Below are 72,089 nucleotides of genomic sequence, written 5' to 3'. Positions count from 1 at the left end.
GCAAGTCAAAGAACAGTTACTGGAAACAACTGCAACTGGAAATTCCCCAGCTGACTCCAACAGAACACCTGGCACTATTGTACTAACCACCTGGAACCAGCCATGTAAGAGAGACTAGTGATTTGGGGCTTAATGACTGGTCCTCAGACTCCTTCCCTGCCCTGCGGTTTTTGCCTCTATAAACGCTAACTCTCCAACCCCACCTCCTTGTGCACTGAATGACACATCTCCCCAGTCTTCAGTCTGAGTCTAATAGAAAATAAAACTCTCCCTTTTTTCTCCAAAGATATCATGGTCTTTTGTGAATGGCTATGTGTTACAGAAATCTGAGTGAGCTTTAAATTATCTGGCCTTTGTTTCTTCAGTTGTCCTCTAACATTTTCCTTCTCCTCCATTACAGTAATGTATAGCTATCACAATTATGATAATCTTTTTTTCTGAAAAATCCTAACACATTGATCAATTAAAGAGTTTATCAGTGAAACAAAATATTAAAAATGAGAACTGTCCCAGAAACTTGAAGTTTCTGCAAATCATTCCCCTCCAATCAATTATACGTGTAAATGTCCAGATGCTAAGAACGTATTTCCTGTATAGTGCTATTATTTGCATGTATATTTCCATCTCCCTCTTCTATCCCAAAATGTTCTAAGCTATGTCTTAGAAATGAGCTGAAAAACTGACTAGAACACAATTGTAATGGTTCTGTTTTTAAATCATTATACTCAGTATATTCCTCTCAATGTTCTTTGAATTACCCTCTATCCTTTATCACTTTTCTCCAATCCTTGTTTTTACCGCAATTTTAACAGCATTTTGATTATTTTTCATTTTTTTAAGTCATCTTCTTGATAACCAGAGACCTCTTCTCTGAGAGAGCTGTAGTGTTTTCTCAGCTATGCTTTTGCTTACTTCATTTCTTATATTCAACTGTAGCCTCCCTACCCTATCTCTTCCACCTTGAGAGCCAGGGAATGAGATTCTACTCAGCTGCAGAGTCTCACTTGTTATGACATTAACATGTGTTGCTTTTCTGTTCTTTGTCGGGCTGAAATATATAACACAGGGAAAATAATTTGTCAATTAAATTATCTCAGAGGAGAGAAATGTGAAGTTTGTAGCAACTGACTTCATTAAAGTGAATCTGTAAAAGTATTGTTTACCAGAAATGAATGAATAAATAGCCAAGAAAACTACAAACCCAAACAAATGCCTCTTCAAAAGCAATCTTACAAAATCATTTTTGTTTAATTATTTTTTAATATTGCAGAGTATTTTGAATCTTTTGTTCAATGTCACAGAACATAGATATGTTCATTTAGAACATTTCATTCAATCGCAGATACTTGCTCATGGCAGATTCCACTGATCTATCACCGGATTCTTTCTTTCTTGGGTCATCAAAATGTGAATGTACAGTGATCTGATGAATCTTTATATCTGTTTCACAAATATTTAATAATGATTACTTACATTTATATATACAAAGCTCTATATATTCAAGGAAAGAAGTGATTCTATGCTCTTTTGAAAAGAGCAACAAAGGATGGAAAGCTGTTCCTGCTCTGCAGGCTGGCTTCTGGGGAAGTGAGCAATAGGTAGAAAGGGTATGACCTGACTCTATTCCTAGTCTATCTCAGAGACAGGAAATCTCAAGAATATTTTTGCACCTAAAAAGCAGTCCTGGGTTTAGCAATACAAAAGCCATGGTAAGATTTTTTTGAAAAGATTTATCCAGTTTAGATTTTCTCCCATGAGGTTAAATAGACTCCTTTTTCTTACAAATATGTTATGGAGAAGGATAGCCTGCCTGAGGTTCCAGATATTTCAGATGCTGCCTCCAGCATGGTTACTTTGTATATCACTGGTTTCCTGAGTGTCATTATAGTCTGTTTCTGGAAATTTTCACTTCTTGACCACTTCATCCACCAACTAATCCATATTATGGGATGAACACATTTAAGACTACTTTCATCTATGCAATAAGAATTTTCCACTCTTTCAGTTTCCGTTGGGAAGATAACCATCCAAACCAGTACAACAGAGACAAATTCTGCAGGAAGGTCACAACAGTATCACTGCAGATTCTCATCCAGTTCTGGCCCCAAAGCTAATTTGCAATCAAATTATTGTGTTAACCATATCCATGACTCTTGCTCCTGAAATATGAAGACCCTTTTCAGAGTATAGTTTTGAGGTAGGAGGCAGGAATCTTCAGAGGCAGGGCTCAGACGTCAGACAAAAATTGAGGACTAGCTAAAACAGGTCAGTGCAGAAGTGGCTTTCCATAAGACACACCCACCAGTGTGCCATGTCAGCTGACCATTGCCACAGCAACACTTGGAAATTACCGCCCCTTTCCATGGCAATGACCCAATGACCTGGAAGTTACCTCCATCATCCTATAAATTTCTGCATAAACCTCTCCTTAGTTTTCATATAATTAAAAGTGGGTACAAATATAAGTACAGCACTGCCTCTGAGGTGCTATTCTGGGCACACTGCCTATGGGGTAGCACTGCTCTGCAAAAAGCAGTGCTTCTGTTGCTGCTGTACACTGCCATTTCAAAAAAAACTTGCTGTTTAACAACACCAGTTCATCCTTGAATTTTTTCTGAGTGAAGCAAAGAACCCTCACAGGCTAAGCCCCAATCTGGGGGCTTGCCTGTCCTGCATCAGTTTCTTTTGATCACCTCTCCCCACTATTCTCATCTTTCTATTATTCTACACTTGCTTCTCTGTAAATCTTCTTAAACAAGACTATTTTTGTTTTCTTTCCTCAACCATGCAATGGAATAAAGCCCTCTTAACCTCTATTAAAAATTCCAAAGGAGTCACACTCATTTTAAACTCTCTTTCTCCAAACCTCTTGACACCCAGTGAGGGCATGGTCCACTTCTAAAAGTGATAGCAATTTGAGTCTCTTGGACACTCCCAGTCATTGAGAATTTAGACATTTGGTTCAGAGTCTGTCTCTTAAACACAACTTTGGAATCATACTGGATGATTTCAGCATGCATATGAAAAATGCATCCAACATTGTAATTTCACAATTATTTGCCTTTAAAATTAATAAACTGTACCTGCATGTTATATCAGGAACACAAATAGATGACCACACCTGAAATGTTGGTCAGCATTCAGGACTATTCTACCTATAAAGTGTTAGTCTTCAATATCCTGTCCTCAACCAAACACTCCTACCATTCTCCTGTCTTACCTCCTCCTTTTCACTAAACCTACCCTTTCATTTTATTATTGAACTGAAATAGTCTATTAAATCTCCACTATCCTAGAGTTTCTTGACCAATTTCTCACCAAACTTTCTTTTTTTATTGAATGCAAATCCATGGAAAATTATTTGAAGTATTCTCTCAATGTACCATCAACTTCCTTGCCTCCTTATTCTGCTGCAATCCTGCAAGCTGGCTTCTTACTAGAATTATCAATGTAGCTTAACAAAATCTGACAACCATGAATATCTGTGCCACTGCAAATTTACTGTAGCAAGTCATAGGTGGACCCACAGGGTTGCTTGACAATTATCCCATTGTGCTTGGTTATCTTTCTTTTCCATTCCTTTCCACTGGCATCACAAACCTTTATTTTGCCTGTAATAGAGGCTGGGTGATAAGATGGGGAATAAACATGTAGTCTTCTAGAGCATACGCTGGATGGTGGATTCCTGATGTTCACCTTCTTATTCTACATCATAACTCACATACATATTATACATATAACTTTGTTTATAAAATAGCATATTAATTTTAAAAAGAAACTCTCCTCAAATCCTCTGCATATTCCCTACTTCATGCAATTTTAACACATGACCTTATCTCTAACATCTCAGAGAAAACAGAGGTGTCAGAAGAAAAATGCCTCAACTTCTCATTACAAAAGGATTCCTATTTGCCACCATTCAGGTACAGGGTGTTCATTCTCCTTTCCTAAGACAATTTTCCAGCTCTGCTCTTTCATACCTCATTCAGGGCTTTGTTTCAAGCTCTATCAATGATGCAATCTCTCTCCTTCCTCCATCCCCTTTCTCTTTGAAATCCTTCCATCCAGCCTGCAAATATGCTCAGATATCTATAGTCTTTCAAAACCAAACTGTTCCTTCAACTGTTCCTTCTCTCATTCACTATCTTCACTTCCCTACTACCTCAACTCATTAGTCAGACTCTCAGTATCACAATTTTATGCAAAGTGCTTCTTCCACAGCTGTCAATTCAATGGATATGCTGTGTATCTTCCAATGCTTCTTCCAATGCTCTATTCATTGGGCATGCTTTGTATCTTCATTTTACTGACCTCTCTGCATAGCCCTTGGCATTGTTTATAATTACTTCCTTCTTAAAACTTTCTTCCATTGACTCTTTGTTATTGCATGTTTCTACTTCTTAACTCCTGCATGCCACATTCTCTAATGCCTGTCTTATTCACATCTGTCATGCTCTCCTTAAGTGATCTCACTCACTTCTCAGTCTTTAATATCACTTTCCAAGTCTGCAGCTCCACCCAAAACCTTTCTCATAAATATTAATCCTGTTTAATTGCTTGCCTGTAGGTATATGACAAAAGAAACAAGCTCTGTATATTCAAAGATTAATGATTTTTAATGGAATTCTGTTCTTCCTACTCTATGCTAGTCATCACTAAGATTCATCTACTCACTAAAGTCTGTATATCTAAAAGTTGTCCAAGAGTGTCTCTATTTCATCACTCCCCACCCGTGGTCAACGCCTCATTAATTCTCGCAAACCCATTTTCTCATTTTCATCTCTGACACCATAACCCTAATTTGATTCATTATAATTATTTTCTGCAACTTCATAAAATGTTCCAAAGCTCAGCCCCAATCCCTTTCCAATAGAATTGACTTTTATAAGTCTTAATTTGTATTATTTTCTTGCATAACTAAAGTCAGTCTGGTACTAATTTTTTTAAAAAGCATATGAGCAGCTTTCAAAAAGCATATTTGTTTTTTAAAAAGCATATTTTCTGAGAGTTTGCTTATCTGACCATGCTTTTCTTTTGTTTGTTGTTGATATGGTTTGGCTGTGTACTCACCTAAATTTCATCTTGAATTATAGCTCCCATAATTCCCATGTGTTATGGGAGGGAGCCAGTGGGAGGTAATCGAATCACGGGGGCAAGTCTTTCACATGCTTTTCTCATGATAGTGAATAAGTCTCATAAGATCTGATGGTTCTATAAAGAGGAATTCCCCTGCACATGCTCTCTTTTGCTTGCCACCATGTAAGACGTGACTTTGCCCATTCTTGCCTTCCACCATAATTATGAGGCCCCCCAAGCCATGTGGAACTCTGAGTAAATGAAACCTCTTTTCTTTACAAATTACCCAGTCTCAGGTATATCTTTATCAGCAGCATGAGAACAGACTAATACCATTGTTGAAAACAACTTCTCAGGGTACTAAAATCTAGATCAAAGACATTTCTTCCCAAGTATCATAGGGGCTGCATACCCCAATTTAAAAAGCACATGTTTTGGAATCAAGTAAACTTAAGTTAGATTTTATTTCTATAACTTTATGGCTATGAGATTTTGGTCATGCTCTGTGTCTGAATCTCAGTTTCTACAAATGAGGATATATTACCTACCTCATAGGGTTGTTGTTTGAAATAAAGAGATAAAATATGTAAGCATGTTAAATGCAGCAGGCATTCAAATAAATGATAAATATTTTTATTATTAGATGTTGCTTGTTATTCTGGTACTTAGGGCTGTACAAGCAGTCTGAGTATACTCTAAGTTTAATTCCTGTTCTGAGGGTAAGATTTTGGTTGCTTGTTCGTTTATTCATTGTTTCTATGCTGGATAAAAAGAGGACTTTTAACTTATAACTGTACCTCAAAAAATAATATATCTAAATGTATATATTTTAATGGATTTTTTCTAGAATGTAGTGAGCTCTTTGAACAGATACCCAGATCCTTTTCAGCACAGAAAATTGTTTTTTATTTATGCTTCTTTTAATTGCTTATTCTGATTTTACTGGTGATATGGTTTGGCTCTGTGTCCCCATCCAAACTCATCTCAAAATGTAATCCCCACTTGTCAAGGGAGGGACCTGGTGGGAGGTGATTGGATCATGGGGCTGGTTTCTAATGGTTTAGCACCATTCTCCTAGTGTTGTCTTGTGATGGAATTCTCATGAGATCTGGTGATTTAAAAGTGTAGTGCTTCCCCGTTTTGCTCTCTCTCTCCTGCTGAAATGTAAGTTGTGACTTGCTTCCCCTTAACCTATGATTGTAACTTTCCTGAGGCCTCGCCAGCCATGTGGAACTGTGAATCAATTAAACTTTTTTCCTTTATAAATTAACCAGTCTCAGGTAGTTCCTTATAGCAGTGCAAAAACAGACTGGTACAACTGGTTTTTATTTTTGAGTTTTTTTGCAGCCAAATGTACTCTCTGTATATTGACTCCATATTCTTTGTACACCATGCCTTTTATCTTCACTATCACAATTTTCTTATCTTTGTTCTCTCTACATATGTCCTGTGAGAGCTTTTGAAGTTTATACACAGATTTAATTTTCTACAATATCTTTTACTGCTTCTTTGACTCTGCAGTGGATTTTATCTATGCCATTTTTTCTTATTTTTTAGAAATCCTTACTTAGTCTTCTCTCTTTTTATCTCTTTTTTACCTCTTGGTAACGCCCTTTTAATGTGTCATGTTTTCCCTTTATGATTTTCTGCTATTTCAAAAAGGCCAAGACTTCTTGCATTCTATTAAGAATGTACACTCATTTTCTAACCCATATGATAGACTTTATGTTAGGTTGTGTTTGAGATACTCTTTCCCCATGGTTTTGGATACCGTTTTTTCAAACCAAATCTTTTCAGATTTGTATTTGTCAACAGACAGGTTATGTGGATTGCCTCTGGTTCAATTCATACATTCTTGGATAATGATTAAATCTATTTCTCAAATCTACAGCTGCAGAGAAAGTTAATATAAAAAGCTCTTGGATAAATTCTCAGTTTTTTGCGAGGATATTCCTTGTTCAGCTATGTACCATTGGGACTGCTACTTATCCTTGATATGGTTTGGATCTGTGCCCCTGCCCATATTCCATGTTAAGTTGTAGTCCCCAGTGTTGGAGGAGAGGCCTGGTGGGAGGGGATTGGATCATGAGGGCGGATTTTCCCTTGCTATTCTTGTTATAGTGAGTGAGTTCTCACAAGATCTGGTTGTTTAAAAGTGTGTAGCAACTTCTTCTCTCTCTTCCTCCTTCTCCAGCCACGTAAGTCGTGCCTACTTCTCATCCACCCTCCTCCATGATTGTAAGTTTCCTGAGGCCTCCCCAGACATGCTTGCTGTACAGTCTGTGGAACTGAGTCAATTAAACCCCTTTTCTTTATAAACTACCCATTCTCTGGTAGTTCTTTATAGCAATGAGAGAATGGACTAATACAGAAAACTGGTACCAGAAAGTGGGGCATTGCTGTAAAGATACCTGAAAATGTGGAAGCAGCTTTGGAACTGGATAATGGGTAGAGCCCACCCCTTGCATCAGTGTTGCCTGGATGTGACACATGGAGTCAAAGGAGATTATTTTGGGACTTTAAGATTTAATGACTGCCTTGCTGGGTTTCAAACTTGCACACGGCCTATAGCCCCTTTGTTTTGGCCAATTTATCCCTTTTGGAACGGGGGTAGTTAGCCAATGCCTGTACCCCCATTGTATTTACTGAAGTAAATTTTTTTTTCTAATCACTTCAACTTTCATATATTTGACAAAGATTCCTCCCCAAATCTGACTCTAGGTAGTCTATGGACCTTAGTGTTTAATATTGCTTTGTAACATTTTCTCCCATTACCTTCATAAATGTTTTAGTGGAAAGTAAGGGAAAAGACATTGGAGACTATCAGACAAATGCCGTGTAACTAAAAATTCCAGATGAGATCATTTTTTGATTGATTCTTTTTTTAATTTCTTGTTAAATGTATTAAGGATTAGTTCAATCTCTGGTTAGACACCTTATTCAAATGCATTCAATTTATTCAAATTATGTTATTTAAAAGCATCTTTGATATTTGGTGGTCTTGAAGTTCCTAAATTTCTTTGATGTCATTCTGGTGTTCTTATCACATGTTACTGTCAAGAATCATATTGCAGAAATAACAAAGAAGAAAAATACATCAGAAATTTGACAGCATCTGATAGGCTCACTTTTGTATAGTTTTCCAGTTGGATTAATATTTTTTTTATTTTTGAAAAAAGGTTGGAAAAGTAATGAATGCATTTTAGACAATTCGTCTGATCAGCATTGTGCTAAGTGCCTTCATGTATCATTCCCTATTTAAGTCTTTAAAAGAGAGGATATCTAACTATCATTATTACCGATGAGATAAAATGAGCCTCAGGGAAGTCAAGTGAGCTGTTCAATGTTATACTGTTGGTCAGTGTCCAGCTAAATTTGCAGCCTAGCTCAAATCTCAGTGGCTGCTGAGTCCCTGGCTCCAGCACACGATGATGAACATTTAGTATCAGAGTGAAAACAACTGACACATTTATATTTTGTATGTTGTCTTTAAACAAGTTCTTAACCAGACACAAACAACAAATGGGTTACACTGATGCCAGCATTTTAAGATTTTTGTTATTCTGCCTTTTGCCGAAAGTTCGGTAAAGCAAATAGTTACAATAAAATACTTTTGAAAATCTCTCTGCTCTCTCCTAATACATCATAAGCTGTTTATAAAATTAAAACATTTGAGTCACAACTTCCTGCTTGTTGTGTAATAATCTACTGTTTGAAAATAGTTGTTTTGATAGCTGGAATCTATTATTAATCATTTTGAGAAGACAGAGGTTTCTGAGTGGAAGGAATTTGAAGGAATGTAAGTTTATGGGCCTATCCCTACCCTCTAGAAATGCTAAGGATTCTACCTCCTTATTACATTAGCCATAAAATCATAAACTATAGCTTCCAGCAGGGTGATACACCACTGTGCTCTGCTGGCCATGAAGCCTGCAAGGAATTGGGCTCAAGTTCTATTTTTCAGGGAAGCTGGAGTAGAATTAACAGGAGTACATGGGCAAAACATGGATTAAAGCTGTAGCCCTAATGGTGGATAGGAAGCAACAATGAGAAACAGTCACCAAAGAAACTCAAGCAAATACAGCCTAGTTATGGGCCAAATAGAGATAACTTATGGGAATTAAGTGAGCTGCAGAGCTGAATCATTCCAGGAATTCTGCCTGAAAATGAGACAGGAGAGAACAAGGATATGGTTCAGCTCCAGGGAAATAAACATAGGACAAGTATCAATAGACACAGACTCAACCCAGCTGGCTGAGTCAGTCAGATTCATGTCTTCCCACCACAAGTGCTCAGGATTGGAAAAGCAAAGAAACTTTGGGTAGTAAGGCACAAAGCAAGGGAACTTATATCACTCTCTCCATCCCCAATCTCATTATTATCGTCACACACACACACACACACACACACACACACACATATTACAGGCAAACAGATTTTGCAGAAACATGCTTGTTCTTTTACAATGTTAGGAGATGGACAAAACAGGACAGGTCTTTCTACTATTCATCTTGTTCAGGCATTTTTTTAATAAGAAAATCAAGCTTCTTGCAGCAGCTTGAATGCTGATAGTCAGTACTCACTGGATCTTCTTATTTGAGTATTTCCCCTACACAACAGGAAAAAGGGGACCCTTCTCTATAGGCTTAAAAAAGATGCAGAAAGTTTTCTGACTTAAAAGTACAACCAATAATTAACATAATTAATTTTAGAAAAATAAGAGAGACACTGATATGTATTGGTGGTCTATTATATGTAGGGTGGTCATGCAATTATGTATAAATAAGATATGTCATCTAATAGACAGCTAAAACATAGGCATAAATAAATTTCAAAATACTGGTAACTTAGAATCACGTAATAATGTGATTCTGATGTTAACTGTCAATCCTTCCTGATAAAGATAATTGGTGAAACTTACTAGCCATCCATTACTCCTCTTTTACTTCTCACATTAGTTGCCTCTGTGACAGTTCATTCTGGACTATTACTAGAGGTGATATACAAATCACAGCTGTTTCTATGTCTCTAAGTTAAACATAAGGGTCCAAAAAATTAAAAGCGTAAGAACTAATGTCACCAGTGGTGGTTCTCTTGATTTAGCCATGCCTTTCTATTGGCTACAACACAGATTCCTGCAAATACAAGGTTCACTTTCTTTTGAGTCGCTTCCTAGAAAATACCTGTAATAAAACAACTTCTTAATGCTTCCTTAGAATGTTGTCCGCAGATATTTCTGACTGTTGATGAAAAGAAACCATTAAGGCCAAGATCTTTAGAACAGACTCTCTCTTCTTCATCCCTAAAACACTTTGCTCCATGGTTATTTAATTTAATTAAAAATTGAGTATATCTTTGAGAGTAAAAGTTATCCAAATCAATCTTGTGATTTTGCTGTTTAATAGTTCTATGCATACTGAATTAGCTGTAGGAATTAGATGACATGGAAATGTATTAATATTTCCCCTTCAGAGTTATTCGATAATAGCTTTCAAATTTTTAAGTGTACATGCCCTGACATTTCTGTTTTCATAAAATTTTTCCTCAAATATATACACACAAATTCTTTGTTTTTATTTTTTTAAAATTTCCCACACTACATGGCTGTATATACAAATTCTTAAAGATTACATATAAGCACATGTATTACAGTATAATTGGTAAGTTGAAATCCATCTAAATGCCTATAACAGAGATTTGGCATATTAATTGCAAGAACCTTGCAATAAAATATTAGCAATTTTTAAAAGAATAAGGTAGATTCTGTAAGAGTCAATATAAAAAGATAACCAAAATATATTAAACAAAGAAAATAAAGCCTAAATTCCCATGTAAACTACAATCACAGTTATGTTTAAACATACATGTCTATGAAAATGCTTGTATATACATAAAACATTTCTAGAATGATATAAAAGATATAGTTTATAGTGCTTATCTCTGGAGAATATCTTAAAGGTGAAAGGAGAAAAGGATGATTTTGATGCGTAAACATCTTTATTGTTTGACATTGTTAATTATACATTATTTTTATTAAAAGTTTAGTATATATTTTCCATCCTACTGACCAAAGAGGTTGACAAAAGTAAGCACTCCTAATACCAAAACCCCTAAAGAGAGGGAAAAAAGTCTTTTTATGGTTGAAGTGATCCAAGACAGAAATAGTGGCACCAATTTTCCATCCTACCTTCTCCCAATTTTGAATTCATGAATGATCTTCTCAAGTTTTAGACATCCTTCAAGAGATGGCTATGATTGAAAATGCAGATTGTGTCAATTACACTTTTGGACCTTGACTTGTGCCTTAGTTTCCTAGGGCTGCCATAACAAATTACCACACACCAAATGGCTTACAACAGAAATTTATTCCCCCCCCAGTTCTGGGCATTGAGAGTCCATAATTCGGGTACTGGCAAGACCATGCTCTCTCTGAAGGCTCTAGGTGAGAGTCTTTTCTTGCCTCTTCCAAGCCTCTGGTGATTACTGGTAATCCTTAGCATTCCTTGGCTTGCAGTTGCATTATTACAATCTCTGCCTCTGTCTTCACATGGCCTTCTCCCCCATGTCTGTCACTGTGTCTCTTTTCTTCTTATTGGAACAACAGTCAGATTAAATTAAGGCCCATACTAACCTAATATGACCACATTTTAGCTTGATGTAATCCCATGATACAAAACCCTGTGACTAAATAAGGTCACATTCACAGGAATTGGGGTTTAGGCCATTATATATATATATATATATATATATATATATATATATATATATATATATATTTGGGAGACACCATTCAACTGCTACAACTTAATTGTTTTAGATTCTCCATTTTAAGTTGTTTATTCCATGGAATGAATTATAAGGGATTGTATAGGGGTAAGTGTAGCAGCTGAATTAGCAGTGTTGTTTCCACAACTGTCTCGATTTCTGATGGGGCTTGATATGGTTTGCATCTGTGTCCTCCCCCAAATCTCATGTCAGATTGTAATCTCCAATGTTGGAGGAGGACCTGCTGGGAGGTGATTGGATCATGGGAGCAGATTTCCCCCTTGCTGTTCTTGTGATAGTGAGCGAGTTCTCACGCAATCTGATTGTTTAAAAGTGTGTAGCACTTTCCCACGCTCTCTCTTCCTCATGCTCTGTCCATGTAAGACATGCGTGCTTGCCCTTTGCTGTTGACCATGATTGTAAGTTTCCTGACGCCTCCTCACCATGCTTCCTGTACAGCCTGTCGAACCATGAGCCAATTAAACCTCTTTTCTTTATAAATTACCCAGTCCCAGGTATTTCTTTATAGCAATGTGAGAACAGACTAATACAGGGCTCAAAGCCTTTTACAACTGTACTCTCCATCCTCCTCATGGATGTTAATCTCACAATGTATTTATTAATATCTAAAAAAAGGTTTATTTTTTATAAGGCCTAATGTTTCTGCCCATTCAGAAGAATGAAAGAGTTGATTAGTCTGGCTCAATCACTTTATATAATTTAAGACAGAAGTATTTAGTAATACTCAGAGACTAAAACATTTTTAAATCTAAAATATGCTAAAGAGAACAGGTGATCTCTGATGTAGTGTTAAATATACTCATATATGAAACTAAACACACAGATCAGAACACTTACTTCTCTGTTAACAAGAGCAAACAGTCATAACATCATAGCTTAGAAATTTCATGATATATACAAGCCAATATTGACTTTTTAAAAATTTTTTTTATTATACTTTAAGTTCTAGGGTACATGTGCACAATGTGCAGCTTTGTTACATATGTATACATGTGCCATGTTGGTTTGCTGCACCCATTAAGCAGCTATGCCAGCGACATCGCCTGTGGGTTAGCCCTGCTCTTCAAGGAAGAGTACCTCTGCTGCTGTACACTGCTGCTTCAATAAAACTTACTAACACCACCAAAAAAAAAAAAAGAAACTGCCTTCCTTTTACAGTTAAATAACTGTATGAATTTGACTACTTTAGGTACCTCATATGAGTAAAATTATATAGTATTTGTGTTTTGGTGACTGGCTTATTTCAATCCAATCAAGTTGATACTCGGTATTAACCATTACAGTGAGTTTGCTGAGTTAAAATCCTTCCACTCTTTAACTTTGAGAAATCATTTTGGCTGCTTAATTCTATGAATATACTGGAGCTCCAGCAATTTCAAAAACAAAACCAACCGGAACACCTCTCCTACTGAAAATTCATAATAATATTAGATAATTTTTTAAAGTTTTAAATACATAGCTGAATTCACAAGAAAAAAAGGGAGGAAACTGAGGTGTCAGAAATTAAGAGAAAATTTAGAGCTAAAGTAATAAGTTTCTGAGTGGCCCAGAGAAATGTCTGACCCTACAGAGATTTTGACAGCTAGGGGCTGGGAGTTTGTTGCTATGGGTTTTATGTTTTATTTTTATTTTATTTTTTATTTTTTGAGACAGGGTCTTGCTGTGTTGCTCAGGCTGGAGTGCAGTGGTGTGATTATGACTTGCTGCAGCCTCAACCTCCTGGGCTTAAAGCATCTTCCTACCTGTCTCCCAAATAGCTAGGACTACAATCACATACCACCATGCCCAGCTAATTTTTTGTTTGTTTTTAGTAGAGACAAGGTTTCTCTATGTTTCCCAGGCTGAACTCAAACTCCTGGCCTCTAACTCTCAATGTGTTGGGAGTTATGAGCATGAGCCATCAAACTGGCTTATTTTACTTTTGAATGGATAATGCATTCACATGGTTCAAAAATAAAAACTGTATAATAAGCTTTACTTTTGCCCCCATCCAACAGTTCTCCTTTTCCCTGTAAATAATGTATTTTATTAGTTTATTATTTATCCATCCACTGTTTCCTAGGCAACAATAAACACATGTCAATGAAAATTTGTTCCTCTTTTCATACACAAAACGTGACCTACCTTTTGTATGCAATCTTATGAGACTTGCTGTTTTTTCAGTTAATACTATATTTTGATTATTTCCACATAAGTACATGGAGACCTCTTTGTTCTTTTTAAAAACTGCATAATATTGCTTTATGTAAAAACCAATTGTTTATTGATGGACACAAGATTCTGAAGTATAAAAACTTATAATTACAAACATCATGTACATGTGTAGATCTACCTGTAGGATGAATTCCTAAAAATGGGATTCATGTTTTATTTTGAAAGTTATTGTCAGATTGCCTTCCACAGAGGTTGTATTTAATATCATTTGACAGACTGACAAGCATTGTAAGGAAATGTCTTTTCCTCTGAAGACTGGCACACAAAGGGCAGGTCAAACTTTTGGACTTTCAAGATGAGTATCTTTTCATGCAACTAAGGACCCTTCATATATATTTTTTTTACTCTGACCAGTTTGCTTATGCCCTTTGCCCATTTTCTACTGAATTTTGATGTTTTTTGTTATAGTATTCTTGGAACACTTGGTACATAAAAGAAATGATCTAGAGCAGCAGTCCTTAACCTTTTTGGCACCAGGGACCAGTCTCATGGAAGACAATTTTTTCACAGACTGGTGGGGGGGTTGGGGGGAGAATTGTTTGGGATGATTCAAGTGCATTACATTAATTTTGCACTTTATCTATTTCTATTAGTATTACATTGTTATGTATAATAAAATAATTACACAACTCACCATAATATAGAATCAGTGGGTGCCCTGAGCTTGTTTTCCTCCAACTAAATGGTCCCATCAGGAGGTAATGAAAGACAGTGACAGATCATCATGTATTAGACTCGCATAAAGAGCATGCAACCTAGACCCCTCGCATGCACAGTTCACAATAGGTTTTGTGCTCCTATGGGAATCTAATACTGCCACTGATCTGACAGAAGGCGGAGCTTGGGCAATAATGTGAGCAATTGGGAGGGGCTGTAAATACAGCTTAAGCTTTGCTATCTTACCTGTCACTCACCTCCTGCTATGTGGCCCAGTTCCTACCAGGCCATGGACTGGTACCAGTCTGTGGCTTGGGAGTTGGCGATCTGGGATCTAGACACTGGTGTTTTCCTACTTCACAAAGAACATAAGGTACTACATAAAGCCTGCGCTTTACAAAAGATGATTCTTAGCAAATGGGTCAAAAAAAGAAATAACCTCTAAAAGTCTACCTACTAGTTCAGAAAAAACACAAGAATTTCTGATTGTTTCTGATAAGCTTATTTCCAATTGGACTTTGGGAAAGCTTTCTGTGAGGAATTTCTGTCAGTCCATATTTCTAGCGTTTCTAGCACCTACTTACCATGAAAATTCTCAAAGCTTGGAGAATAACATAAAAACCCGTCTAGAGTGAATGAGGCTGTGAAATGCACAGATAATACTGCTGAAGGTACGCAGTGTGCTGACTTCTAAGCTTTCTGATGGCCTTGAAAATCAACCATCGGATGAATATAATATGAAATGTAGTTCAGAGCAGTGATCCCTGATCCTTTCCCACATGTTTTATTACAGGGATTATAGCAGGTTAACAGTGTCTCTCTCAGTATTTGATCCAGGGCCAGGATCCTGAGACCAGAAACCAGGAAAGGCCACTAATTAGTAAACTTCCGTGTTAAGGGACACAAAGAATTTGAATTCAAGTAAAGAAAATAAAGGTCTGTTTAATGGGCTATAATCATAGGAATTTTGAATTAAATACTTAGGGATTCACTTTGCCATTTGGCTCAGAAACAAGTTGTTTGACCCAAGCCTAAAATTTCCTATGCTTTAAAATAGAACAAATATATGTAGCTATGAAAACATTTTTAAATATTATTTTTAATTTAATTTAATTTTAAAGATTGAAATTGTCCAAACATATGGAAAAGTATATTAAATAATATAATAAAATCCATATCCCACCATAAGTCATAATAAATGTTAATAAGTTATTCCAGAGTCAGGATAGGCTAGTTATGCTATGACACAAATACCACCAAGATATCAGTGCCTAAAAGTAACAAAAGCTTTATTTCTAACTTGTATTTCATAGCACCAGTAGTTATCAGGGAGTTTCTACTCATTGAAGTCACTGAGGGTCTCAGGCTGCCAGAGGCCCTACTATCTCTTTCAATCTCAACAAGGAGTTCAGCATTTGCCATAGCAAGGAAAGAGAACATGGAGATTTGCACATCTGGGGGTGATACAGTCACATATTCTTATGTTTCATTGGCCAATGTGAATCACATGGCCATACTTAACTTCTAGGGTATAGGTATAAGCCTTTCTTGCACCTAAAACAAAACAAAATAAAAACCAGAAATATGGCCGAGCATTTATTTTGACAAAAGATTACATAAAGAGACTGAGAAGACTAATAAAATAAATAAGTTCTGGTAATATTAATTCAGAAAAAGTAAAAACAGTACAAATAAACAATAATATATATGAAAGGGAACTTTAGTTTCGAAAACATTTGAAAGAATGAAGCATGAAAACTGCAAATATCAACCAAAAGAAGCCTATGCTAATTTCAGTCAAAATAAACTTCAAAGCCATTGCACAAAAGGTTAGAAAAATCAACTGTAAATATAAAAGAAAATGAATTTATTATTTAAAATTTTCCTTCACAGAAAATACAGAATGATTGATCTGAATTTTAAAGAAATTTTTCCAGAGAATAGATAGAGAAAACATCACAACTCATTTTAGATGGCTACCGGAACTTTGACAGAATAACCAGACACTGCAAAAAAAGACCAATGTAATTAGTGAAATGTCCTAAGAAAAATGTAAAAAATCAAATCCAGAAATGGTTATAAAAGATAATATATAATGACCAAGTTTTCTTAACATTAGAGAATTAATATAATTCACCATAAAATAATCTCCTTTAACAGATTAAATGAGAAAATTATATAATTGTCAACTAAAAAATTAGCATTAAATATCAATCAACATACACAGATGATAATATATATATATATTTTTTTGACAGAGTCTCACTGTTGTCAGCTCAGGCTGGAGTGCTATGGCTCGATCTCGGCTCACTGCAACCTCCGCCTCCCGGGTTCCAGCAATTCTCCTGACCCTGCCTCCCGAGTAGATGAGATTACAGGTGCCTGCCACCATGCCCGGCTAATTTTTATATTTTTAGTAGAGACGGGGTTTCACCGTGTTGACCATGTTGGTCTCGAGCTCCTGACCTCAGGTGATCCACCTGCCTCGGCCTCCCAAAGTGCTGCAATTACAGGCATGAGCCACCATGCCTGGCCGAGAATAATTCTTAGCAAACAATGAATAGAGAAAACTGTTTTAATCTAGTAGAAGATATATGTAAAAATAGCTACAGCAAACATCATATATAATAATAAAATGTTAAAACATTTCCTTAAAAATTAGGAACAAGAGGAAGTCCTGGCCAGAGCAATCAGACAAGAGAAAGAAATAAAAGACATCTAAATTTGAAGAGAAGAAGTCAAACTATCACTGTTTGCAGAAGACATAATTCTATAACTATAAAACCCCATAGTTTCTGCCCAAAAGCTCCTTGAGCTGATAAACAACTTCAGCAAAATCTCAGGATACAAAATCAATGTGCAAAAATGAGTAGCATTCACGTACACCAACAGCACCCAAGCTGAGAGCCAAATCAGGAACACAATCACACTGACTATTGCCATGAAAAGAATAAAATATCTGGGAATACAGCTAACTAGGGAAGTGAAATATCTCTGCAATGAGAATTACAGAACACTGCTCAAAGAAATCAGAAATGACACAAACAAATAGATAAATATTTCATGTTCATGAATAGGAAAAATCACTATCATTAAAATGATCATACTGTCCAAAGTAATTTACAGACGCAATGCTATTCCTATCAAACTACCGATGGCATTCTTCACAGAACTAGAAAAAAACTGTAAATTCATATGGAACCAAAAGAGCCTGAATACCCAAGGCAATCCTAAGCAAAAAGATCAAAGCTGGAGGAATCGTACTGCCCAACTTCAAACTGTACTACAAGGCTACAGAAACCAAAACAGCATGTTGCTGATACAAAAACAGACCAATAGACCAACGGAATAGAATATAGAGCTCAGAAACAAAGCCACACACCTGAATCCATCTGAGCTTTGACAAAGCTGACAAAAAGCCATGGGGAAAGGAATGCTTATTCAATTAATGATGCTGGGATGAATGGCTAGCTATATACAGAAGATTGAAGCTAGACCCCTTTTTACACCTTATATAAAAATCAACTCAAGATGGATTAAAGACCTAAATATAAAACTGAAAACTATAAAAACCATGGAAGACAACCTAGGAAATACCATTTTAGACACAGGAACTAGCAAAGATTTCATGATGAAAATGTCAAAACCAATTGCAATAAAAGCAAAAATTGACAAATGGGACCTAATTAAACTAAAGAGCTTCTGCACAGCAAAAGAAACTATCAACAGAGTAAACGGGCAGTCTACAGAATGAGAGAAAATATTTGCAAATTAACATCTGCTAAATGCCTAATATCCAGAATCTACAAAGAACTTAAACAACTGTACAAACAAAAAATAAAGAACCCAGTTAAAAAACGGGCAAAGGACATGAACACACACTTTTCAAAAGAAGACATACGTGTGGCCAACAAGCGTATGAAAGAGGGCTCAATCTCACTAATCATTAGGAAATACAAATTAAAATCACAATGAGATAACATTTCACACCAGTCAGAATGGCTTTTGTTAAAAAGTCATAAAAATAGCAGATGTTGGTGAGGTTGCAGAGAAAAGGGAATGCTTATACACTGCTGGTGGGAGTGTAAATTAGTTCAGCCATTGTGGAAAACAGTGTAGTGATTCCTCAAAGAACTTAAAACAGAATTACCATTTGACCCAGCAATCCTGTTATTGGGTATATACCCAAAGGAATATAAATTGTTCAGTTATAAAGACACATGCACATGTATGTGCATCGCAGCATTATTCACAATAGCAAAGACAAGGAATCAACCTAAATGCCCATCAACAATAGACTGGATAAAGAAAATGGAGTACATATGTACCACAGAATACTATGCAGCCATTAAAAAGAATGAGATTACATCCTTTGCAGGAACATGGATGTAACTGAAGGCCATTATCCTTAACAAACTAACACAGGAACAGAAACAAAATACTGCATGTTCTTATTTGTGAGTGGCAGCTAAATGATGGAAACACATGGACAGAAAGAGGGGAACAACAGCCCCTGGGGCCTACTTGAGGGAGAAGAGTGGGAGGAGGGAGAGGTTCGGGAAAAAAAGAAAAAAAAGAAAAAAACTGTGAGGTACTATGCTTAGTACCCAGGTGATGAAATAATCTGTATACCAAACCCCTGAGTCATGAGCTTACACGTATAAGAAACTTATACATGTACCCCTAAATCTAAAATATTTTCTTTAAAGAAAAGAAGAAAATAGAAACAAGACCAAGATGCCATCATCTATTCAATATTAAATTGAAGCCCCTGCACTATTAGAGACGAAAAAATATGAAAATAGTATAAGCTTTATGAAGGGAGAAAAAGTTATCATTATTACCAAATGATCTCATTCTCTAAATATAAGACCTCAAATAATCTATGAAAAAATTACCAAATTAGTTAAAGAGTTTAGTCATGCTGTCTTATACTAAATCAATATACAAATCCAACTAAGTTTATATATACCAGAAACACACGTTAGAAAATGTAACTCTTGAGATTTAAAAAATCAAAGGAATTAAGAAGTTGGCTGAGATATAGAGATAGAAATTTGATCAATGGAAGACAAATGAATGTTCCAAAAATACACTCATAGAAATGGGATACATGACAGAACTGGAAATGCGAATCAGTGGGAAAGGAGGGGCTGTTCAATAAATGCTGCAGAGACATTTAGTTATTTATATATGAAAAATAAAGAAATAAATATCCTGCTTCACAAAAAATGAATTTTAGATCAAAGACTTAAATAGAATTTTTAAAAAAACTTTAATATATTTAATAATAAGGAAAATGTTTTATGACTTCAAGGCAGGCAAATATTTATTGAGGAAGGATTTTCAAGTGGCAATCATAAAAGAAAAGTTTGATAAATTTGGCTATATTGAAATTAATAATTTATTTCAACAAAAATCTTATAAAGAGAGTAAAAAGAAAACAACAAGATCTCAAAACAAGCAAAATAGTCCCCAGAATAAATACTTACATTTGCAGAAATATAATTATGGTATTGCATATACATATATATGTATGACTTTTTAAAATTATGGTAAAATATATATCACATAAAGTTTCTCATCTTAACCATTTTTAATCATCCCAGTTCAGTAATATTAAATACATTCATAGTGTTGTGTAACCAATCTCTAGAATTATTCTCATCTTGCAAAACTGAAACTCTATAACCCATTAAACTATTCTCCATTTCCCCTTCCTCCCAGTGCCTGGCAATCACCTTTCTACTTTCTATCTGTATGAATTTGACTACTTTAGGTACCTCATATGAGTAAAATCATATAGTATTTGTGTTTTGGTGACTGGCTTATTTCACTCAGCATAATATACTCAAGGTTCATACGTGAAGCATGTTTCATAATTTCCTTTCTTTAAAAAAGGCTGAATAATACTCCATTGTATGTATATGCCACATTTTTCAAATCTGTTTATCTGTTGATGGACACTTGGGCTGCTTCCATATTTTGGCTATTGTGAATAACGCTGCTGTGAACATGGGTGTCCAAATATCTCTTCAAGAACTTGGTTAGAATTATTTTGGGCATATATCCAGAAGTGGAATTGCTGGATCATATGATAATTATATTTTTAATTTTTTGAGGAACTGCCATACTGTTCCCTATCGCAGCTGCCTAATTTTTTACATTCCCACCAACAGTGCACAAATCATCTAACTTCTTTAATTTGCTCGACAATACTTGTTATTTTCTGGGATTTTTTGTTTGTTTTTTGATAGTAGCCATCCTGATAGGCATGAGGTGATATCTCATTTTGTCTTTGATTTGCATTTCCCTAATGATTAGAGATGTTGAACATCTTTTCATATGCTTGTTGGTCATTTGCATAACTTCTCTAAAGAAATAGCTAATTAAGTTCTTTGCCCATTTTTTACCTGGGTTGCTTTTTTGTTGCTGTAACATGAATGACTTTAAAATCTATAGAATTGAGCAAGATAAAAGATAAAATAGAAATGTATGCATTACAATTTTAATATAAAGTTTAAAGTAGCCCAATTTCAATAATGTGTTGTTTTGAGATTACATTAACATGCAATAAATCTGTTTTAAAAAACAACAAAAACAAACAAAGAAGTAACAGAATTCTTCTCTTGGTTACCTCTGGCAAGTGAGAGAGGAAAGTATGATTGAGAGGAGCACATCAGAGTTTCCATACTATTAACAGTGTCCTTTTTCTTAATATTCACATTATTATTATTCTTTAATAATTAATATGTCTAATGTACAATTTATCACAAAAATAAAAACAAATTTTTAAAGGAAGAAAAGAAATGACGGGGAAGGGCACTGGTGAATAGATTTGTGAATTCTTTGTTTAAAGCAAAAAATGTTTACAAAAAAATTTTATAACCAATGAAGTTGAGGTTATATAATAGATGTGTCTATGTATACATACTGGTATGCGCAAGGTTCAGGCACACAAAATATACAATATAAATATAATTTGTGTCCAGACACAACAGGTGAGCCCACTTCAGCCTCAGTCTCTTCTGGGAGAGGTAAAGATAACATATCTTGTTTCTTTCCTGAGCCTTTATTTTTTCCCTTTTTGCTTTTCATTTTTCTCTTCTAATTATAGCTGAGTAAAATGTCACAGATTTTAGTAAATGTTTTATTGTTATATCTATTGTTTTAATTAACTTACTCTAAAAATTATTGTTTTATTATTCTAAATGTTATTGTTTAAATTAATAAATAGATGAAGGTGAAAAGAGCATCATAATAAAATGTTTTCATATCTACTTCACACAATCCTTGCAAAAACTATAATGTATGTTTAGCCAGTACTTTCCCATTTTTATGCAGAAACTCGTGAATGGAGTGCTCGAGAACACACATTTACAAAGTAGAGGCATAAGTATTAAACTTTTTATTTCTATACTAAATTACTCTTTCCATTTTAGTTATAATACTTTCCATATTTCAAAGCTAATTCTCAAAGTTTAGTGGTAAACACAGGCTAACAGAGAAACCTGAAGATAGGTTTATCTGGCCCTGACCAGAACTCCTTTATTCATAGTATCTCTGTCAGGGAAAAGAACAAAATACTTACAGCATACAGCAAGTATGTATTATTGCCTCCTAATATTTAGAAAATTTCAGTGATGGTGATCTCTTTATAGTCTTGGACAAGTCCATGTAACCACCATGCTGAAAACTACATATGGTTCTGAAGCTCTAGACTTATCTGCCTCATAGTTTTGTTCTAGGAATCATACATAGTGTTGGAGTTCTGATTTTTAAGATTTTTTTCCAATTTAGTAGGATGTATTTTATTTAATCTCAGTTATTATGCCATTATTATAAATGTAGGTCTTTTCTGAAAGTAAAGATTTTATTCAATTTTGTTTACATTCCTAAAGAAACTAATTGTGTTTCTAATAAAAGTATTCGTTACAGCGAAAGGATCTGCTTAATGCATTCAGAAAGCTTATAAATAGTCAAAATGCAAATATTTCAACTCATCCCTAGCAAATTCTATCAAAGCTTTAAGGAACAGAGGTTTGATACTATTTTAAATATTTCAGATGATAGAGAAAGAAAGAAAAATTCTAAAATCTGCATAACAAAGAGTACGAAAAAAGAAAACTACAGTTCAAACACAATATCACTCCAAAACTTTTAAATAACATATTAGCAAATAGAACTCACCTGCCTATTAAAGGGATAATATTGTATAATAAAGGGGAATTAATTTCAGGGATAATAGAAAGATTTAATTTTAAGAAATCTATTAATATCATTTCCTTAATATTGGGTCAAAAGGAAAAACTTGAGTCATCTTCACCCAGGTCAAAAAGGCATTTGATAATCTGCCAACCATTACTGTTTTTTAAATCTTATTATAATAGGTCTTGCAGGAAATATTCTTGACCTTATATTTAGCTATGTATGAAAATGAAAAAGCCATCATAACACTAAAATTCTAAAAACATTGTTATGAAATTCAGAAAAAGACAAAGTTCTCATTGCTGTGACATAGGTGGCATGCAGGTCTTGGCCGCTTGTTTGGCCAGGCCTGACCTCAAAAGAACTATTTCCATAGTCTAATGGATCACTACTGCACCTGCGCAACCTCATGACTCTGTGGGTCAGATCATAACAAGTTGCATCATGACCTGATATCCCATGGGCCAGCGCATTCTCTACTAGAGCCTAGCAGTGAGCCAAGAGTTGCTTTTTAAGTGTCCAACAGGCTCTGCTTTCAATGCCACAGAAGGCATAGCCTTGCTCAAGAACCTTACTGAGCTGCTCTGCAAATCTCTTGTCTGGAAATGCCAGAGATTTCTCTATCCATCCTACTCACTACCTACAACCTGGTATGTGCATGTTGAAATCTAGAAAATTTTTTGAAAAAATGTGATCAAAACTTATCCAAGTAAAAAACAATTAATATCATGAAAGAAAAGGAAGCAGTAGTCAAAAGTCATCTTCCAAAAAATGGCAAGTCCTGCTTCACTTAAAATTATTAAGTAGTCTATTTGTTTCCATGGTTTTCTAACTCTTCTTTTGGTATTCCTCTCTTTGCTTTTGGTCTCTTTATCAAGGCATCCACCCTTATACTCTCTATCTGCTCTCTTCTCCCATGTTTGCCTCATTTAGGCACTATCCCATTCTCCAAAATTACTCTCATACTTTCTTTTCAAAGTTTCAGGATGTTCACTTATGACTTGCAACATTTTCAACTGTGACACATGTAACAGCTGAAATTTGAGTCTGCCTCACACTCCCATGGGCATTCCAAGCATGAGAGCTACAACTCTTTCCTCTTCTCTCAAGAAACTATTTCAGGATGCAGAAGATGAAAAGGGATATTGGCCTAAAAAATGAATTATCTCTAATTTTTAAAGTATAATTATTACTAGCATTAGTAGTAGTATCGCCAGTAACAAAGCTCTCACATACCTCTCAACTGGTGTAGTATATCAGTTTGTGAAGGCAGTGCTGTTAATAGTGGTAAATTAGAGGAAGTAATTTTGATTAGGTCAATTCACCCTAAGGCCAAAATTACTGACACTCTTTCTGAGAAGACCTAAACTTTTCTTAAACCATTTTTATTTCTAAAGATTGAGTTGCAAATTTGAGTAGTTCCATGCAAAATGAATATACACTTTTGTTTATTTATATTTATGTGTCATACTCTTATCTCCCAATTTTAGACCATAATTTAATGTTAGATGGAAAAATAGTCAATTTTTTGTTGGGACTGGTCATTTTGATTTGTCTCTAGGACCGTGGGAAGGAAATCAGTTTTTCCAGATGATGATTCATTTCCTTCTGCAGAACTCAAAAATAGCTGAGTGTTAGATAAAGATTGAAGGAGTTAAAGTAAATATTATACTCCAATGTCCTAAATATAAATATATACTAAAACACAAATAGAATCCTCTAATTAGGAAAAAGGAAGAGGAGAAAGAGAAGGAGGAGGGAAAGAAGGAAGGAAGGAAGGGAGAAAGTAAGGGAGGAAGGACGGAAGGAAGGAAAGAAGGAAGGAAGAAAGGAAAGAAGGAAGGAAGGAAGGAAGAAAGGAAAGAAGGAAGGAAGGAAGGAAGAGTGATTTTATGGCAAGATATTGTGTCTCTAACAAAACTGTCAGCTCCTGGAGGAGGTCAGAAACTTGGATTTATATGACATTGCTTTTGAGACTTCTGCAGTAATGGGTACATGGTAAATATTCAATAAATATATGTTGGTTGTTAGAAATAATTAGCCTGACAATATACAAGATATAAAGGAAAACTTTTTATTTTATTTTGGAAGAATCAACCTATATAAGAAGAAAAAAAAGTTTTGAAGCTATGACAAAGAAACAAAATGTACTTCTTACAAAATTCCGTAAGCTATACAACAAAATATCATGTTCTTCCCATGAGATGATTTCACTTGATGTTGTATGTGCATCAGCACATTGTTATTCTGCCAAACTTACACAACTCATAGGTCAAACTATGAAGAGGAAACCTCCAGGAGCCAGAATAATTGATAAAAAGGAATGGTATTAGTGAGTCAGAGCATTGTCCTCTCTTTTCACTGATTATTTAACCTCTTGCCATGCATACTTCTAAAATTAAGTGCCTGTAGGATTTATTGTACTTAAAATAGGTTTAAAAATGTAATGGGGAGTAAAGTAATGATCTCACAATTACTGATTTAGTCATCTCAATGGCTCTAAAATTCAAAGATTGTCCTTAAGAAGACTCAGAAAAATTGAGATGTGTAAAGAATGTAGAGTTGACCAAGTCACATCAATGAAAATTTTTTTCACGTCTTTAGCTCTTAAATTAAGTATTATTCTTTCTCAAAAACCAGTTCAAAGAAATAAATTTGCAATGCAGCCACAGATAATTCATTCAATAAACATGTATGAATGCATCTTATGTGACAGGCATAAATACTAAGAAAAAGCAAAAATAGGGAGAAAAGACCCCTTCTCTCTGTGGAAAAGAATGGAGAGAAATGAATGGATTCTTTTATTCCACAAATACATATGAACATTTGCTATGTACTAAATTTATGATAGCTTCTGTGGATAAAGAAATAAAGAAGACAGATACAGACCCTGCCTAAAGCTGCTCACACTCTAGTGGAGATTTAGACTATAAAGAAGTCATTACAGTATTAACAAACTTTAAGGCACAGGTATAAACAGGATGCTATAAAAAACAGCTGATTATTGAAACAGATACATTGCAATTCAAAATTAAGTAAAATAGAGATATGAATATGTGGTGTGAGAGCATAAAGGGTTTCAAAATGCTGCCTGAAGCTGTTAGAAAAGGCTTCCCTAAGAATGCAGCATTTGAGTTGGTGATGTGGTTAGGCTTTGTGTTCCCACCCAAATCTCATCCTGAATTGTAATGCCTGGGTGTTGAGGGAGAGACCTGGTGGGAAGTGATTGGATTATGGGTGTGGTTTCCCCCATGCTGTTTGCATGATAGTGAGTGAATTCTCACGAGATCTGATGATTTTATAAATGGCAGTTTTTCCTGCACCCTCACACACGCTCTCTCTCTCCTACCACCATGTGAGAAAGGTCTTTGCTTCCCCTTTTCTTTCCACCATGATTATAAGTTTCCTGAGGTCTCCCCAACCATGTGGAACTGAGTCAATTAAACTTCTTTTCTTTATAAATTACCCAGTGTCGTAATTATGTCTTTACAGCAGTGTGAGAATGGACTAATACAGCTAGAAATGGAAAAGCTAAGCAGAATATGTCTGGTGAAAAAGTGCAGGTCGTAGTGGCAGAGGGAACATAGCAGAGGCCATAAATTTGTCAACACACCTGGCTTGGCCAAAAAACACCAAGACTTTTCTTGAGAAGAGCAGTAGGGTACATATCAAGGAACAGGATCAAGACAGCATAATGAGAAATTCACTAGAGAATGTGAAAGACAATCTGGAGTAAGCCAAAAAAATTACATGTTTTCCTGAAGACAAGATACCAGAAAAACTTTTTAAGCAGAAGAATGTGATTAATTTTCTCTCTCTCTTTCTCTTTCTCTCTCTCTCTCTCTTTCTCTCTCACTCTGTCGTGCATGTGTGCTCTCTCTCCCCTTTCCCTCTCTCCTCTTCTTCCTTTCTTCAAAATGAACTTACACTGCCATGAAGAAAGTGACCTGGACTAAAAAGAGACACTAATGAAGAATATCCAGTTAGGAAATAGTTGCTGAAGCTCAGTTGAGCAACTATAAGCAATCTAGAAGAAAGCAGTGACAGTGGAAATGAAGAAATGGACAAAATTGAAAAGCATTTCTTAGATAGAACTCATAGTGTTTAGTTACTAGATGGGTGAGTTTATATCATCCCTCTAGGATGGGAGGAGGATGGAATAATGGGGGCAAGTCATGCAACATAGAAGTCAGGAAGGCCCAGAAGATTTTCAGCTAGAATCCTAGGCAACATCATTGACTTGGACAATTCAGGAGACAGAGTAGTTTTAGGAGCAAGAAAACTTAAATTCCAGGTATTGTCAGAGATTTCTTCATTTAAATAAATGAAAGAGGACATTTTAAATGGTTGATTGTCCAGTGCACGATCCAGTGAACAGAAAGAAGTTCTTTCTTGCTCTAAGAGTGAAAGTGGTGTACATGTAAGCCTACAGTAAGAGAGTGAGGACAATGAAGGAGTTACTGCTTTCTCTGATAAGAAGAGGCATTGTTATCTGCTGAGTTTAGGGTGAGGTCAGGCTGAGGTTAAGGAAAGTAAATAGGTTTGGATTGGATTGGAGAGACTAATTGAACATGGAGAATCAGAAGGAAAATTTACAAAATACAAGTGAAAGGTTTTCCATGGAGCTAAAGTCAAGATAAGATTAGAAATCTTAAATTTATAATTCCATGATGTTCTACTCTCTAAAAGCAAGATAGGAGAAAGCAAACAAGTTACTCTCAAAGGTGGAATTCAGTTCCTCGATAAAAAGCCACAGTTGGAAAGGGAGTTTGTAAAATTTTGGCGTGAGCTACTAATACACAATAATATATGTACTAATATGTTTGAGAGTCAGAAATGTGTTTGATTTGATTGAACACATATGTATGAAAGATAACTGAGGTGCATTCTTGGTTGGAAGGAGCCAGACAGATTAAATGAGCTATAGAGGTCATTAAAATATCATTACTAACAGGTAGCAAACTGCTGTACTAGATCATCTTGTGCTGTTTTAGCCAGTCCAAAGTTACCTTAGTATATTTCTTTAAAGACACAAAGCAGCTTATGGTCTAATATTTCATTATGTTTAAACCATTCTTTACTTTTCAACTGCAATGATATTCTTAAAGAGGGATCTGTTTTTAGTCATTCTTTAAATAAAAACACATAGCAGATTTTTATGGTGAACATGTTTAGAAATCTAATGTACAACATAAGAACTGAAGATACTAAACTTGTATTAAGGATTTTTGTTAAATAATTAGGTTTTAGCTGCTTTATTTCTTTATTAAAAAAACTTCACTATGTGAGATTATAGATTTGTTAATCTGCTTCACTATAGTAGTAGCCATTTTACTACCTATGTGTATCCCATAATAATTGTAAACCTCAAATATACACAATAAAATGTATTTTTTAAAATACATTCTGATTATGACTTCTGATTGAATGTAGCCAAAATTTTGTTACTCTTGTTTCTTAATCAGCATCCTGAGTCTTAGCTAATATGATGTGTTCTTCCTGACCTTTGACCTCTTTGCTGACCTGGCTCCAATGAATATTAAATACAGATGGAAAATCTGTAATGAATAGCAGAACACACAGGCAGCTATTTTATTCCTTTGCCCTTTGACTCTTAAGGCCGAGAGAAGTGCCAACATAAATGTAGCAGAGCACAAATATTCACTGTTTGATATGCACAGGCTTATCTTGTTAGCGATGTGTGACCTTTTCCTGAATGGCACAAAAGGAATTGCTTGAATTACTAGGGCAAAATATTCATGCTTAAGCTTGTCTAAGCACATGGTTCTTCTTACATCATAAAAAATTATGTTTAGTTTTCTTTGGAAAGAGGATTCTCTCCTTTAAAAGGTGAAAAAAAAATGTTCTGCTAACAGGAAGATTTCAGGTAATAATGCTCAAACCTGGAGGCCTAAAGTGGAGTTGCATAATACAGATATCGTATGAGATTTAACTTAATGAATCTATCTTTGCAGTCACCCGGATTCCAGATCACCTCTGTCTTGACTGTATGCTCTGCCTTACCTCAAATTTATACATAGAGTTTAAGGTTTAAAGTTAAAGGTTTTAAGATTTAAAGATTCATAGATTTTTAGAGGAGCTTGGTTTCAAACTTTAATGCCATACGCATAATTTTACTATTCTTTTTTTGACTATTCTAGATGTTACTACAACTATCTTGGAATCATCTAGTACAAAAATACCATCTTTTATACTTACCTGGTAATTTTAGGGTTTTAGAACACATTAATTCCATTTATTTTCATAATACATTGAATTACTTTTCCCAATTCTTTATTTCTTCCCTGTGGTAGAACCATCCATAACCTTTGCCACATGGTATGGGAGTACCTCCATTAGAGCAAGTAGAATATATTTTCTTGCTTTATTGATATACACTGAGTCAAGCAAGCAACTTGCTTTGGCCAATGCACATAATGTGAGCAGAAATTTTAAATGAGCTTGTGTGGTTTGGCTTTGCATTGATCAGGGTTCTCTAGAGAAGTAGAACCAATAGGATTTATATAGATATATAAAAGTATATTTCTCATGGGAATTGCCTCACATAATTCTAAAGGCCAAGAAGTCTTGCCATCTGCTGTCTGCAAGCTGGAGAACCAGGAAAGCTGGTGGTGTAACCCCCAGTCTGAGGCCAAGACCTGAGAAATCAGAGGGAGAAGAGAGAGGTGCCTGTGTATGTTCTACAGTTTGATTGCCTGAGAACCAGGAGCTCTCAGATGTCCAAATACTAGAAAAGGCAAATACCCCAGCTCAAAAATACAGTGAGCACACTTGCCCTTCCTCCTCCTTTTTTTTTTTTTTTTTTTCTATTAGGGTTCTCAACCGATTGGATGCTGCTCACCCATATTGGCTAGGGTGGATCTTCTTTACCCATTCTATTGGTCCAAATACTAATCTCTTCCAGAAACACTCTCACAGGTATACCAAAAAGTAATATTTTACCAATTATATGGGCATCCCTTAGTCTAGTTTAGTTGACAGATAAAATTAACTACCACCAGCTTCTATACTTGCAATCCTGCTATTGTCATAACAACAGAATGCCCCCAAGAAGACCATAGTCCAAATATAAGACATGTAGTGTATATTTGAAATCAAACTATAGCATCCAGACAAGTCCAAATAAACTGAGACAAGGTTCGGCTCACCCACAAACCCATGAGTGTGACATATATATATATTTGAATATTTCTCCCTTGATATCCATGAGGGATTTGTTCCAGGACCCTCTATGGATACCAAAAGCCACAGTTGCTCAAGTCCCACAGTTGGCCCTGTAGAACCAACACACAAAAGTCAGCCCTCTGTCAACCTTCAAAATTCATAGGTTCTGCATCCTGTGAACACTATATTTTTGATTTGTGGTTTAATCTTTGGATGCAGAACCCACAGATACAGAGGGCCAACTGTATATGTGATTATGAGCCACTGAGATTTGAGTTTGTTATGTAGTGTTATTATAATGATAGATGATTAGTAAATGCAAATATCAAAGTAAAACAGAAAAGGCTAATGGTGGGATTTGAGAGAGGAAATGAAGTTAACTCTTAGGGACTAAAACTAAGAGAAATGAAGTTTTTCGTGGCTGAAGGTGAAATTCTCTCCAAGTGAAGAGTGTCATGAACACTCAAGGGCAGAGAATTGGCCCCAACATAGAACCCCAGCTCCAAAGAAAAAGAAAACTTTGCCTCAGGAAGTGTGGAAGTCAGATTCTAGATTCATTGTGCCCACCTGGTGCCTGGAGCATGGAATCTGTGGCAAGATAACGGTGGAGGTAATGACAACATTTACATCAGTGAGATAAAAATAGCAGCCGTGGAGGATCTACCACAGTGTGAAATGGAATTGGCAGCAGCAGGACCACCAGCTAAGAGTTTTATTATAAAAGAGAAAGATCAAGGTCTAGAAAGATTCTCTTGGCCCCTGCCATGCATGGCAGCATTGACAATTTAATTTGAGGTTATGGACTTGGAATAGTGTCTATGTGGGCTAATGACAATAGATTTCCCTTATGTCGTCTGAGTCTAACAATCCTAATACAAGGTAAGTGGATAAATTCTGTCACAAATTTAGACACAAGGGCTGCCAAGCATTCATTTCATTTAATTGACTTGATAAAATTAGACAAAGGCATAACAAATTGGTTGGGAGGGCAAGCTCTAAATCAGATTTTCAAGATTTAAATACTGTTCTGCCATTCACTAGCCATATGACCTTAGTTGCTAATTTTCTCTGTGCCTCAATTTCCTCCTCTGTAAACTGCAAATAATTATAGTAACTTCCTCATGGAGTCAATATAATTGTTAAATCAGTTAACACATGCAAAAGACTTAGATCAATTTTGGCACTAGGTAAAAATTAAATAAATTATTATTATCTGCTTTACCAAAGAGAGTTTATGAGATCTGTTTTCCTAAATTGAGAAGACCGTAATGAAAGTAACAAGGTGGTAAAAACAAGGAGTAGATGTGGTTCTGTGATAAATTATCAATACTTTTGCCTTTGTGTGTGTTTGCATGAGTATGGGGGGTTGTGAGGAGAATATCTATCTTCTTTTCTTCTCCTGCCTGCAGCTCGGGAAAGGAGTAGACAAGAATGCCAAATCTCACATTCTGTGAGAAAGAGATAGATGATAGAATTACCTTGGTAATGCCTTGGCTTCTTAATGGGTGGCATGTTTTGCCTTTCCCTTTATTCTAACTTTGGGGGTTGGCTACTCTTATTAAACAGTTCAGATTTAATACATTCATTCTGGAATAAACATTACTAAATTTGGAAGGAGAGCAGTTTGAAACCAGTGGAAAGTACCAGAGAAAACTGCAAAATCCAGATTACCAGTGTTTGCTACAAAAGGACAAGAAAAAGAAAAGTACAAAGCCAATGTTACTTCATGACATAATACTGATGTGTAATTATTTCTAATTGTATGCATGCTTAATCAAATACTCATGAGCAAAATGAGTTTCTATTAAGTATTTTAAAGGCATAAATAGATGAAAAATTTGTAACCAAGATCAAGTCTTGCAAGGGGCTAGGGAGTACCTGAGAGCTCCTAAGAACCAAAAACTGAAGGTAAACTAAATGTAAGCGGAAATGAGCAAATACATTATAACATTAAATGGAGTATGATGCAGCCATTAAAATGATGCTGTAGATCTATACTTTTTGAAATCTAAATATGTTTATGTATATGTATATGTTTAGAAGTTCTATGATTAAAGCAGTTGTAAAGTAGTTTTACAGTATTAAAGACTTAATTATTTAAAGGAGAGAACAAGAATGTATATGTCTTTATGTGTGTGTATGTCTACTAAAAATTTCAGAAATATACATCAAAGTGTTAATACTGGTCATTTTTGTACGATAGGATTAACAATAGTATTTTTAAATTATTTATTTTTGTCATTATCTAATATTTTTAAAAACATATGTTTATTATGTATTTGGGTGTAAAACCCATGAGGAAATTTCCATTTTTTTAAGTTTGATTAAAAAAAATAAGCTTACCTATAACATTTAAATCTGCTTCTGAATTTGTTTGGATCATTCCTGAACAACAGTTGAAATAGGACCTATATAGATGACAAAGATTGGGGGTAGAGTTTGTCATTGGCTTTTTAAATGTGCAAACTTGAATCAAATTAGACTTCTAGGAAAGATTATGATATGACTGCATGTTTACATAGCACACTAACCAAAATAATAAGAGCAACAGAAAATAATAAAGGAATCTTCATTCTTAAGCAAATTAGTAAATCACCAAAATCCCTTACTAGAGAATCTAAAACATATTTACCAATTACAATAATACTTCCTCAAAATAAAAGGAAGGGTCTCAGCTTTGGCATATATCTCCCCTAATCAAGAGTGAGATGCTGTTTGGGAAGAAAGTAAGGAATACTCCTAAAAATTCTTTACTTGGAGACAGGATCTTTTGCGATTTGAATGAGTTTCAGGAGTAATGTGGGTCACCATTTTGGATTCCTTAGACCATCAGCTGTGTGAGGTCAGGAACCATAATGTTTTTGTTAACAAATTTATCCCCAGTTTCTGGGACATAGTAAAGGCTGAATAAATATTTGTTGAATAAATGCCTGGAGTTGTTTCCCCTCCCACATAATGGCAAAAGTGGAAGGAGAAATGAAATGGCCATGTCATTTTAATTTAACCCAATCTAGTTTCACAACTAGTAAGAAACAACTGCTCAGCCACAAAGCAAAGTTAGCCAAACAGACATAAGTAAATATTTATCCATAAAACAAAACTATGAACCTAAGAGCACAACACTGATACGGGAATCTGCCAGGATGACCTGAACAAATCCCTCTAAAATGAAGGAGCAGCCAAACTCTGGGAGAGTTAAGGTTTGAAATTACTAAATCTCATGCTTTTAATCATTGTGTTAGGCTGCAATATTTTCTAAAGAAGATGAATTAATCTTCCCAATGACTAAATTACAAAAACATACTTGTTGAAGGTAACATTTTACTAAAATATGGTTTTGCTCTTCTAAATGGCCCCAAATTAATCAGAAGGATAACTTTTCTGATGCAAAATCCACAGGTTTAATAAAAAATTGGTGATACAGGTTACCTCTTAAGAGACCGTAAAATAGCTACTTGAAACAGTCAGGAAGTCAGTGTGGAATATTATATAGATCTGAACCCAACTGTGTCTTATGCATTAAGCAGTCACAGGGTTCCACTGGGATTTAGAATGGCCTCCGGATCTGATGACCTTGCCTTCTAAGAATATTTTTCCACATCTTAAATTCTGTATTTGTTGTCCAGATCCAAGCTCATCAAAATTCATGACTCATTTAAAAATAAAATCAATTCATTTGCCATTATTTTATTACCTTATCTGTGTGGGAAAACTAAATTAGAGTCTTGTGTCAGCCAAGATTTTCAAGCAGAAGCCTATTTGATAGGGACGTAGCGGATAAATAATAGTAGGTCTGGCCTAACTGTTAAACAACCAAAAATTACTCTAATGTAAGAAAGTTATATTGATTAGATTACTAAGATAACACTTACTAAGATTAGATTACTAAGATAACACATTACTAAGAAGTGAAAGGCTTGGAGCCATCATCCTGCTTTGACAAAGGCTAGGGGCAAAGGCTGTTCTGTGTCTTTGGCATCAGAAAGAAGCTCTTGGATGTTCTCTGAAGTGTCAACATTAGCTATCCTAGCTTCAATAACCTTCATTCTCCATGTGGCTCTCTTCTAGTTTCAAATTTCCAAGAAAGAGAATTGGGTTGGTCCAACTTAAATTAGACATCTTTATCTTTGGTTAATCACCTGGCAAGAGTTTCTTTGAGGCAGGAGTTGGTAGTGGCAAAGACATAGCTATAGGGTAGAACTGTGAGCTGAGCCATTGCCCCAGTACATATTACTGCAGGGGGATGACCACGTGGTCAGCGCATGTGTTTGCAGGGGTAGAAGGAGATAGTGATAAATTCTTCTTGGAACATGGCTTAACCACTGTTGGGTTTGCTCTATGACAAAATCAAGTGGCATAGTCATATCTGACTGATATGAATCAGCAAAACAGAAATGGGGCAAATTCTGCAGCCTTGACCTATGACTAGGTTTCAGTATTAGAGTTCTTTCCCCCCTCTTCAAGCTTGTGTTGATAGAAACAGCCGTCATATTTTCTTTGCTTCACATTTCTCAGGGTTGCTTCATAAGAAGTGAGAGCTGATTTCCCATTGACTCATGCATTTCCATGTTTAGCTCATTAGGTGCAGGAAGTCTACATCTTGTTGGTTCAATGTTTTCATTAGGAATTAGAAATTTTCAGCAATTATTTGCTGGACAATGAACAATCATATCTACATCTTTTACTCAAAATGGTATCTTCTGAACTTACATTCCAACATCTTATAATTTTCAAATCTTTCCCATTTGTAAGGTGAAATGATCATAATAATATACTTGTAAAACTTCCCTTATACAGGAATATCAGAAAATATATGTGGCAAAGTGTTTTAGTTATCTATTGATTCATAATATTTTATTTCAAAATTGTCTCAAAAAACTCACACATTTATTATCTCATTCCATTTATTAGCTCACTCTGTGGATCAGGAATGCAAGTACACTTACATGAGGTTGTAGCGATGGTGTCAGCTGACACTATGGTCTCATTTGAAGGCTCAGCTGAGAGGGGAAATGTTTCCTAGCTCCCTCACATGGTTGTTGATAGGATTCAGTTTCTCATGGGGTATTAAACTGATGACCTCAGCTCTTTACTGGCTGTTGGCTGGAAGCCTCCCCCTGTCCCTTGTTAAATGATTATCTTCTTAGGGAAGCTATGAAAAAAATCTCCATGCTAGGTGGCTTTTCTTAGAATGAGCAAGTGAGAAAGTGAGAGGGTGCCAGGACAGAAGCCACAATGTCTTTGTATCCTAATCTTGTAAGTGACATCTCATCACTTACTTCTGCCACATTCTATTCATTAGAAGTGAGTCACTAAATTCAACTCACACTCAAACGGAGGGGAACTCCAGGAAGCAGAAATCTGAGAGTTCTGTTAGAGGCTGCCAACCACACCAGGGAACTGGAATTACAGGTATATTCTGACATTTAAGAAACAAAAGAAAATCATGAGATAAAGAATAATAAGGTAACAACATTCAAATCGAGGAGAGACTGAGAAAAAAATGAAAGGAGTTTACTATTATGGTTCTATTAACCAAGAAGAAAAGTAGTTTGATTAAAAAGACAGATTTTCATTGGCAAGCATGAAGAAATTCACATTTACATCAAATATTCACTTGGCCACAGATTTTTGTATTAATTTGAAGAGTGTGCTTAGCTGCCCTCTATAATGGGCAGCTGCCCAAAATGACTTGTGCTGATCAACAAAAAGAGTTAAGTAAATATACTGTCAATAAAGAGAAGCCTTGTAAAAGAAACTCAAAATGAAAAATACAAGGAAAATGTGAAAAAATTAAACATTTTTAACAAAGCAAGTTTATAAGAAAGATACATAGAAAAAAAGGCAACAATTTAATCAATTTACATTGTACAAAAGCAAAGTATTTTATTTCAAGAGATACTGGGCTTTTTCAGCTTTACAGGAAACTGGCCAATTATACCTCTTCATATGAAAAACAAAGATAACCAAGTCCCATAAAGATAAGCCTGGATAGATTGTATTTAGATACATTAACCTTCTTAATGAACTACAGACAGTCCCTAAATTAAATGATTTTTTTTTCACTTTATGGTGGTTCAAAAGCAATACACATTCAGTAGAAACTAGACTTCCAATACTTACACAACCATTCTGTTTTTCACTTTCAGTAAACTATTCAATAAATTACAGGAGATATTCAACACTTCATTAGAAAATAGGCTTGATGTTACATGATTCTGCCCAAATGTAGGCCAATATAAGTGTTCTGAACACACTTAAGGCAGGGCAGGCTAAATTATGATGTTTGCTAGTTTAGGTGTATTCGATGCATTTTCATCTTATATATTTTCAACTTGCAATGAGTTTATCAGGACATAACCGCAACATAAGTCAAGAAGCATCTATACTCTGATATGGATACCCAAAATGAAAGCTGTATGGGATGGGTGGTATAGCTGAGAAATAAACATAGAAAAAGAAAATGAACAGACACTGGAAGACCAACTCAAAATATCCCATTTGGATATGTAAAAATCAAAAAGATATGTTTTACTTAAGAATTGGCAGATAGTCACCAGGCGCAGTGGCTCACGCCTGTAATCCCAGCACTTTGGAAGTCCGAGGCAGGCAGATCATGAGGTCAGGAGTTTGAGACCAGCCTAAGCAACATGGTGAAACCCCATCTCTACTAAAAATACAAAAATTAGCCGGGTGTGGTGGCACGCGCCTATAATTCCAGCTATTCGAGTGGCTGAGGCAGGAGAACTGCTTAAACCTGGGAGGCAGAGGTAGCAGTGAGCCAAGATCACACCACTGCACTCCAGCCTGGATGACAGAGTGAGACTCTCTGTCTCAAAAAAAAAAAAATTGGCAGATAGTCTGTCTACACTACTAGTTATCCTGAAGTTTCATCTCTCAGATGATAGGAAGCAGTTTTGTGTTTTTTATTTAAAGGGGAAGAACAGATAGGTAAAGCCAACAATGATATTCTGGTGCCTTATCTTGGAAATATGAAGAAAAAATTAAGTATGTCAAAAATTTTCAAATCAACTCACCAGAGAATTTATAGGAATAGAATGGCTGAAAGTTTCAAAAAGTTCTCAACAAGCCAACGGCCCCAGTATTCCTCACAATTCACCAAAATTCATTGAATGCCTACAGTGTGAGGAGCAGTATGCAATCAAGAAAGGAAACCAATGAATGCTGATTTGGATAGTCATTTAGCTTTACAATAATGTTCATTGTTTTTCTAATGTTTATTATTTGGAAAAAATTGAAAAGTGTGGAGAAGGAAATAATACTCATAACAAACATGGCTAAAATCATGGTATGTTTTCTATAAAAAATATGTTTGTACCCTTTGACCCAAATCAAACAAGGTCAAGGTACACACTGTTAATTATAAGATAAAATGAGATTAGTTGTACAGCGTAGTGATTATAGTTAATAATAATAATGTAATAATGTATTTAATAATGAATTATATACTTGAAATTTACTAAGAGAGTAGGTTTTAAGTGTTCTTACCATATACACACACACACACACAAACACACAATAGTAACTGTATGAATTGATGGATATGTTAATTATCTTGATTGTGATAATCACCATACATTGTATCAAAATACTACATTGTACATCTTAAATATGTACAATTTTTGTCAAATCTCAGAAAAGATGAGGGAATAAATATATACATATATGTGTATATTTTACATGTGCGTATGTAAATTTCAAATATTGATATGTAATTTTATAAACAATTTCTTTTTTCCCACCTATGTTATCAGAGTTTGCGTTCTTTTTTCTCACATTATTAAAATTTTTTTTTTTTTTCGAGATGGAGTTTGGCTCTTGTTGCCCAGGCTGGAGTACAATGGCATGATCTCGGCTCACTACAACCTCTGCCTCCCAGGTTCAGGCGATTCTTCTGCCGCAGCCCCCCGAGTACCTGGGATTACAGGCATGTGCCACCATGTTCAGCTAATTTTTGCATTTTTAGTAGAAAAGGGGTTTCACCATGTTGATCAGGCTGGTCTTGAACTCCTGACCTCAGGTGATCCACCCGCCCCAGCCTCCCAAAGTGCTGGGATTACAGGCATGAGCCAACACGCTGGCCAATATATTTTTTAAAATATAACTTTTAGAAGCTGTTTTGTATTCCATTTGTGGTTGTAACATAATCTATTACATTTGTTCATACAATGTCATTAGGTCATTTCCAGTTGTAGATATTTTATTTTGTTTATTTTTGCTATTTATGTGGTGATAAACATTCTTAAGCAAAACGTGTACTGGTCATTTATAGTGCAGTGTATTATCTTTGTTTTCGAAAAAATTCCTATTGTGGTATGAATAAAAGAAATATAACAGATTACATTGAAATATTGTAAATTCTAAAAGACATGTATCAATTGCAATTGCAAAGGTAGGTGATAAAGAACTAACTGCCTTCTCCCTACACAAATCATAGCTCTCACAGAGATGTCACTTATCTGAGCCTTCAAGGAGAAATATGAGCTTGTTAGAAAAAGCATGATGCCACTGGTTAGTCTGAGTGCATTGTAGATTCTGGATATTAGTCTTTTGTCAGATGCATAGTTTGCAAATATTTTCTCCCACTCTGTGGGTTGTCTGTTTATTGATTTTCCTTTTGCTTTGCAAAAGACTTTTAGTTCACTTAACTCCCATCTATTTATCTTTGTTTTTGTTGCATTTGATTTTGGGTTCTTGGTAATAAAGTCTTTGCCTAAGCCCATGTCTAGAAGTGTTTTTCCGATGGTATCTTCTAGAATTTTTATGGTTTCAGGTCTTAGACTCAAAGCTTTGATCCATCTTGTGTTCATTTTTGTGTAGGGTGAGAGATGAGGATCCAGTTTCATTCTTCTACCTGTGGCTTGCCAATATCACAGCACCATCTGTTGAATAGGGTGTCCTTTCCTCACTTTATGTTTTTGTTTGTTTTGTCAACGATCAGATAGCTGCAAGTATTTGGTGTTATATCTGGATTCTTTATTTTGTTCCTTTGGTCTATGTACTTATTTTGATATCAGTACCATGCTGTTTTGGTGACTATAGCCTCGTAATATAATTTAAAGTCAGGTAATGTGACACCTCCAGATTTGTTCTTTTTGCTTAGTCTTGCTTTGGCTATGCAGGCTCTTTTTTGGTTCCCTGTGAATTTTAAGATTGTTTTTTCTAGTTCTGCGATGAATGATGGTGGTATTTTGATGAGAATTGTATTGAATTTATAGACTGCTTTTAGCAATATTGTCATTTTCACAATATTGATTCCACTCATCCATGAGCATGGCATGTGTTTCCATTTGTTTGTGTCATCTATGATTTCTTTCAGCAGTGTTTTGTAGTTTTTGTTGTAGAGGTCTTTCACCTCCTTTGTTAGGTTTGTTCCTAAATATTTTTTTTTGCAGCTATTATAAAAGGGGTTGAGTTCTTGATTTAATTTTCAACTTGATTGTTGTTGGTATATAGCAGTGCTACTGATATGTTTACTTTGATTTTGTATCCTGAAACTTTACTGAATTTATTTATCTAATCTAGGAGCTTTTTGGATGAGTCTTTAGGGTTTTCTAGGTATATGATAATACCAACGATGGACAGTGACAGTTTGACTTCCTCTTTACTGATTTGGATGCCCTTGATTTCTTTCTCTTGTCTGATTTCTCTGGCTAGGAATTCCAGTACTGTGTTGAATAGAAGTGGTAAAAGTGGGCATCCTTGTGCTGTTCCCATTCTCAGGGGGAATGCTTTCAACTTTTTCCCTTTCAGTATAATGTTGGCTGTAAGTTTGTCATAGATGGCTTTTATTACCTTAAGGTATGTCCCTTCTATGCCTATTTTGCTGAGGGTTTTAATCATAAGAGATGTTGGATTTTCTCAAGTGTTTTTCTGCATCTATTGAGATGATCATATGATTTTTGTTTTTAATTCATAATCCCATCAGAAAGTGAGCTAAGGACATGGATTGACAATTCTCAAAAGAAGTTACACAAATGGCCAACAAACATTTAAAAATACTCAACATGACTAATTATCAGGGAAATGCAAATCAAAACCATAAGATACCACCTTACTCCTGAAAGAATGGCTATAACTAAAAATAAAAAAAAAATAGGTGTAGACACAGGGAACACAGTGAAAATGGAACACTTTTACAATGTTAGTGGTAATGTAGACTAGTACAAGGACTACAGAAAACAGTATGGAGATTCCTTAATGAACTAAAAGTAGATCTACCATTTGATCCATCAATCCCACTATTGGGTATCTACCAGAGGAAAAGAAGTCATTACATGAAAAAGACACTTGCACATGCATATTTATAGCAGCACAATTTGCAATTACAAAAAATATGGAACAAGCCCAAATGCCCATCAATCAATGAGTAGATAAATAAAATGTGATACATGTGCACACACACACACACACACACACACACACACCATGGGATACTACTCAACATAAAAAGAAACAAAATAATGTCATTTTCAGCAACCTGGATGGAGCTGGAGATGATTATTCTTAGTGAAGTAACTCAGGAATTGAAAACCAAACATCATACATTCTCACTTATAAGTGGGAGCTAAAGTACGAGGACAAAAAGGCATAAGAATGATACAATGGACTTTGGGAACTTGGGGGAAAGGGTGGGAACGGGTGAAGGATAAAAGACTAGACACCGAATGCAGCGTACACTGCTCAAGTGATGGGTGCACCAAAATCTCAGAAAACACCACTAAAGAACTTATCCATGCAGCCAAACACCACGTGTTTCTCAAAAACAATTAAAATAATTAAAAAAAAAAACACGATCTCAAAGAATTCTAGGCAGAGTGTCATGTGTAAGGGTGGCATTAGCACTCTGTTTAACGATTTTCTTCTTGAAATAATCTCCACTCTTTATTACCATTGCTCCCTGTTTTCCTCCAATCTCTCATTACAGAAAAATTAAGGTATTTTCAGTTTTTCCTGTTTCTAGCTGACAGACTTCCCTAGCATGCGCTCCTGGTCTCTTGCCTGACCTCTTATTCACTCTTCCCCATGAAGAATATGTAACATTCTATTATTATTGAAAGTCATTGGTTCATATATTATGTCAATCATCCATGATCACTGAGGATTTTAATCTTTTCTCCTTTCTCCACCAGACAGGCAGGGAAGCAAAGAGCTTAGGTTAACTATTGAATACCAAGTTTGCTCACAGGAGAACTTTCCTCAGACATAGATGGGAGGTGCGAGAGGGGACACGGGCTACCAAGACATTCTAATTTGTCCATTTAGCCCTCACACTACTTTAAGAGTTGGGTAGCAATTAAGATAATGCTATAGTCTCCTCTTTCTGGCATTCTATTTCTCAATTGATTCTGCACTAGAAAAGGAAAAGGAGGTATTATGTATTGACTATCTAAAATCTCTGCAAATTGTATTTTATTTCTAATTATTTTTTGGTTTGGCATGAGAAGATTTGGTGATTGATTGTGTGTGGGAGGTGAGAAAGAGAGAATTGGAATAATTCCTAGACTCTACAAAAGAGACGTTATAGGAGAAGCAGCAGAATGAAGAAAATCCAATGATTCTATTTAGTTGAGTTTAAGGTGTCTGTAGGACTTCCTAATGAAAGTCAAGTAAAAAAATTATTAAAAGAATTAAAGCCTTTGTTATGGGAGGAGTCAAAATTTCATTTCAAAGTACACAGTTGATTAGAAATAGAAAAGAATGGAAAGTCAATTTGCAAGTTAATCGAGACAACACAACATAATCAAATATGGCACCACTTCATCAAAAGGCCATCAAATGCTAGAAGAAAAAATTCTAGGGATCAAAAACATTAGAGATATTCCATTAATTTAAAAACATATCGGGAGGCTGAGGCAGAAGAATGGCGTGAACCCGGGAGGCAGAGCTTGCAATGAGCCGAGATCGCGCCACTGCGCTCCGGCCTGGACGACACAGTGAGACGCTGTCTCAAAAAAAAAAAAAAAAAAAAAAAAATACAGGGTGAGAAAAAGCAGCAATTACCATAATTTGCTGATATATCTATTTCTTTAAAATGAAAGTATGACAGCCTATCCTGTCTCTCCTCTGCCGTCACCTCAACAGCATTGTTACATGATTAAATGTCAGTGGCCTAGTGGCCTAAATTAAATTTTACCAGTCTAAGTAAAGGAAATGTTCTAGATTATAATTTAATGTGTAAACTTTGACAGTGGGAAGCATGCCAGTTTTTACAAAATAATTTATGACTCAAAAGCAAGCAGGAGAGGACCTAGTTGGTATGTGAAAGTATTAGCTACTAAGATAAAATACAGCTTCCAAGAGGAGTGTATTTGCAATTGGTGACACCCTTCCTTATCATTTTCCACTTAATAATTGTGTGTATGTCTGTAGCACTTTGTCATTTAGCTAGTTCACTAAAAGTTACACAATGTGTCACATAAAGCAGCCTAATATATGTCAAGCCAAGCTTCTGTAAGTTATCAAACCTGAAAAGATGGTTTGATATTTCATAGTGCTGACAAACTTGTGTTCTTTACAAATAGCATAAATAAAATCTGCAGGACTTTAAAGGAGGTAGTGAGAAATCATATCCAACTGGGGGATGGGGGAAGGTTTCAGAGGGTAGGTCAAACCTGAGCTAGACCTTCAAGAATCTTGACAAATGAGGATGTGACAGAAAGGACTGGTAATATAGGTGTTTGCCAAAGTACATTAAAGTTGTTAAAGTGAACCTGGGTATTTTGAAAACCGTTTTCTCTCTCTCCTTGATACTTAACACTGGGTTTAAGTCAACCTCACCTCCCATGAACTAGTAACCAAAATAAAAATTAGCCCCAGGCACACTTTGGAGAATTCATGGCAATCCTCAAGGGTCCCACCAATTTCTTCCTAACTTGCTCCTATTCTCATCCTTTATTTGACTGGTTCTGACTCTTATCCGTGTCTGCTATTTAAAGCTACATTTTTAACCTTTTAAATTTGGACATCTACATTCATCAGTGATTTTTAGTTATCAATTCTCCTCAAAGTTTTTTTTGACGCTTGAGTGATACTCAATCCCGTGACACTTCCCATTCTAGACTTTCTCTTGTAGAATGGTATTCATTGGTTTTGGACCTTTGGATTCATTTCCAGCACCAGACTTGGTTGGTACACAGGGTAGCCCAACACAGACCCAGATGGGGAAGAATTCAGACAATTGGGACCACTGAAGCTATTTTTGTTTTATTGTTATTTTATTTTTTTATGTCGACAAAACAGATACACATGGATTGAAGGAGATTTGGGAAAAACAGATAAGTATAATAGAGAAGAAAAATCACCTGCAATTCAAGATAAACTATCACTCAAGATAAATACTATTAACTTTCTTTCCAGTCTTCTTTATATATATGTATTTATACACATATTTTAAAAAATAAAATTGCTTTCATAGTGCATATACAGTTTGTATTCTATTTTTGCATCTTTATTTTATCACGATTTTTTCCAGTATAATTCAGTAGTCTTAGATAAAAATGTTTTTGAATAGCCGGCTGCACATTTCAACCTATAAATATAATATGATAGAGCTCTATTATTAAGAATTTATGTGATTTTATTTATGTTTAACTTTTATTTTAGGTTCAGGGGTATGTGTGAAGGTTTGTTATATAGGTAAACACACGTCACAGGGTTTGTTGCACAGATTATTTCATCACCCAGGTATTAAGTCCAGTACTGCTTCTCTCCTTCATTCCACCCTCTATGCTGAAGTCGATTCTTGTGTCTGTTATTTCCTTCTTTATGTTCACATGTTCTCATCATTTAGCTCTCACTTATAAGTGAGAAAATGTGGTATTTGGTTTTCTGTTCCTGCATTCATTTGCTAAGAATAATAGTCTCCAGCTCCATCCATGTTCATGCAAAAGACATAATCTCATTCTTTTTCATGACTGCATAGTATCCCATGGTGTATATGTACCATATTTTCTTTATGTAGTCTGTTACTGATGGACATTTAGGTTGATTCCATGATTTGTGTCGTTTTAAAATTTTTCACTATTGTACAGGAAACTCTAATATCCAGTGGTCCATGTGCAAGTCATTTTCAAGGAAATATAGATATAAAACCAAATATCACTACAAAAATGCAAATTCTAAGTACTCATCTTGGAAACCATTCTTAGGAAACCCATTCACAGGCCACTGCAAATTTCTGAAAACATCTCTAATCATTCCAGGTTCCAACATGAATCTTGAGCTATATGGTACTCTGACTGGGATTTAAAAACCTTTTTTATAAACTGGAACCTCAGTTATTGTGGACTCAAAGGCTGAGGTATACCCACCTCATATCCAGCTACCAGGGGTCTGTGCTCTAAACTTCATTAATGGATCCTGTTGTTTATTGTACAGTAAATAAACCACTTTTCCTTCCTTAGCCTTTGTCAAATTCCCAATTGAATCCCAGATTGAGTCTCAATGGAATCCTGTGCTATATGTAAATTCCTAACTACAGATTATCAATGTGTGAACTTCGACATGTCTGAAACTCATCCAATATTGAGAAAATATTTGTAAAGTACATATCTGATAGTGTAAATTTTTGCAGAATATGTAAAGAACTCTCAAGACCCAATCATAAGAAAACAAGTCAATGTTTAACAGCTAAAGCTTTCAATAGACAATCAAAAAGATGTACAGATGCCAAATAAACACATGAAAATATGTTTAATATTAGTTACTAGGGAAATGCAAATGTAAAAGATTGACAATATGAAGAGGTGGTGAAGATGCGCAGCAATATAGTGCTGAGCAGAATGCAAAAAAATAAATAAATAAAGCTATAAGCACTTTGACCGTTTGGCAATTTCTTATAAAGATAACAAACTTCCTACGTGACCCAGAAATCCTTCTGTTAGCTATTTACCCAAGAGAAGTAAAACCTTATATTCACACAATAGTCAATATATAAATGTTTATAGCAGTTGTATTTATAATTGCCAAAAATTGAAAACAACCCAAGTGTTCTTCCACTGATGAGTAAATAAACAACTATTATATATTAATATGATGAAATGTTATTCAGCAATAAAAGTAACAAAGTGGCCGGGTGTGGTGGCTCACGCCTGTAATCCCAGCACTTTGGGAGGCTGAGGAGGTGGATCACCTGAGGCCAGCCTGGTCCAACATGGTGAAACGCCCTCTCTACTAAAAATACAAAAATTAGCTGGGCGTGGTGGTGGGCGCCTGTAATCCCAGCTACTTGGGAGGCTGAGACAGGAGAATCACTTGAACCCAGGAGTTGAAGGTTGCAGTGAGCTGAGATCGAGCCACTGCAATCCAGTCTGTGTGACAGAGTGAGACTTTGTCTGAAAAAAAAAAAAAAAAAAAAAAAGTAGCAAACTATTGATGTGCCAGTCAACATGGATGAATCTCAAATGCATTATATTGAACAAAAGAAGCTCCACTCAAAAGGCTAGCTATGTATGACATCCTAAAAAGTCAATACTATAGACACCAAATAAAAGTCAATAGTTAAGAGAGTGAGGAAAGGGGTTGACTACAAGGCAGCATGAGAAAATTTTGGAAGATAATGGAGCTCTTCTATATCTTGATTATAGTGGTGGTTACAGCACAATATACTTTTGTCTAAATTAACAAAACTGAATGCACAAAAGGGTGAATTTTACAGTATATAAATTATATCTCAGTAAAATTGACTTTAAAAAATACATGGTCCTTGACTTCAGGGAGAGAGATGGAAAAGTAAATGAATAATTACAGTAGAGGGCAAACATTTTATGATACAACTTTGGACTATCTGCAAAGGGAGCACAGATAAGGGAACAAACTATTTAGACTGATATAAGAAAACCTTTTAAAGAAGCAGTCAAGTTTGTGCAGAGTTTCTAAGAACAAGCAATAAAAGAATAAAAGGAGATGGACATTCTCCTTAAAAGAAACAGCATGTGTGGTAATACGAAGCTATGGAGCATCCTGACATATTTGGGGAACTTCTGGTAATTCTTAAAGACTATAGCAAAGTGTGTGCTTGGGAATGATAGTGGTATTTTAAAGAAAGGGAGTTATCCTACAGAAAAGGATAAACTAATAAATTTCACCTTTATTTTGAAAGCTATGAGGAGCAACTGAATGTTGTTTAAAAGATGGTCATTTGTTCATTTGAGAAAGATCTTTCTGGTGGTAAAGTGGAGAATGGATTGTAAGGAAAAATGAAGATACGCAGACCAATAAAGAGGTTATTACTGTAAACTAGGAAGCAATAATTTAAACCAATGTTTTTGGGTATTTTTTAACTTTTTATTTTTAAATTCTTTAAATTATGAAGACTTACAAAGATAGAATAAAGAGTTTCCATATACCCTTTGCTCAGCTTTCCCTAATATTAACATCCTACAGAACCATGATACATTTATCAAAATAAAGAGATTAACATTGGTGCACTACCCATTAACTAAGACAGACTAACACAGACTTTTATGTGCATTTCATCAATTTTTCCACCAATGTTTCTCTTCTGGTCCAGGATCCAACCCCTGATACTTCATTAGTCCTCATATCTCCTTAGTCCCCTGTAATCTGTGACAGCTTCTCAGGTTTTTCTTGTTTCTCATTACCTTGACACTTTTAAAATATACTGGTCAGGAATTTTTCTTTTTATTTTTTTCTTTTCTTTTTTTCTTTTTTCCTTGAGACAGGCTCTTGCTCTGTCACTCAGGCTGGAGTGCAGTGGTGTAATCATGGCTCACTGCAATGTCGACCTCCCTCTGGAACTCAAGTGATCCTCTCACCTCAGCCTTCCGAATAGCTGGTACTACAGGTGCATGCCACCATACACGGCTAATTTTTTATTTTTATTTTTATTTTTTGTAGAGATGAATCTCACTATGTTGCCCAGGCTGGTCTCAAGCTCCTGGACTCAAGTGATCCTCTTGCTTCATCCTCCCAAAATGCTGGGGTTACATGCATTAGTCAGGAATTTTATACAATGTCTCTCAATTTGGGTTAGGTTAATATTTGTTCATTATTAGACTTGAGACTTTTTTAAATGGTTAAACTGTGGAAATACTACATATGTGAAGTGCCCTTCTTATCATGTCAGGGCATACATGATATCAACATGACATAACTTATTATATTAAATTTGATCACCTGGTCAAAGTGGTATCTCTGTTATTATACACTGTTATTATACTCTGTTTATTAGAAGTAGATCACTTTGACAGCCCAAACCCAAGGGAAGGACAAGTAAGCTCCCCCTCCTAAAGGGAGAGATAGCAATTAATTTTTAGGTAGTTAAAACCACCACAGTGATTTTTATTTTTTGAAGAAATTCTTTGAGGCTGTGCAAATATCCTGTTTCTCTTTAAAGTTTTACCCACAAAGTATAGCATTCATCAGTGGATATTGTTTTTACTAAGTATTAATATGATGTTTTAGTGGTAATTTTCTGTCTCTCATTTCTTCCATATCCACTATTTGGAATTCATCTGTAAGGAAAATTTATTTCTTCCCTTATTCTTATTCATGCTGATAAAAGTGAATGATTGAATATATAAGTTAATAAGGGCAAGATAAGAAATAGACACTTATTTTTTCTTTGGGTTATAAGCCAATAGTGTTGTTATTTATTGTGTTTAAATTTTTTCAGCTTTGGCCATTGGGAACTCTTTCAGGTAGGCTCTTGTGTCCTTTCGATATGCCTCTATCTATATCCTTGTCTTTTTCTTTTCATTCTTTCCTTTTATCATTTCCTTACTTTCTGGCTCTACACTGTGCTCTCAGATCATTTTATATTTTTCCTGCTCAGCTCTGGTATCAACCATTTCTCCAAGGAGCCTAGGTACTATTTTTTGGAGAATGGTATTTAAAAATAAGATCTAGATTAGATGTGCTCATTGATATCAGGATATCACTGCTTCTAGGTTCTCTCAGCAGGCAGAACTTGGAAGTAAGTGTTTGTATACTAACTGCTTATACATACATATCTATATACTTACTCTGTGTCTATCTGTATATTAACATTAACATGAGTTCATACTGTTACCTCCAACTCTACTCTAGTACCACAAGGTTCATTCTAGTCTTCCCCTTGCTTATTTGTAAATTCTTTCTCTGATAATAAGAAAAGTGGTATCCACTGCCATAGTACCATACACAAGAATTCTATCACCCTAAGAATTCTGTTGTGTGGCTCTTTTGTAATCAACTAGTCTCTTCTTGTCTAATGCCTGGAAACCAATCATCTGTTGTTCATTCCTATAGTTTTGCTTCCCTTGAATGTCATATAAAGGAAACACAGACTTTGTAGTCTTTGGGGTCTGGCTTCTCTCACTTAGGAAAATAATAATAATAAAAATAATAATTATTATTATTATACACAATAACATATTTTTATCTAGAAAAATTAAAAAATTTTTTTCTGTATCCCAAAACTCCACAGGGGTATCTCAGAAGTCCCATCAGGAGGCAAGAGGAATGTAAAATAAATAGAACTTTGAATTTTCTTTCACTTCTGCTTGATCAGAACAAATGTGCTTTTATCTGTTATATATGGGTTTCTTTGGGCCATTTTGTTTTCAAAAATATTCTACTGGTTTTAAAGAATTTTATAAACTCTGGAAATTCTGAATTAGAATAGTATTAGTAGTGATGGACAGTTTAAAGCAGCTGTAAAATATATTAAATTGGGAGAATTTTTAAAACATGAAAACTATTATGAATATGTTGGGTATATATAAAGATAAGAAAATCCTCTAGGGATTTTCTATATGTGAGTTGAATAGCCATGTCTGTGTAGGAGTCATTCATCAAGATAGTTAATTCAGGGGAAGAGAAGATTTAGAAGAGCTAAATTCTGGTTTGAAAATATTGAGTTTAAGATGAGTTTGAAATGGAGAAATCCACTAATCATTTTGAGCTCAGCAGGTAGATCTGCATTAAAGACACAGATGTGGTAGTTACTGGCTCATAAACTTTAATAAAATGTATGGATATAGATGAGTTTCCACAAGGAGAGACTGTAGAATGGAAAAAAGAATAAAAGCTTAGGATGCTGCTGTGTGAAACATGAATAGTCACAGGGTAAGCAAAAGGGAAGACCACAATGAACACATGAGAGCTTCGTGGAGGGAAATCCAGGAAAGAATGATATCACAGACTTCAAAAGAATGAAATCTTTATTTTGACAACTAGGAGGAGCAGCTTGAATGATTTTAAAAAGTTGGTCATATGTCTATTTTAGAAAGCTCTTTCTAGTAGTAATGTGGGGAAAATGTTGTAAAGGAAAATGAAGATAAGCAGGATTTGGGTGTTTCAAAGATTAGAATGTTTAACCATGTCAAAGGTCACAAAGAAAAAAAGTGAATGACAGTGATGGTCTAGCTGGATTTGGCTGTTCTAAGATTGTTGGTGATGACAAAAGTTGCAGTGTATTAGATGCTGAAGCCGGATAGTAGTTGTTTAGTAGCAGTGAATGAATGAATGAATGAACACTGGAAAGAATGGGTATAACCTATTCTCTCTAAAAGTTTGAATTGGAAGAGAAAAATAAGAGAAAAAAAGTGTGATTTGAGGAATTTATAGAGTTGGTAGAGAGTATTAAAGCTCATTTAGAACACGTAAAACATGGCTTAATTTTTTCTAAATGTGTTGGATGAATTTTCTGCATGAGCCAATTTTTATCTCAAAATAAAAATTGACCAAAACAATCAAACAGAAAAAAGTTAAATACTGAGCCCTGACCCTTTTGGCATCAAAAAGAAGACAAAACAAGGTAAGCAAATGCAAAAAACTAAGTATGATTGAAACAATAAATCCAACCATTTTGGATTTAAAAAGAAAAACAAGAGGGAGTAAAAAGTATTGTATATAAACTATTCTAATTAGAACTCTGACTTCCAACATATCTAGGCAATTAGCTATCAGCTCTGTCTCTTGGGCACTGGGAACTAATCTTTTGAAGCCTCAGCTATCTCCTCTCAAGACCGGGATAATGACAGCAACCTACCTTATAGAATCCTTGTGAGGATTAAATGGTATAATGAAAATATTGTTGTGAGGTCAAGGTCTGGAACAAAGAATGCCCTCAACAAAAGGTGAATGGTGATGATAATTTCATTTCCTGTATAGTTTTCTAATTTACCTGATAATATAGTAGAAAAAATATAGTAGATAATATAGTAGAAAAAAATACAGTAGAAAAAAGTTTATATCATTTTCTATCTAGCAGAGTTGCATCAATGCAGTCACTTGAACTGAATTTTGTCATATGCTAAGATTCAAATACATTACACCGTTTTTACCAAATATAAAATTAATAGCCAGTTATGTCTTTAAAGCAAAAAATTATGCCAGATGATAAGAATTTTACTTTCTTCCATAATTGAAAGATACAGTAGATTTGAAAAAAAAATATCTTTCTGGAAACTATTAGGTTTGAAAAAAGAGAACCAGAAAATAACATCTGAAAGTATTTTAACCTTATTTGGTACATGAGTTGATTCATGCAGTTTTTAGTAGTTTGCACGCATGGTCAAAATTAAAACTTGTTTTCACATTTTCTTGGCCTACTCTTTGAGAATGTTTAGAGTATTTTTTTGTAAAATTTGATAGAAACAATTGTTTTCGGAGAACTTCCTCTTAAAATCTTTACTATTTTAATGAAAATACCATAACTCACAGATTAGGGACCACTAAATTATTTGAACAGGTATATCTGTTCTCAGAAACACTTGAAGATATATACTCTATCTTAAGAAAAAAAAATTCAACTTGAAAAATGACAGGAAAACAAACAATATGTAACATTGCCTCAGACAAACCTAGATCAAATTTTTTTAAAAATGTGAACTAAATACAAACTGAAAGCTGATAGACAAAAATTGAGGGATATGGCTTTGGGTTTTTAAATGTACATTTAATTGTGATGTAGAATAAAATTTATGAGGAAAGATAATCTAATGTCTTATAAAATATTCAAAGAAATATTCATATCTTATAGGGTTTCTTCTTCCAATGTGAAGTACCCTTCATGGGAAGGCAGTTAAAGAATGCTGTTTTATGTTAGACCTAAAACCATAAAAACCCTAGAAGAAAACCTAGGCATTACCATTCAGGACATAGGCATGGGCAAGGACTTCATGTCTAAAACACCAAAAGCAACGGAACAAAAGCCAAAACTGACAAATGGGATCTAATTAAACTCAAGAGCTTCTGCACAGCAAAAGAAACTACCATCAGAGTAAACAGGCAACCTACAAAATGGGAGAAAATTTTCGCAACCTACTCATCTGACAAAGGGCTAATATCCAGAATCTACAATGAACTCAAACAAATTTACAAGAAAAAAACAAACAACCCCATCAAAAAGTGGGCAAAGGACATGAACAGACACTTCTCAAAAGAAGACATTTATGCAGCCAAAAAACACGTGAAAAAATGCTCACCATCACTGGCCATCAGAGAAATGCAAATCAAAACCACAATGAGATACCATCTCACACCAGTTAGAATGGCAATCATTAAAAAGTCAGGAAACAACAGGTGCTGGAGAGGATGTGGAGAAATAGGAACACTTTTACACTGTTGGTGGGACTGTAAACTAGTTCAACCATTGTGGAAGTCAGTGTGGCAATTCCTCAAGGATCTAGAACTAGAAATACCATTTGACCCAGCCATCCCATTACTGGGTATATACCCAAAGGACTATAAATCATGCTGCTATAAAGACACATGCACACGTATGTTTATTGCAGCATTATTCACAATAGCAAAGACTTGGAACCAAGCCAGATGTCCAACAATGATAGACTGGATTAAGAAGATGTGGCACATATACACCATGGAATACTATGCAGCCATAAAAAATGATGAGTTCACGTCCTTTGTAAGGACATGGATGAAATTGGAAATCATCATTCTCGGTAAACTATCGCAAGAACAAAAAACCAAACACCGCATATTCTCACTCATAGATGGGAACTGAACAATGAGAACACATGGACACAGGAAGGGGAACATCACACTCTGGAGACTGTTGTGGGGTGGGGGGAGGGGGGAGGGATAGCATTGGGAGATATACCTAATGCTAGATGACGAGTTAGTGGGTGCAGCACACCAGCATGGCACATGTATACATATGTAACTAACCTGCACATTGTGCATCTGTACCCTGAAGCCTAAAGTATAATAATAATAAATAAATAAATAAATAAATAGAATGCTGTTTTATTTGAAAATTTTAAAATTATTACCACTAGTATTATTTTCAAAGGAAAAGAAAAATAAACACAAAATAAATGGAAACATGAAAAATTAGAAAAGGACTTTTTAAAATTTTCTTTAAAGTTTTATTTTAGATTCAGGGGTACATGTGCAGGTTTATCATACATGTAAATTCATGTCATGGGGGTTTGTTGTACAGATTATTTTATTACACATGTATTAAGCATAGTACCCACTAGTTACTTTTCCTACTCCTCTCCCTACTCCTACCCTCTATTCTCAGGCAGGCCCCAGTGTCTGTCGTTCCCCTTTTTGTGTCCATGTGTTCTCATCATCTAGCTCCCTCTTATAAGTGAGAACATGTGGTATTTGGTTTTCTGTTCCTGCTTTAGTTTGTTCAGGATAATGACTTCTAGCTCCATGCATGTTCCTGCAAAGGACAGTATCACATTTTTTATGGCTGCATAGTATTCCATGGTATGTATATACCACATTTTCTTTATCCAGTCTACCATTGATGGGCATTTAGGTTGATTCCTTGTCTTTGCTATTGTGAATAGTGCTGCAATGAACAGACATATGCATGTGTCTGTATAATAGAACAATTTATATTCCTTTGGGTATATAACCAATAATAGGATTGCTGGATAGAATAACAGTTCTGTTTTTAGTTCTTTGAGGAATCACCACTGCTTTTCACAATGGCTGAACTAATTTACACTCCTAACAATGATGTATAAGTGTTCCCTTTTCTCTGCCACCTGGACAGCATCTGTTATTTTTTGACCTTTAATAATAGCCATTCTGACTTGTATGAGATGGTATCTCATTGTAGTTTTGATTTACATTTCTCTAATAATCAGTGATATTGAGCTTTTTTATCATGTTTGTTGGTGGCATGTATGTCTTCTTTTGAAAAGTGTCTGTTCATGTCCTTTGCCAACTTTTTAATGGGATTGTTTGTTTTTTGCTTATACATTTGTTTAAGTTCCTTATAGATGTAGGGTATTATACCTTTTGTCAGATTCATAGTTTGCAAATATTTTCTCCCATTCTGTAGGTGGCCTGTTTAGTGTGTTGATAGTCTCTTTTACTGTGCAGAAGCTCTTTAGTTTAATTAGGTCCCATTTTTCAATGTTTGCTTTTGTTATAATTCCTTCTGGCATCTTTGTCATGAAATCTTTTCCAGTTCCTAGGAAATATAAGAATAGCACTAGTATTAGAAGTGCTGGCCAGAGCAACTAGGCAAGAGAAAGAAATAAAGGGCATCCAAATAGGAAGAGAGAAAGTCAAACTGTCACTCTTTGCAGATGATATGATTCTATAACTAGAAAACCTCACAGTCCAGAATAGTATTCCCTAAGTTGTCTTCCAGAGTTTTTCTAGTTTTAGGTTTTACATTTAAGTCTTTGATCCACCTTGAGTGAGTTTTCGTATATGGGTAAGGAAGGGGTCCAGTTTCAATCTTCATTCTGCATGTAGCCATCCAGTTATCTCAGCACCATTTGTTGAATAGGGAATCCTTTCACCATTGCTTGTTTGTTGTCAGCTTTTGTTGAATATCAGATGGTTTTAGGTGTGCAACCTTTTTTCTGGGCTCTGCATTCTGTTCCATTGGTCTATGTGCCTGTTTTTGTGTCAGTACCATGCTATCTTGGTTACTGTAGCCCTGTAGTATAGTTTGAAGCTGGGTAGTGTAATGCCTCTTGCTTTGTTCTTTTTGCTTAGTATTGCTTTGGCTATTAGGGCTCTTTTGGGTTCCATATCAATTTTAGAGTAGTTTTTTTCTAGTTCTGTAAAAAAACATAGTTGGTAGTTTAATAGGAATAGCATTGAATCTATAAATTGCTTTGGGCAGTATAGCCATTTTAACAATATTGACTCTTCCTATTCATGAGCATGGAATTTTTTTCCATTTGTTAGTGTTATCTCTGATTTTTTTGTGCAGTGTTTTCTAATGCTTATTGTAGATCTCTTTCATATGGCTGGTTATCTGTATTCCTAGGTATTTTATTCTCTTTGTGGCAATTGTGAATGGGATTGTGTTCCTGATTTGGCTCTTGGCTTGGCTGTTGTTGGTGGATAGGAATGCTAGTGATTTTTGTACATTGATTTTGTATCCTGAACCTTTGCTGAAGTTGTTTATCATCTGAAGGAGCTTTTGGGCCAAGATTGTGGGGTTTTCTAAATATAGAATCATGTCATCTGTGAACAGTGATAGTTTGACTTCCTCTCTTCCTATTTGGATGCCCTTTATTTTCTTTCTCTTGCCTAATTGCTGTGGCCAGGACTTCTAATACTGTGTTGAAGAGGAGTGGTGAGAGAGGGCATTGAAAGGGATAATTTTTATCACAAAACATTTGTTTATGATTTATAAAATTATACCACACCTTTAAATATTATTTTACTGAGTTGGGTGAATTTTTCTTAGTAGTGACATATTTCTCATTCTCTATTTTTTGTCAACGAGAATATCTTAATTTTGATTGAATTTGTAAGTAACTTGGAAATAACATAAATATTTTATTAAGTGAGGTATATATCAACTAGCAAGTACAAGAAAATTAATTCATCTCACATGAGAAATTGGCTAAACCTTACAAAGATTTTTCTCTATTGAAAGAGAATTGGCACTCAACTAACTTATAGAGATTGGCTACAGAATATAAATCTTTGGAAATATTAATGTCAAAATAAATGATCATATGATTCGTATATCCAAGAAGTATTCCTGTGGGCTTACATGACTTCTTGAAATTTCTTCAATGCTATTATTATTGTTAACTAAAAAAAAAGATCACACAATGTAAATTTAGAAAAGAAGAGCTTTATTTCTTATAAAGTGTTACAGCCTGCAAGGTTGCCATCCTGCATGCTGAGAAGCACAGCTTCTGGCAAAGACCAGAGACAGACATTTAGCACGAGAAGGGTTTAGGGTAGGAGCTTTATGCTGAACGGGTTGGTTATATATACATATTCAATATGTTATAGGAGTACAGGAGAGACTATGCATATTCATGAAGGTAGTCCTGATGCATGCATATTGAACAAACATGCATGTAAGATATGACTCGTGTTCACCTTGGGGTGGAGACACAACATTTAAATGTACTATAATTAGGCCCAAGACATCAAAATGTGAAGCAGAGACATAAAGGCACAGCTTCTGTAAACTGTGCACAGCCTCTGTAAACTGGCTAGAATCAGTCTGTGGCCAGTGGTCTTCTCAGGAGAAAGTTACTGAAATCAGTCTTTTGTCCAACTAAAGCTGTAGTTATGGTGTGTGGAACAGGAGAGTTCGCTCAGTGTCTGGTGGTGAGCTCTAACTCTTTTAATATTGCTTATCAAAAAACCTTAGCAGTTAGAACATAGTTTATTCTTTAAGTGTAGGGGTGTGTGACTTAACTCTTACCTGGCATGACCTTGGGTGCTATTAATGATTTGGTATCTTACTATGGCAGAATCTGTTCTGTCAGTCTTATGACCTTTACTTTAACATTAGTGCTGGTCAGTTGTGTCTAAATTACAAAAGTGAGGTGGTATAAGCCATGACTGACCTCTTGTCCTGTCATGGCCTGCAACTCTGCTTTTAAGATTTTTCTGGGTTCTCCTTGGCCAACAGGGGATCCATTCATTTGTTGGGGATTTAGGATTTTATTTTTAGTTTATATTATTATATATATTCCATTGAAGAAAGTATCCTTGCTCCAAATGAAACAATGAGACAGAGAGAAAGAGAAAGAAGCAGAGGATGGGAAGAGAGGAGATTATAAAGACATTAATACACTCATTCATGCCTGGGAGCTATATAATAATAATTAGATTTTGGTCAAATTAAGGCTTAACTTAATCACACAAAATCATAAAGATAAATTATCAATAAAGTAGATTCCTTCAAACATATGGATGAAAATTTCAGAAAATATAAGCCATTTATAAAAAATTAAAAGTGAGGCCAGACGTGGTGGCTCACGCCTATAATCCTATCACTTTGGGAGGCCAAGGCAGGTGGATTACCTGAGGTCAGGGGTTTGAGACCAGCCTGGCCAACATGGTGCAACCCTGTCTCTCCTAAAAATACAAAAAAATAGCCGAGCATAGTGGCGGGTGCCTGTAATCCCAGCTACTCGGGAGGCTGAGGAAGGAGAATTGCTTGAACCCAGGAGGTGGAGGTTGCAGTGAGCTGAGACTGTACCACTGCACTCCAGCCTGGGTGACAGAGCAAGATTCCATCTAAAAAAAAAAAAAATTAAAAGTGAAAGACTAAGTGGTTGTTAAAAGTTAAACGGGCTTAATTTCACCAGAGAAAATTACAAATAGACATTAGATAGAGTAAATAATTTAGATAATGTCACATAAAATCAAGTTAGGCAATGCAAGACCTACTCAAGGAAACAATGCAAAAGAAAATAACAGAGATATAAGAAGAAATATGAATGATATGTGAACAGGCAGGCAACCTACAGAATGGGGCAAAATTTTTGCAATCTGCTCTTCTGACAAAGGGCTAATATCCAGAATCTACAATGAACTCAAACAAATATACAAGAAAAAAACAAACAACCCCATCAAAAAGTGGGTGAAGGATATGAACAGACACTTCTCAAAAGAAGACATTTATGCAGCCAAAAGACACATGAAAAAATGCTCATCATCACTGGCCATCAGAGAAATGCAAATCAAAACCACAATGAGATACCATCTCACACCAGTTAGAATGGCGATCATTAAAAAGTCAGGTAACAACAGGTGCTGGAGAGGATGTGGAGAAATAGGAACACTTTTACACTGTTGGTGGGACTATAAACTAGTTCAACCATAGTGGAAGACAGTGTGGCAATTACTCAAGGATCTAAAACTAGAAATACCATTTGACCCCGCCATCCCATTACTGGGTATGTACCCAAAGGATTATAAATCATGCTGTTATAAAGACACATGCACACGTATGTTTATTGCGGCACTATTCACAGTAGCAAAGACTTCAAACCAACCCAAATGTCCATCAATGATAGACTGGATTAAGAAGATGTGGCACATATACACCATGGAATACTATGCAGCCATAAAAAAGGATGAGTTCACATCCTTTGTAGGGACATGGATGAAGCTGGAAACCATCATTCTTAGCAAACTATTGCAAGGACAGAAAACCAAACACCGCATGTTCTCACTCATAGGTGGGAATTGAACAATGAGAACACTTGGACACAGGAAGGGGAATATCACACACTGGGTGGGGGGAGTGGGGAGGGATAGCATTAGGAGATATACCTAATGTAAATGACGAGTTAATGGGTACAGCACACCAACATGGCACATGTATACATATATAACAAACCTGCACATTGTACACTTGTACCCTAGAACTTAAAGTATAGTAAAAATATATATAAATAAATAAAAAATATATGAGAACCAAAAAAAGAAATATGAATGATATGAAGAAATATGAAAGATGGTGACAAATAAAAAAGTTAATAACTAAACAGAAGATATTGTAGGAGCTTAGAGAAAATGAAACAATTATTAAGAAGAAAAATAGAAGAACTCTCCCAAATAGGACACTTTATAAACATTAAAAATTAAATTAGGCTTCATATAATAATTATAACAAAAAATATATATTACTTACATTATTTTAGTAAAAATACCCAAGATCACAGAATTTATTCATGAAACAAGATATTATCTATGAAATATTTTTAAGGCAGAAAGACACAGATAAAAAGTGAGTTTTAGTGTTCCTTGTGAGTCCGAGGAATACTTAAAATGGTAAGAATTTGGCATAGTAAAGGGGGCAGCAACGCAAAATGTTAGTGGTGTAAACTCTGGAGGCTGAATCCCACCATATCACTTGTTGGTTGTGTGACTCACAGAGTTTCTACACTTTTCTAAATCTCAGTTTCCTTATTTTAAAAATAAAAATAATTTTAAAAATAGCTATTGTTCAATAATCAGTTTTGGATTAGATGAAATACCACATGTGAAGTGCCAAGCACAATGATAACCACCTATTAAAATTATGCTGCTCATGATATTAATGCTGATGAAGATGAGAATGATGAATCAACATTTAACTCATTAGCATGAAAAGTTAACCAATTTTACCTCTACAAAGCCCATTATATCTGTTTCTTCTTCCATTGACCTGGATGTAACCAATATTAGCACTTACTCATCTCTTGTAATAACCTCCTAACTTATAACTCTTCAATATTTATTTATCCTTACCTGAAAAGCATGTCCCTAACATAAACTACAGGTCTTATCACTTTCCTTTTCAAAAAAAATGTAATAGCCCTTTAGTTATTTATTCATTATGTTTTTCCTTTCATCTTGGCTTTTGCTCAAATGTAAACATCTTATAAAGATTATTCTAAATAATTCTATTTAAAATAGTCCCTTTAATTTATTTTTGTTTTCAGCATTTATCTCTGTCTGATACTTTTTTATATACAGTCATGCATGACTTAATGATGGGGATACCTTCTGAAAAATGTGTTGTCAGGCGATTTCATCATTGTGTGAACATCATAGAGTGTACTTACTCAAATCTATGTGGTACAGCCTTCTACACACCTAAACTATATGGTATAGCCTATTGCTCCTAGGCTACAAATATGTACATCATGTTACTTATTAAATACTGTAGGCAACTGTAACACAGTGGTAAGTATTTGCATATTTTAAAATATCTAAGGGCCAGGTGCTGTGGCTCACGCCTGTAATCCCAGCACTTTGGGAGGCCCAGGCGGGCGGATCACGAGGTCAGGAGATCGAGACCATCCTGGCTAACACGGTGAAACCCCGTCTCTACTAAAAATACAAAAAAAATTAGCCGGGCGAGGTGGTGGGCACCTGTAGTCCCAGCTACTCGGGAGGCTGAGGCAAGAGAATGGCGTGAGCCCAGGAGGCGGAGCTTGCAGCGAGCCGAAATTGCGCCACTGCACTCCAGCCTGGGTAACAGAGCAAGACTCTGTCTCAAAAATAAATAAATAAATAAATAAATAAAATATCTAAACATAGAGAAGGCACAATAAAGATATGGTATTGTAATCTTGTGGGACCACATTGTATATTGACCAAAATATTGTTAGGTGGTAAATGACTGTATTTATTTGTATTTTTATCTTTTTTTCTTTCTAAAATATGAATTCCATGAGAGTAGGGAATTGGCCTGCTTTATATACTGGTGTATCTTCAGAACCTATTAAAGTGACATAACACGAAAGTGCTCAGTAAAAAATATTTGTTGAATAAATGAGTAAATAATTGTTAGTCTTTCCTAGTAGAAGTAGTTGTTGAGAGCCAGAATATTCTCACCATTCAATAAAAATCTTGTGCCTTATAAATTATGGGTTTATAACAGAGAATTAACGAATTTTACTTTAACGCTAGAAAAATCCCTGGAGTATTCAAGAAGATAATGTGGCATATGTGTAAAATATTTAGAGTTCTCACCCCTAAAAAGCTATACATTTAATTTGGTTATGCTGCATAAAGCGATGTAATGTTCAAAAATCTCCTCCAAAAGTAGATAAAGTGGTTTTCCTAATGATAACCTACTTTGTAAGGAAAATTATCCATCTTGCTATTTTCTCAATGTTTTACTTTGTCTCTAAACTGAACCTCCTCTATAGTGGGATTATCTGCCTCTAATCTCAAGCCCCCCAACCAACCCCCTACCACCACTTCACGATTTCGAGAAGGCCAAATACTGTTCCATGATCCAACTTCAATGATCAAATTTAATCTCTTCTGCTATTTGATTAATTCCAGATAGCAGAAGAGATTAAATTATTGTACATTAAATTATTATCTCCATAGTTAAGAGGTTAACTAGATAAACACTATAGTCCCTTCTGAGTCTCTATCTATTATTCCATGCAATACATCTCTTAGAAATTCTGAGTCTATAACAGGGATAATAAAAACAAATTTCATTTAGAACATCTATTTCTAAAACAATTTTAACTTAAAAACAGAAGTCATTTAATCATGGATTAAAACAAGAAATATGATTTGGCACTAAGAGCAATATTTATTGATTGACTGGCACTTTCAATATTTAAAAATTACTTGGTTACTATAGCAAAACTAAATTAGAATTAGAATTAGCATATAGCAAAACTTAATTAGAATTAATGTTATTTACAACTTTATAATTATGAAAACATGAGATGATTATTTGAGGTCCTGCATGTATAAATGAAGTGCTAAATTATATTGCATTTACCACATGTTTTTAAACAACATCAATCACCTGTTATTACTTTTGGCATCTGTTTTAACTTAACATTAAAATCAACATTTTTCCCACATTATTGACTCTTCTAATAATTGTTATTTGTCAATAAAAATTACATTACTGTATTGTATAATTCAATATTCTGAATTTGTCTTCCAAACTGAGAGTATTATTATATTTACTGTTTATATTTAAACTATCAGATTTATTCTGTGTATTGTTAATGATAGGACAAATATTTAAAATGTTTTCTCTACAACTAGCATTACCTGTTATTTGTGAAAAATAAAGAAATTTGAGGAAATAAATTATTCAGCTACTGGTAACATGTATAAATGAAGTGCTAAATTATACTGCATTTACCACGTTTTTAAACAATATCAGTCACAGGTTGTTACTTTTGTCATCTGTTTTAACTTAACATTAAAATCAACATTTTCTCATGTCATCAAAATCTGTTCGAAATAGTTTTTATTCTAACAGTAGAGGAACTCAAAGCTTTGCATTAGAATAATTCCTTTATTATGTCTTATTATTGTATGTTGACTGGCTCAGCTTGGCAGTTCTGCTGTATCACATCACATTGACTGGGGATTCAGTCATCAGAAACTCAACTTGGCTAGAAAAATCCAAGGGGACCACTCATATGGCTGGCAGAATATGCAGGTCGTTGGTTAACAGCTGTGTCCTCTCCATGGGGCTTGAGCTTCTCACAGCGTGGTGACTGGGTTCTGACACAGTGTTCCAATAGCTAGTATTCCGATCGAGAGGAACTGGAAGCTGCTACTCTTAAAGGCTAGATCTGGAATTGACACAGTGTCACATCCATTGCATTTTCTAGAAAAAGCAGCCACAGGCCTTAATTAAATGGAGGCAAAATAGACTCCACTCTTTAATGAAGAAAAGGAGAGATTTAGACCCATCTTTAATCCACCAGACTAGCTAGATAACTTTTACTTGTATATGCATCATAATTTAGTCAAAGTTAGAAATCTCTGCTAAAATCATTCAACAAAAGAAAAAGCGCTGTTATAATTAAGGCTCAGCCACATCTGTGCTACGTTTTGGGTTGAGCCTGTTTGGTTGACTCAGCTTCTTGAATGTGTAGGTTTATGTCTTTTTCCAAATTTGGGAAATGTTGAGCCATTATTTCTTCAAATACTTTTTTCAGTCCTATCCCCTTTCTCCTCTCCTTCTAACCCTCCAATGGCACAAATGTTATATCTTTTATTAGAGTCCCACAGGTCTCTAGGTTTCTGTTCTTTTTTTTTTTTCAGTCTACATTTGTTATTGTTCAGATTGGGTAATTTCTATTGTTATATCTTCAAATTCTTGGATTCTTTCCTATGTCCTCTCCATTTTGCTGTTGAGCCTCTTCATTGAGTTTCTTATTTCAGTTATTGTATTTTTAGTTCTGAAGTTTTCATTTAGTGTCTTCTATTCCTTAGCTGAGGACTACTTTTGTTTTTTGTTTCAAACCTATTTCTAATTGCCCATAAAAGCATTTTTAGGATGGCTGTTTTAAAATCCTTATCAGTTAATCCCAACACTTGTGTCATCCTGGCATCTTCTTCTATCTATTGTTTTCTCTCACTCAAGGTGAGGTTTTTCTGTGATTTTTTAATTGTGCTTTGCACATCTTGTGTATTGTGTTTGCAACTCTGGGCCTTATTTAAATCTCTGTTTTAGCAAACCTTCTTTGACATGTGGGAGCAAAAGTCCCAGTTCTCCACTTGTCCTTCTTTGGCACCCCATCTGGGAGGAGTACTTTGTTACGGCTGAGCAGAGATGGTATTTCATGCTCCTCACTAGCCATCTGGTGACACTACCCTGCCTGGAGTGGGAACAGCACTTCATTAATGCTTCCCATGTAACTTCCACTGACACTGCAGTCGGGGAAGCCTCCTTGCTCCCCACTTAAGTCTTCTCTGACACCTGTGGGAAGAGAGAGTGCTTTTTTATGACTGGATGGCAATGGTAGTCCAGCATCCTCACATGCCTCCGCTGAATCTATGGGGGAGTAGTGTCTGATAATCACCAGGGAGAAATTAAAAGTCCCAGCTCCTGACTCAGCCTTCTCTAACGCCACCCTACTGGAAAGGTTGGGGCACCTCATTACACATCGATAGGAGTGGATATCTGAATTCCCTCATGGGCCTTTCTCACTGGGACGAAGACAAAGCAGTGCTTTTTTCTGTGACATTTGGTTAGAACAGGGTGGTTATTGACTCAAAGTTTTCTATTTTGCTAGATTACCCTTTTCCTGGTCCTTTGGCCAGAGAGAGCAGATTGTTGTATTAAGTAGGAGGAATAGAAAGAGGTATGTGTACTTGATCCAGAACTGTTTGTTTGTTTTGTTTTGTTTCTGAGACTGAGTCTTGCTCTCTTACCCATGCTGAAGTGCAGTAGTACGATCTCGATCTCGGCTCATTGCAACCTTGGCCTCCTGCATTCAAGCAATTCTGCTGCGTCAGTCTCTCAAGTAGCTGAGATTACAGGTGTGTACCACCACACCCGGCTAATTTTTGTATTTTTAGTAGAGATGGGGTTTCACCATGTTGGCCAGGCTGGTCTCGATTTCCTGACCTCAAGTCATCTGCCCTGTCTCGGCTTCCCAAAGCACTGGGGTTGCAGGCATGAGCCCCCATACCTGGCCAGAACTGTTTTTTTTTTTTTAATCTGATTATTTTTCACTTCATATGTTGTTAACATTTTCAAATGTTGCTACACTGACTTTTCAATTGTTACCCTTTTTAACATTATAAGAATCTACTCTAAATAAAAAGAGAAATGTCTCCAGATGGTGGAGTTGCTAATGATTTTTATTTTCTTTTTTTGTTTTTCATCTGTCATGTCTCAATACTCTAGTGGACATATACTGCTTTTATGGCAAGATATTACTCGATAATTATTATTAGGAAATTAGCATTCCCTATACAACAGTTAAAAACAAGGCAATAAAGAGAGAGCAAATCACATGAACTCTACACATAGTTTAGAAGATTTGACAGAAAATTTTTGAGAGTGTTATGTCCTTTAAGTAGCAACAACTTGGTAAAAGTTAAATTCTTAATTCCTATTTTAAAATTCAATAATATTTAAGGCATATCCCTTTGTGTTTTTTCTCCTCATCCTCTCCCTTCTACCAGCCCAGGTAGAGCATAGAAAAACATTTCAGTGCTTTGGAGTTTTTGGTTATTTGGTTTTTTGGTTTTTTTGTTTTGCTTTTTTCTATTTTTACATTGAAAGAACACAGTTAAGAATATCCTTAATAATGTAGTTTAGGGACAGATGGCCATGCAAAAATAACCAAGTTTACCAAAATGATGGTTAAAATGCCACATTTCTATGAACATTGTCACTGAGCAACAGGAGTGAAATTCAAGATTTTTTATGTCCTCTTCCCCATAACTAAAGAGTAAAGTAAAACAACAGTATAAGAATCAGCTAAAATAAAAATCTGTTTCCTGATCATTTCATTTTGATTAGTTAAACTAAAGCTTTAACATAGGAATAGTTTGACTTCTACCTTGATAGACAGGTCATTAAAAATTCACAAAGCTGTGTTCTCTTTTAGCCTATGCTAGCAAAATAGGACTTCTTAAATTATTTTATCTTCCACCTTTTTCATCTGTAAAATTAAAAAATTGCAACATTTCCCAATTTTGAAATCATTTTAACTCTTGAGATGAGAAAAAAGGCATTTTCTGTGCCTTACTGGGAGGGCTCTATCCTTACTCCTCACTCACTGTTTACACCCCCTCGCAACACCCCACACCATTTAATTCAGTGTTCTTGTTTATTTTTATTAAGCTGCACATATTGTTTACTTCAGTGATAAATACAGTAGTAAGTCAACAGCTGATTGAAGAGAAGACATTGAATTTACTAAAATACTTATGTCGATACCAATATTCCATAATTATTAATCTCCATTGGAAGTTGTACTCCTCTGATTTGGGTCAGAGAACCTCCAAACACTCAGGTAAGGGACTACAGGCATTAAAAAGAGAGATTTCTTTATTTCTAAATCAGAAGCAACCTGGCAGGACCTTTTGGGAGTCAAGAGAACTCTCTGTTAGTAAAATAATGAAGAACTATAGGCTTAAAAGCTTCCTTTTTTAAAAAAGTGTTGTGGTGCCTTTTTGTTTATATTGAGCAAGTCCAAACTTCTAAACTCTTTTCATTCATTCATTCATGTGTTCATTCAACAAATATTGTATTAAATACTAACATACAGAAGTAAGCTAGAGAAACATCCTCATTTTGTTAACAAATCTTAAAATATCTTCATACTGGATTATGTCTTCAGAAAAGATCAGTCTGTAATCTACCTTATCTGTTTCTATAACTGTATTAGTCTGTTTTCATGCTGCTAATACTGACATACTTGAGATTGGATAATTTATAAAGAAAAAGAGGTTTAATGGGCTCACAGTTCCATGTGGCTGGGGAGGCCTCACAATCATGGCACATCTTACATGGCAGCAGGCAAGCGAGAATGAGAGACAAGCTGAAGGGGAAACCCTTATAAAACCAGGAAATCTCCTGAGACTTATTCACTACCACAAGAATCACCCACATGATTCAATTATCCACCCACATGATTCAATTATCTCCCACCAGGTCCCTCTCACAACACATGAGAATTATAGGAGCTAAAATTCAAGATAAGATTTAGGTGGGGACACAGCCAAACCATATCAACAATGATGAAGACAGCTCCAAAATGTGCTAATAGATTTCCAAAGCCTTAAGAAAGGGCGCTAGTAAGAAAAGACAGAGATGGAATCCATTTAGCTTGTCCTGAGGAGGCATTCTCTATATTTGGAAGATTGTCAACGAATACAAACTATGTATCTATTGTCTATAAAATGATTGGGGGAGCAGGGGTGGAGACAGAGAATAATTTATGTAAACAAGTTGACAAAGGATCATTTCTTTGAGATACTGTGTGTACAGTGTTTCACACTAGGGCTTATCCTCCAAATTCCTACCATAATAAACTTGGATAGAAAAGTCATAGACATTAAAGATCCCTCTCATTTTAATATCTGTTCCTTAAATTCTAGTTCACAGTTAGCCTAACTCTCCTTGATCCCTTTTCCTTCTGGTTCCAAATGGCCGTCTAGAGCTGAGGATCTGCCAGACTGTTGTTCACCCTGTATGGAGGTACTGGTTCTCTGTCACGTAAGTTTTCTCAAGAAGACCTTACCTATCCAATCATAATATTCCATCAGGAGAGATAAACCATAAGGAGAAAGGAAATTATGACTTCCTTTTCTTTCCTTCTAAAACTCTACCCACCATGGTGGCCTCATTGTGTTCCATTAAGCATCCACTTCATATATTTTACCTCTTCCTGATGACGGTATGAAAGTAATAGAAATCGAAAGTGTTTGAGAAAATCTTAGCCATGGCTTTTTGAACCAAAATAAAAAAGAGATAGGGTAGACATCCTCAAAAGAAATTTTTGGTTGATGAAAGATACCGTCAAGATTTTACAGAATAGAGAGAATCTTGATTTTGTCTTTGTTACTGCGATAAATGTTGCTGAGGAGCACATAATGCCAACTCTCTGTTTTGGTCTGAATGCTAAACAATTCCTGATAGGGACATTAAGAGTACTGAATAATTGTATTTAAAGCCTTGCTACAAGGAGAGTGGCTATTCCACTTTAGACAAGGAAGGGCCCAAACTCAAAAGGCAAAGAAGAGAATTAAATGATAGTATAAAAAGGAAAACCAAATAGAACTAGGCCAATCTCTTTAGAGATTTTTCCTGGTCACATATGCCTAAGGGTTTCACCGGAGAATCCAGGACAGAGGCTCCTAGAGCAGGTTCTATTAGTAGTTATTCTTAAGGTTATTATATAGTGATGTATATTTTTTTTAAGTTTTATTGTGTATTTAGTTATTCATAAGATAGTCTTCTTTTTTTTCTGTCTTTTTTTTTTTTTTTTAAGACAGTGTCTTGCTCTGTCACCCAGGCTGGAGTACAGTGATGTGATCACAGTTCACTACAGTCTTGACCTCCTGTGCTCAAGCGATCCTCCCACCTCAGCCTCCAAGTAGCTGGGACTACAGGTGTGCACCATCACACCTGGCTAAGTTATGTGTTTTTTAATGGAGTTGGGTTTCATCATGCTGCCTAGGCTGGTCTTGAACTCCTGGGCTCAAGCAGCCCGCCTGTCCCAGCCTCCCACAGTGCTTGGATTATAAGCATCAAGTAAAATAGCTCTTTTAGCTTTCATGAAGGACAATTATGTAATTCAAAACATGCAAAAGCACCTCTAGCAACATTCAGAGCATAGATTGGCTAGGGAAGCACAGAGTCTCTGAGAATGGTGCTTCAGTATAACTGATTTCCTACTGAGATGTGCAGACAGTTCCTGGGCAGCAATTATTTCATAGAATCAGCTACCATTTGGTGGATAAAAGAAAACTTTTTGCAATAATTCAGATTGCCAATAAGCTAAAATGTTTATTTGCCTCCTTTATCAATGACAGAATTTCTGATTTCCTGATCAAAACTGTAACAGAAGGAACAATCAGTGGCAATATTAATTACCACAACTTAATGTAATCCTAAAAGATACAGATTCAGAATATAGATTTTTAAAAAGTATTTTAACAAGGTATTAACTAAATCAGTGGTAGTACTGAGAACTTACACATCCTAAAATTTATTCTAGACTTAAGGTGCATATGTTGTCTCCTATTTTAGACTTACTAGCCACTCCTACTTATTTCTTTAAAATCTATTTCAAATACTACCTCTTTGGTCAATCTCTTTGTCCTCTTCCTGCAAATATACACAGCTTCTCTGGCAAGCAGTACTCATTGTTCTGTAGAAGGACTCTCAGAACACTTTGTACATAACTCTGTCACATTTTATTACTGGAATTAGTTGTTACATATTCCTTTCCCACTAGGCTGTGAAATTATCTAAGGCATGGACAGCTTTTTATTAGTATGCTCATCCCCAGGGCTTAATACAAGTCTAAAACTGAGTAGCCACAGGTTAAGTATGGGTTTGGTGGAACCATGCACATACAGCCAGTTTCACCACACAGTGACTATGGAATATACCGGCAGCTGCAACAGACATTTTTTAGCCATAAAAATTCTATGTTCAGTTCATTTATTTTTGGTCTCTTAGATCATGCTCCATGTACTTTTTATTTTCAAAGTCCTCTGTAGATTATGTTGAGCCAAAAAAAACCCACAAAATATCCACTCACTTAAATTAAACAGACTTCCCTTCTGTAAGGGCTCTTTAAGCAACTCTCAGAATTTGATGCTTTTCTACAGTTTTGGTAATAAATTATGAATTGTTTTATGAAGCAGATTATATGTCTGGATCAAGTTTTTAGACTATATTTTAAAGCACTATGATTCATTAGGAAACAGATCAACTTTAAGATACAAACAAACAAACAAACAAAAAACTGTGAGCAGCTACTGAAGCACCTTGCTGGATAAATCAAGGTCTGAGTGCCTGATAAGGGGTTTCAAAGGGCTTGTGACTGAATTGTTAAAGGAGTTCATCTTTGCAGTCCTTGTAAATGTAAAAGAATATATTGTGATTAAACAATGTCAAATTGACCACAGGGAGTCCTGAAGTCTTTTACTGGCATGGTTGTACTCTGAAGTGCCCTAATTGAAGTTGCTTATTAAAACCTAACTCACTTATGGACAAGTGCCAATGATCATGAACACATGGTGACCACTAGATTGGCCAGAAACAAGGTTTTCTTTTTCTGTGTTTATAAACATTTGTTTCTAGCACATTTATTATTGTTTCTTCTGTGTAGTGTTTTTCCTGGTGTTTGTTTACATGGAAACTATGATATTTTTGGCAAGAAGCAGAAGATAAAGAATTACTTTAGGATTACACTGATATTTTCAGCCTGGGCCATACACAGAAGGCAACACTATCAGTGACATCCTCAGCAGACAAAAAGGATGACAATGTAAGGAAGGTACTGAATTAGCATAGAAGTTTAATTTAACAGTTAAAGTCTTGTAACATTTAGTAATGAAATAGTTACTCGTATGGGGAAAAATAGGGCACTCCTCATTCACCAACAAAACATCAAGGACAGATAACATGAGTCACAATTTTAATTTAAGCAGGCTTTTTCTGTCAAAATTGACAATCTAATTTGAAAATATGTATGTAAATGTGAAGAACTCACAATGTCCAACACAGTCATTAGAAAGAGAACTAAAGTTGGAGGGCTTATACTATCTGATTTCAAGATTTACTCTACAACTATAGTAATGAGTCAGTGTAAGCCTGGCATAAGGTTCAACAAATAGATCAGTAATCAACTGATATTTATTCAGGGTTTTTGTTTGGTTTTGTTTTCAATAAAGGCTCCATAGCGATCCAATGAGAAACTAAATTTTTTTTAGCAAGTGGTCCTACCACTAGAAATTCATATAAAACAATGAATTCTGACCCCTAACTTATACCATACACAAAAATTACTTGGAGGTGAATCATACACCTAAATGTAAAATCCAAAATTAAAAAATTACTATAAGGTAATATAGAAATAAATATTTCTGTGACCTGAGAGTAGCCAAATGTTTCTTGGATAAAGAAAGGAATAGATTTAAGAAAAAAAAAAAAAGTTACTTTAGATTTTATCAAAATAAAAATATCTACATATAAAAAGACAACATCAAATTATTAGGCCAGTCATAGTGTGAAAAAATTATAAAACCAATATCTACTAATAGACTGAGATCCTTTATTATAGATATAGATATGACCATATCAAGAACATGGTAGTTTTGTTTGTAGTTGATAGGTAGAAACTAACAGAAACAGTAGTCAGGTCAATATTTGTAAAATGAAGTTTAAGTTATTGAGCCCATATTTAGCCTCTATTCACCATAGCCACTTTGCGATGAGTTCCTTGAGCAAGCACTGGGGTGGCTGGAGAAAGAGGCATTTAACATTTGGAGACCATGTCATTTCATTCACCTAATTATTGACACTCTTCTACAGTAGATGTCATCTACAGTAGGTGCCATTTGGTGAGCATTCACATGAGACACAATTATTTTTACACTAGATGCCACATTGTATAAGTCCATTCATTTATATCTTCTATCAGATTACCTTGCCAGCAACCTTCCAGTGCTGTTCTTCTTATCTCTGACCGAAAAACCAAACCATCAGCGATTGTCCAGAAATCAATGTAGATTCATTCTTCTGGTCATCTCTTTGTCCAGATAAGATGGACAATAAAGTCTTCCACTCAATGTCCTGTCTAGGATGAAGACATAACTGGGATAATTTCCATTTACCCTTTCACTCAGGGCCATACCTGAGAAAGACTGTCATGCTACAGCCATCCACTTGTGGTTGGTGCTAGCAAAATTATGCAGAACCATCAGAGTTTTTCCCTTTTCAGTCAACTGGTCATAAGGAGCACCCTATAAGGTCACAGGGGTGTATTGAGATAGAAAAGACAATGCAGCTGGAGTCAGTGGCAAAGGAGCCTGAGCCCACATAAAATTTCCATTTGATGATAGGGTGTTGCTGTGCACACCCAACCTCATGTCCTAATGGGCCAAAAAACACCCAATACAAAATGGAAAGCTCATGTCATACAGTCACTTGATGTCCCACAACTAGGCATATAGTCTCTACCAGGACCCAGGATCACTCCAGGATTGATTTTCGGGAGAGGAATAGTTATCTGCAGAAGAAGGCATGAGTTTACCTCAAAATTCTAGAGGCCTGAGATTCTCCTATTGGTGCTCACGAGAGGATCCACACTGCACTGTGTACTATTGGATTTGCTAGATCATGAGGCCCAGTTGGCAGAGAAGTGTGTTTTGAAGACTTAACTTGCTGTAGAGCCTTCTCTTGCTTTGGTCCCTATCAAAACCAGAAGCCTCATGGGTTATATAAGGTATACGCTATCTCCAAAATCCATAAAGGCCACCAAACATTGAGCCTCTGTTAGTGGGGGTGGTGAAAGGGGCAGCAATGTGTCTTTTACCTTTGAAGAGATATGTTCATAGGCTCCAAACCACGGGACTCCAGAAACATCACCCCGGTGGCAGACTCCCGAATTTTTGTGGTTTATCTATCTCCCTCTGTTTTGCAAATATCTTGCCAATCAGTGCAATCTATGAACTGTAGTTTCTGTTTTGCAACAATCGTTAAACAATGCTATAATTGGAGTATCCTTTACCATGACTAGACTGACTCAGTGGGTAGAGTTTTACATAATTTTATGATTTTGAATGCAAATGGAATATCTTCTGTAGTAGTTTCCCATTGCTGTTATAACAAATTATCACAAGCTTAGTGGCTAGAAAAAACACAAATGTATTATCTTACAATTCTGGAGATCAGAAGTTCAAAATGAGCTAGCAAGGCTGCATTTCTTCTGAAAACTCTATAGACAAATTCATTTCCTTGCCTTTTCCAGCATTTAAAGGCTATGCTTATTGCTTGAGTTATGTCTCTGAATCACTCCAAACTCTACCTCTGCCATCACGTGTTCTCTGACTCCCTCTTATGAGAAATTTTGTGATTAGATTGGCCCACTCAGGTAATCCAGAATAATTTCCCTTTTCGAGATTTTAACTCAATCACATCTGCAAAGTCTCTTTTTACCATGTAAAGTATATCCGTATTATAGGGATTAGGATGCGGACATATTTGGGGACTATTATTCTGCCTACTACATCCAAATTGAGGGCTACATGCAAAATATTTCAAAAGTATTCGAATACATTTGTGTGGGTTGTGGGGGAAGGGTGGTTGTCCAGAATTTCTCTGAAGAGCTAAGAAAATGCTTTTTCTCTAGCTGGTTGCTGACTGATCCCATGTCTGCTTAATCCTTTACTTGCCTTCAGTTACAGTTGGAAAAGAGGAAAAGGTGTTTGAGGGACATTGTGAGGAAAATGGTGTTTTACAGAAAGACAGCTTGGGGTCTGAGTCTTGGCACTGCCACTGAATAATAGGGGATTTGCTTAAGTTTTCTAACATGTAAAGCAATACAATTTTTACTGTAGAGGTTAAGTCACATGATGTATGTTAAACACCTAACACAGTATCTGGCACAGAGGGGAGCATTCAACAAATGAGAGAAGTTATTATAATCAGATACTATTATTCATTTAGATTAAATGTTCTCAATTCTTAATGCCCATGAGGATCATAAACAAAATAACAAAGTCCAGAATCACCCTCAGAGATTATTATTTGATTGGTCTATAATTTTTTAAAAAGCTCTCCAGATAATTATAGTGACAACAGGGTTGAGCAAATAATAACTTTGATAAAGTTGGCTAAGATATTAACCAACTCCTTTGGCTGTATTTACTATGAATATCATTGTGCCACATTTTCTAAAACACCTTTTTTAAAGTCATTATTTAAAAGTAAGTTTTACAGATATAATTTGATTAGAACAGGTCTGGTGAAAAGATGTCCATTAATTGCA

Source organism: Pongo abelii, chromosome 10 (genome assembly GCF_028885655.2).
Source record: "Pongo abelii isolate AG06213 chromosome 10, NHGRI_mPonAbe1-v2.0_pri, whole genome shotgun sequence".
Lineage (NCBI taxonomy): Eukaryota > Metazoa > Chordata > Mammalia > Primates > Hominidae > Pongo > Pongo abelii.
This window is presented reverse-complemented; position numbering follows the sequence as displayed.